This window comes from Vicia villosa, linkage group LG4 (assembly GCF_029867415.1).
Source record: "Vicia villosa cultivar HV-30 ecotype Madison, WI linkage group LG4, Vvil1.0, whole genome shotgun sequence".
Classification (NCBI taxonomy): domain Eukaryota; kingdom Viridiplantae; phylum Streptophyta; class Magnoliopsida; order Fabales; family Fabaceae; genus Vicia; species Vicia villosa.
The window spans coordinates 167358561-167430649 of record NC_081183.1 but is presented as its reverse complement, the minus strand read 5'-3'; the positions used below and the strand labels follow the sequence as shown (position 1 = coordinate 167430649).

The 72089-nt window shown below is 35.3% G+C and overlaps 2 protein-coding genes across 7 annotated transcripts; both read right to left on the bottom strand.

Moving 5' to 3' along the window:
* Positions 1-20769: 20769 nt before the first annotated feature.
* Positions 20770-23577, bottom strand: LOC131595804 (uncharacterized). Of its 2 annotated transcripts, XR_009282087.1 has the most exons (8): positions 23043-23577; positions 22671-22905; positions 22378-22584; positions 22200-22292; positions 21994-22098; positions 21529-21906; positions 21338-21414; positions 20770-20980 (listed from the first exon to the last, which is right to left on the bottom strand). XR_009282087.1 is itself a non-coding variant. In XM_058868283.1 (7 exons), exons 1-4 carry the CDS (start codon positions 22923-22925, stop codon positions 22021-22023), a joined length of 633 nt encoding a protein of 210 aa, XP_058724266.1. In that variant the 5' UTR covers positions 22926-23577; the 3' UTR covers positions 20770-20980; positions 21338-21414; positions 21529-21906; positions 21994-22020. The 2 variants fall into 2 exon arrangements, 1 of the variants encoding a protein (XP_058724266.1); XM_058868283.1 differs by having other exon boundaries at positions 22671-23577.
* A 153-nt stretch (positions 23578-23730) lies between these two features.
* Positions 23731-44103, bottom strand: LOC131595803 (uncharacterized). Of its 5 annotated transcripts, none has more exons than XM_058868281.1 (14): positions 43895-44103; positions 43747-43799; positions 40215-40243; positions 37074-39887; positions 35740-35979; positions 34920-35639; positions 33924-34733; positions 33082-33807; positions 32194-33000; positions 31742-31787; positions 25391-25460; positions 24702-24871; positions 24516-24599; positions 23731-24410 (listed from the first exon to the last, which is right to left on the bottom strand). In XM_058868281.1, the coding sequence occupies exons 4-10, from the start codon at positions 39837-39839 to the stop codon at positions 31755-31757; spliced, it is 6102 nt and encodes a 2033-aa protein (XP_058724264.1). In that variant the 5' UTR covers positions 39840-39887; positions 40215-40243; positions 43747-43799; positions 43895-44103; the 3' UTR covers positions 23731-24410; positions 24516-24599; positions 24702-24871; positions 25391-25460; positions 31742-31754. The 5 variants fall into 5 exon arrangements, with proteins under 5 accessions (XP_058724264.1, XP_058724263.1, XP_058724265.1 ...); XM_058868280.1 differs by having other exon boundaries at positions 37074-39881; XM_058868278.1 differs by lacking the exon at positions 40215-40243 and having other exon boundaries at positions 23732-24410.
* Between the last annotated feature and the right edge of the window lie 27986 nt (positions 44104-72089).

Genomic DNA, 72089 nt, shown 5'->3' with positions numbered 1-72089 from the left:
GCACGAATACATGAAGTCAAATCCCTAAAACACATGAACAAACCGTGAGAATAGGCACACGATTCCAAATGCCCCACGCTTTGCAGATGATTGGGAAAGCTTCCTGGTCCTCCAAGGAACGTTTCCAGGTCTTCAAAAACCTCTGAATCCTCCTTAAACCTTGAAACCGATTTGGATTTTTTCTTGTATTGATGGAGGTTTCCCCACGTTCTGGGCAGCCAATCCTTGTCCCCAAAAAAACCCCTAACCTTTGGTCACGTTCTGGTTATATATTGAAATCATTAGGTTAACTATTTTTTCTTCAAATCCTCAAAATTATGAAGATTGGAATATGATTGAAAGAGGTTTGAATATTCTATCAAAACCTTCCAATTTTGTATCCAATTATATCAATCAGTTCCAATCATTTTCCTTGGCCTTTAAAATCCATATTTGATTAAAAAATCAAATCATACGCCTCACTCTCTTTAATTGACATTTTATTTGATTTATTTTTTCATTTAATTTAAAAAAAAATAAAAATTCAAAATAAATAAAATAAATAATGGAACCATTGGATGGGTGGGCTTAGGTCATGGACCATGTTAAGAATAGGTTTAGGATCAAAGATTATGGCCCATTAAGCAAAAGAACTTAAAATTCATCATTTTGCATTGAGTGTATTTTTCTCAAAATCGACCAACTTGTGCAAGCCATAACTCCTTTAATTTTTATCATATGGAAATGTTCTTGGACTTTTTAGAAAGCTCAAAGAATCCTTTAAAATATCCTTTTGGTTTCATCTTCATTGAAGTTTCCATGTTCATGTACACTTCTTTGCAAAAGGATGACTTTTTGTTGACTTTTAGAAGGACCTATAATGTCTTTGTCCATATCTCTCATGCGGAAGCATTTATTGATCTTGAGCCCAACATCAAAGTTGTAGAGGATGAAATTCCCTAGAGAATAGGCTTTGGTTGGACAATTTTTGACAAACCATGTGAGAGTTATGACCAGTCAAAGTTCAGTTGATGTTTTAGTTAAAAAACCCTAATTTGAACCTTTGACTTTGTTTATTTCTGAGTTTTTATTAATGAATCATGATCAAACTTTGATCAAATGATGGATATAACCTTAAATACTTGATGTTGACCAAAATTCTTGAAGTTTGACTGTATTTTGACTATAGTTGACTTTTAGGTCAACATAATTAATTATTGATCATCTGAACCATTGACTGAACAATCTTGTGATCCAAAGCTTGAAAATTGGCATAGAGATGCTTTAAGACATATTATATACCTTGAGGTCCATTTGAGGCCTTAGAGATTCAAACCCTTTGATAAAATGCAAACCCTAGTTTTGGAGATCCTGGATTAGGAGGAGCTTTGTCTGACATAACCCTGAGTGCTCTTGGGCAATTGAGGAACCTTTAATTGAATATAAGAGGGCAAATTTTGGGGTATGACACTTAGCACTGTTGGATCCTTAACCAACAACTTAATGTTGATTGTACTTGTAACGGGAATGGCAAATCGGGGGGGCTTTCTCTTTTCTGGAGAAAAGATATTGATGTACATATCCTAGATTCTAATAAAAACATGATTGATTTTTATGTTGGGGACTATAATGATTATGCTAGCAATTATAATTCTGGTTGGAGAGGGACGGGGATATACGGTTACCCTAAGCACCACATGAAACACCTTACTTGCAACTTGATTAATAATCTTGCACAAAGACATAGCATACAAAAATGGTTAATCATTGGAGATTACAATATGATAGCCAATAGTAATGAAAAAACAAGGGATAACCCCATAGACACTAACCTGGCTAACCTCTTAAATAATGTTTTTGTAGACTCTGGCTTACAGGATTTAGGATATGGAGGCAGCATGGACACATGGATCAACAACCATCAAGACAAAACGTATATTGAGGCCAGACTTCACAGATTCATGGCCACTAAAGAATGGATCAAGAACTTCCCGAAATTCACGAACGCTCACCTGCCCCGCATAAGTTCCGACCATAGACCCATGCTGCTGACTTGCTACACGGATGAACAGAATCATGAGGACACGCACCAAAAGCCAAAACCCAAAAGGCTCGAGAACATCTGGTTCGAAGATACTGAAACAAAGGACATTATCACCAACAACTAGAACAATACAAATACTTTGGCTATAGACAACAAACTAAAACATACAATGGAGGATGTCTGGGAATGGGGTAGGAAAAATATGGGAATCCTACTCGCAAGATCAAATCTACAATCAAAAGTCTTAATTACTACCAATAGAACAACCAGCACAACAATAACTACCACATCATTAAAAAGCTCCAAGAAAAAATCGACAACCTGCTCAAACAAGAAGAAACATGGTGGGCGCAAAGGGCGAAAATTCACTGGCTTATGGAAGGGGACAAAAATACGGCTTTCTTCCACCAAAGAGCCAACCAAACAAGAAGTCAAAACAAAATTACCAAAGTTCAAATGCCAGATGGAGAATTCTCTAACAGGAAAGAGGACATAACTAACATTATCACCTCCTTCTTCAAAACCCAATTCCAAACCTTAAATACACAGTAACAGATGTTTGCTTCAGTAGTTATCAGACCAAGTTGACAGAGGACATGAAATTGGATCTAAACAAATCGTACACGCAAGAGGAAGTCCAAATAGCTATCAAGAAACTAAAAGGGAATGCCTCCCCTTGGCCAGATGGGATCCCTGTAAAATTCTACCACAATTACTGGCATATAATTGGACCTGAAACCACTACTGCTGTCCTGGACATTCAAAACAACCAGTCTAATCCTAGAAGACTTAACCACACCTTCATCAGCCTGATACCCAAGAATAATAACACGGCCTCCCCTAAAGACTTCAGACCCATCGCTTTATGCAATGTCATCATGAAGGTCATCACAAAAACTATTGCGAATATAACGAAGCCTATCCTCCCAACCATCATAAGTACAAACCAAAGCGTGTTTGTGCACCAAAGACTCATTACCTACAATACGATGATAGCGTATGAAATTTTCAATCACATAAAACATGCTAATAAGAGAAAGAAAGGTTACATTGGTATAAAACTCGACATGGAAAAGGCTTACGATTGTCTGGAATGGAACTTCACAGAGAAGACTCTAACAACTATAGGATTTCCTAATACTATGACCAACATCATTATGAACAGCATCAAGATGGTCACCTTCTCAATCCTCATCAATGGGAATCCGACCGAATGTTTCAGTCCGTCCAGAGGCATAAGAGAGGGAGACCCCTTATCCCCTTATATTTTCATATTATGTGTCGACATTCTTTCTAACCTTATTATAAATGCCCATAATAATCATAAAATTGAAGGAATAAAATAGCTAAACAAGCACCCCAAATAACGCACCTGTTTTTTTGCAGACGATAGCCTCATTTTCTGCAAGGCAAAAGAGAAAGATGTCATGACGCTGCTCAACATAATTCAAACTCACCAGGAGAGTTCGGGCCAGAAAATTAACAATACCAAGTCAGAAATGATGTTCAGTAAAGGCACAAGCCAAGCAATCCATAACAAAATAACCTTCATCCTAGGATTCACAGTAGTGGAACAAATCAAGACGTATTTGGGTCTTCCGACCCAAATGGGAAACTAAAAAACAAATACTTTTAACTTCGTCCTGGACAGAATAAGGGGAAAACTTAACAACTGGAGGAACAACAAAATATCCTACGTGGGGAGGGCCACGCTCATAAAGGCAGTTCTTCAATCTATGCCGACCTATATTATGAGCTCTTTTCTAATTCTGAAAGGCCTATGTGAGAAGATGGATATCATAATAGCCAATTACTGGTGGGGCCAAAACAAAATTCACTGGACAAATTGGAAAAATCTCTGCAAACCAAAGCTCAAAGGCGGGCTAGGTTTTCAAACCTTTCAAGAGTTCAACGAAGCTTTGTTTGCAAAACAAGTCTGGAGACTTCACACAGAACCTAATTCGCTAGTGGCTCGTGTTCTAGAGACTAAATACTACACATGGGAGGATGTTCTATAGGCGAAAATTGGTAGGAGACCTATCTATTTGTGGAGAAGTGTGCACAAAGCATTGGTATTGTCATACCCCAAAATTTGACCACACAATTTCTCTTATACAAATTCAAATCAATATGCAAAGCTCCAAGACACACTCTCCTATACAAGGCTCTAAAACTAGGGTTTGGCTCATTCAAAGGAATATCAGTGAATCAATGGCTCCAAGACATCTCATATGGCTTAACATATCTCACTGTAATACGGTGAACTGACTTTTTATCGATCGAAATATCGCGGTTAAGCAAGAGTCGCCACCGACTTTTATTTTATCCAAACAGATTCGGAAAGGCTAAAAGAAACAGAAAAAAAACCTTTTAATGAAATCTGAGTTCGGGGGGTAATTTATGCAAAGGGAAGGTGTAAGGCACCCTTTGCATCCATGGTTTTCCATGGGCTCTTAATTGCTTTGCTTGCTCATTTGTTTAGAAAGTGTAGATGAAAGAGATAGGGACTTTAGCTTGTGAATAAGCGTTGCCCTTTTGAAAAAATTATGAGAAAGAATATAATAAAAAAGGTTTGAGCATTGCAAGGCAATTAGGGGCAATTACCTTAAACTCAGATGATAGGTCTCTTTTTGCCTTTCAGAATGAAAGGGTCTATCCTTGCCATAAGAGGGCAGGAAGCCTTTCGTTTGGAGGTTGAAGGGTCATCGAAGCATCCTTTGCCATAAGACTGTCCCATGCCATAGAAGGGCAGGTAGTCTAAGGCAAGGATCAGAATAAGCCATTTCGTAGGCAGCCAGAAGATACCTCAGCCTTTTCCGTAGGCAACTTCCGAGGGTCAAGGTCGTTTGTGTATCGAAGGCAGCATCATTTAGGGTCGTGACCTTTTTATCGAGGCAACAAGGCTGAGGTATCCTCGTATTCGAGGGACGTGGCTTATTCTGCAAAAACACAAAGGCAACAGGCAACAAGGCAACAAGGCAACAAGGCAACAGAGAGGTTACCCAAAAGGGTGCGTGTGTGCAACAATCACGTGATTATATTCAGATATTTATCTTTTAATTAGTTATTCTAATTCAGTTCAAGGCTTGCACTCCCTAAGATTACTAACCACGCAGTATATAATAATATAAAACAATAAAGGGAAGGGGGAAAATGAAACCAGCGGAGGAGAGGGGATTTGTAACCAGCGGACATAAAATAATAGGTCTGAACAAGTAATAATTAAATAGGGTCGAGGTTTTAGGGTTACCGACTATTCGAGCTTTGGCAATTGGCGAACCCTGGAAAGAAAGAAACATGGCAGACAATAAAAAAAAAGGGTGAGTGCATTGTCAAGTTCGAAGGCAAACTTCATTAACCATAAAGAAAGTAGAATAATAAATTAAAAGTAGAAATAGAGATAAGGTACTTAGCTTGGCCTTTGCCTGACAGGGTTGAGGGCAAGGTTTGCCAGAAGCATCGACTCTGACCATTAGGAATGAGCAAAGAAACAAATAAGGCGTGAGTGTATTATCAGATTCGAGGGCGAAGGGATTACCCCTAAAATAAAAGAATAAATTTAAAACAATAATATAAGCTACGGTACTTAGCTTTGATTTGATCTGATATGGTTGATAGGGCGCCTTTAAAGTTAACCCTGAAAAGAGACAAGGCAGAAAAAAATGAAAGCGACACAAACCTTAATTTAAAAGATAAATCAAATATCATTTTAATTAAATTAAACAGAGTACTTAACTTCGTATTTTGGATCAGGCGCGTATTCGGAAGGCATTGGAAAGACAATCCTGAAAAGGCACAGAAAAAATAAATATATTCAGTGTAGGGCTGATTCTCGTAAACCCTAATTAGGGCACAAGTTAGCCATGGTTAATAGAATAAAACCAATTTAATTAATTATTGGTATTCTACCTAATTAATTAAATTGATAAAAAAGGGTTTTGATTAAATCCTAAACCTAATATCAATGAATAAAAAGCTAATTATAATTTAGTTAAATGAATAATCTAAACAATTTAAATAAGAAAACAATTTAATCACAATTAAAAATATTTTCATGATTTATTATGCCTTTTTAGAAAACAAAAAGAGAAATTAATTTTATGTAAAAAAAGAAATTCGATAGTTAAAATAAACAGATAAATAAAAAGAACTAAAAATAATATAGAAACTTAGCTGAATATTCTGGTGTGGCTTGCCTCTTCAGGTCCATGGTATGCTGTCAACCTGGAGTATGTTGGATATGGCATCTGCCCGATCTGAGGGCTGGCGCGTGAAGGTCCATCGTAGACTCACATTGATTGTATTCATGGGATCTGCGAACGAAACAAGTTTTTAAAAATAATGTCGTGAGTAAGTATCGAACTCACGTTTTGCAACTTGGAGTAATACGCCCCTTGCCATTAACGCCATGGTTATCACATGAATTCACAATACTTTAATAATAATATAATCAAAATAAAACCGAGAAAATTCAAACTGAAGCAGTCCCGCGCCCAGCTCCTTCATCTTCAACCTTTGGATCTTCTGGAAATAATTCAGACCTTTACCTACGGTTTCTTGTGTTGCTAAAACCCTGCAATCATCAAACTCGCAATATTTTCCAAATAAATTCCAATTGAACACTTAAACCGCATAGAAACTACCTCCTGAGCATGATGAGGATATTAATTTTGGCTAATTTTGTGCCTATTCACGGTTCCCTAATTTGGAGTTCTTGGAACCCTAACATGGCATACGATTTTACCTGCACTTAAAATACAATTAAACTAACCAGAAAGCATATAAACATGATTAGGAACACAAATATACGGTCAAAACGTATTGAATGAGCGTGTAAGTATGAATTCGATCCCAAAATTTTTGGGACAAACCGTGAGCGAATGGGGTGAGATTCTGGGCGCTTCGACTTGAGGGAACGAATGGAATTCCTTCACTGATGTCCCAGGAGTATGTCTGAATCTTCAGAATGCCTTGATTCAACCTTTAAATCCGAAATCGACCTTGACTTTCTTTGACATTTTTCAAGAGAAGTTAGAGCTTTTTTGACTGCAGCCATCCTCTTCCCTGCGTATGGAATCCTTATGCTTATGTATAGGAATCAATTAGGTTTAATTTCTGGGCTTGGATCCACTTGATTTGCAAATTTTGGAAATTTGATTCATGGAAATCTTTCTATGTTGATCAAATTTTATTCCAATCATATCCACTTTTATTTGCACGAATTTTTAATGATTGGGAGGCATATTTGATTGATATCTTGACTAAAAAACCAAGCAAGAATCATATCTTTCATTTATTTATTATTTTATAATTAAATCATGATTTAAATATATAAAAATCATAAAATAATTAATAAAAAATAAGATAAAAAGTTGGGGGAGGTGAGATTCGAACCCGGGACATTGTACCAGCAAACATTACACTCTTACCAAATGTACCATTTCACTCATTTGAAATAAGTGATATTGGTAAATATAAGAGGGCAAATTTTGGGGTATGACAGCTGCCCCTGTTCAATTATCTTAAACCTGAAGATGTAGAGTGGTTTGTATGCCAGTCGGTATCTGAAGGTGGAAGGTGATTGAACACTAGAATACCAAGAAATTTGCCCTAGTTGAAGTAGGGACTTTTATGGGAGATGGGCTTGTGGATGCCATCTGGTAATTGAAATTTGAGAAATGTCGTTTGCGCGTTGATCGTGTCATTACCGTTCGTGGTAGATGAATTAGATCCTTTGGAATTGATCGTGTCAGTATCGTTCGTGATACTTGAATTAGGTCTTGGAAAGATGATCGTGTCTTCATCGTTCGTGATGATAGAATTAGATCTGAGGAGATAATCGTGTCTTCATCGTTCGTGATGATAGAATTAGATTCTCTTGTCGTGTCAGCACCGTTCGTAGTGACTGAATTAGACTGGGAAGGTCAGTGACCGTGTCTACACCGTTCGTGATGATAGAATTAGATCTCTGAGAGTTGATCGTGTCAGTACCGTTCGTAGTATCTGAATTAGATCTTCTGTCGTGTCAGTACCGTTCGTAGTAGCTGAATTAGACTTGGTTGGTCATTGATCGTGTCTACACCGTTCGTGATGATAGAATTAGATCTCTGAGCGTTGATCGTGTCAGTACCGTTCGTAGTAACTGAATTAGATCTTGAAAATGATCGTGTCATTACCGTTCGTGGTAAATGAATTAGATCTTAGAAAGTTGGGAATTTTGTTCATTTGTCTGTACCTGTATTCTGAAAAAGGTAAGGTTAGTTTTTATGCAATGTTATGATGTATGTATGATGAGTTTCTCAAAATAAATGAGAAACTTGTGTGTTATGTATGAATTCGTTATGAGGCGATGTATGCGATGTATGAATATGTTTATGCCATATGATATGTGAATATGATTTATGTTGCTTTGATCGAGAAAATAAATCTCTACGCCTTTGTGATTTTGATGTCTAATCTTGTTTTGAATATGCTCAGCTGGGGATTTATGATTTCTGCTTGGAGATGATCAGTGACTTGATGTTCCCTGATCGGGGACAAAAGTATTAGTAACCCATGTTGGAGAAGAGCAAAGTGTTGTAGAACCAGTGGTGTTGAAGATGTAAACTTTGTTGGGGAACCATGTCTTTGTCGGGACGAGAGCATTTGAATATATCTTCTTAATGATTACTCTGTGGGGATATGATCTTGTGAACCCGGCTCTGTAGGGAGACATGGGTGAAAGTTGCCCCCAATATTATAGTAATTACCATTACTGGATTTGAGATTGACACACCGCTGAGTATTGATCAAAATGTCAAACTGGACTTGCATAGATTTGCCCCTGCTAGTAGGAGCTTTGAAAAGATTCGCCTCGCGAGGACTTTATGAGATGTGCACTATGGGCGACATGCCCCCAGTAATCATATGCTCAATATGATGTCCCATGTTGGTTGAGAAGTAGCTTCAGATCTTCTTGGATGCGTGCCCCTGATTATTTTGGCATCCTTGAGAGATTCTCGGAATCTTGGCTTGATTGCCCCAGATTGATTGGGAAATAGTTTGAAACCCACTTGGGACGTATGCCTTTGACTGTTTGACTTTTGAGAGATTCTTCGAATCTTGACTGGATTGCCCCAGATTGATTGGGCAAAACGTGTCGTGCCCCTTGTATACGTAGGAGACATTGCTTATCAGAGTAATCTTCTCTGTCGGGATAACTTTCAGTCATTAGTTGTACCCTGTGCAAGTTCTTTCTGATGCTAACCTTTGAAATTATGTAGCAGAATATGTTTAATAATGTATTCATGAGATGCAATGCATACGTTTGTCTTGAGTTTTTGAAAAACATTAAAGCAGGAGATATAAAAGCGTGATGTTTATAAAAACGTTCTATTTTTTGTAGAAGCGAAATATCGACTCAGCATTTTAGTAAACCTTAAGGAGTCGGGATACCTTTTTGGTGACAGTATGCTTTTGAACTAACCATGCTTCAGTTAGGACTTTCAAGGGTTGTAACGTGGCTTGGTTCGTGGTTTAAGAAACAAAGGATAAAGGCTCAAAGTTTATTTGTACCCACCCCTCTTCGTGATGATCTTCAGTCCTAGGCCCAGTTAATTCAACTTGTGCATTCAGGTTCCAAGAGACTTTTGGATTTGCACTTTTGATAATAACGATGGTTCACAAGCAAAGAGAACTTTTGAGATGGCAGTCACTTCTTCCTTTTGGTAGTCACAACTTTGAGTTGTTCAAGAATTTATTGACTTTTTTTTTTCATCCTTTTGATATCCCTAAATTTTGCCTGAACTGTCTCTTTTGAGCTTACAGTCAGCGGGATGCCTTGATTTTTGCCTAAGTCATCTTTTTTATTTTTGGCTTAGCAGGCTTTTCTTTGTATATATGTTTTTCGTTCTTTCCTTTTTGAAAGATAATGACTGCCTTGTTTGATTGATTGATGAACCATCATTGTCTTTTCATTGACATCTCCAACACTCCTTTGATGTGTGCGGATGAATGCTTGTGATTGAAACCTTTGCTGAAAGGTGTACTGACTGATTCTCTTAAAATAGAATGCTCAGCCAAATTAACTGAGAACTACCCTGCCCCAGGTTATGATCAAGGGTTTTAATTATTACAAGAAAGAAACTTCTACTTCTTAGGCTCAAAGGGGTTGACGAGGGATTAACATCCTTATATCTCCATTGTTTAGGAATTGAACAAATGCCTGTACATCGTCAGCATAGTCCGTTCAAAAGCATATTGTATGAGGTTGCGGTATCGTTTTCGTCATCCTCCCTCAAGAGGCCTACAGCTTAGCAGGAGTTGAGTATCATAAAACATATGCAAAGTAAAGACACAATTAAAAATGAGTGATAGCGAAATAATTTATTCGAGACAAATATATGCAATGCACTGATGATGATTATTAAAACAGATAATGTCTATCATGAGTCAAATGTTTAAACAAACAGGAAAGAACTTGCAAATGAAAGTAGATCTAATGATCCAAAAGTTCGTCCGTCGAGATGTCGATCAATCATGTCATGACTAGGCGTAGGAGCGGTGATTACCACAGGAGTTTCAGGAGAGTTGGATTTGATTCCTCCGTCATTGATCAGATCTTGAATCTTTATTCCTTAATGTCCAGCAATTGTTTGTGTAATGTCCAAGACTGTTGAAACGGTACGCGCACCTCGTATTGAGTTTATAGTCAGGAGTGGAGGTGTTAGCATTCTTAGGAGGGTCCCTTAGAGTAATCAATTCGATCTTCAATGGATGTTGTAATGCTTGAGCCAATGACATATTGATCTCGGTGAATTGACGCTTAGGTACGTCTGGCTTTCTTCGTTGTTGTGGGACTTGGTGTAGAGATTCAGAGTATCCGGGGTTCGAGCTTCTGGAATGTGTATCTGATTGAGAAGACCAGAACGGGTCATGCTTTAGACCATATCTGTAGAGGAGTATCAGAACGAGTCATACATTAGACCATATCTGAGGAGGAATATCAGAACGAGCCATACATTAGACTATATCTGTTGAGGAATAGCAGAACGAGTCGTACGTTAGACCATATCTGTTGGAATGTTAGAACGAGTCATACATTGGACTATATCTGTTGAAGGATATCAGAACGAGTTATTCATTAAACCATATCTGAAGGGGAATGTCAGAACGAGTCATACATTAGACCATATCTGATGAATAATGCCAGAACGAGTCATACATTTAGACCATATCTGACTGGAAACACCGGAACGAGTCGTACATTAGACCATATCTGATAGATAATGCTTGCTTGTTAGAGTCGATGAGTTTTTTTTTTGACGAAGTTTTGGAATGTAGAAGGGCTTGTCAGAATGAATCTCCAGCTCGATTATATCTGAGAGGAATGATTGTCGAGGCGGAACATTGGAAAGTGATTTGGTCGCATCTTTGTCTGAAGAAATCTGAACTTTGTCTTTGAACGTCTTTCTTTGAGAATCAAGCTCACCATATCGAGTGGGTCATCGCCTCTGAATCGAGATACTTCTGAATTTGAAAGTATATGGCTAGAGGAAAATAAATTCTCTTGCCCCTTGATCGGTAATGTGTCTCTGAATTGGAAGGTATGCGGCCAGAGGAAAATAAATCCTCTTGCCCCTTGATTTGAAATTCGGTCCTTGATAAGAGTACCTAAAATTGTGCGCCCTAAATCTCTAAGATCCTTGAAAGGGTTAGTTAAATCGTGTTATGCTTATGATGTCATGAATGTTATGCGGATGCAATTCATTAGGCATAGTGTGAGATAGTAAGGGCAAACACGTCCTTTTAACAAAACCTGCAAAGAACGAAGGTTAGTAGCAAACACAAACAAGTCACACAAGTCACACAATTTTTTGGCTTAAGGCTTGCATGGAGTCTGATCAGGTGTCCTTCCCAAGGGTATTTCTATGGATAAGGAGATTTCAGCAACGGGTTCTACCAAGTGACTCAGAATTGTCAGCCCCTTCTAAAGCACCCTCGAACATGGTACATGCATACCACGCAATGATACTTTAGGAAGAAACCTATCTGAGCTGTAGTATCGGGTAGCGACCATAACTTGGCATGCACCAAGAATAGCCCCCCCACTACGTTCCTAAAAGTTAAGATGGGTTAAGGGTTACTAAAGGTCCTTGAGCTCCGACGCACCCAAAGATACATGCGTAAACCTCTCTCATGCAAAAGAGGTACACAATAACCAGTGGAGGCCTAACTCAAGTGCGAACTTCATTTTGACCAACCCCAAGCATGCACAAGGGGGGTCTCCATGACTATGCCGCTCCTAATCTTAAGTGTTCTTGAATCCGGGAATAGGATTCGTCCTTCAGTTTTCCCAAAACGCCCCTGAAAAATAAAACAAACAAAGCAAACAATAGAAAACATTTTAAAATGAATCCTAAACCTTTAAGGTAACCCCTCTTAATCGAAATTTATCCCCAGCAGAGTCGCCAGTTCTGTAATACGGTGAACTGACTTTTTATCGATCGAAATATCGCGGTTAAGCAAGAGTCGCCACCGACTTTTATTTTATCCAAACAGATTCGGAAAGGCTAAAAGAAACAGAAAAAAAACCTTTTAATGAAATCTGAGTTCGGGGGGTAATTTATGCAAAGGGAAGGTGTAAGGCACCCTTTGCATCCATGGTTTTCCATGGGCTCTTAATTGCTTTGCTTGCTCATTTGTTTAGAAAGTGTAGATGAAAGAGATAGGGACTTTAGCTTGTGAATAAGCGTTGCCCTTTTGAAAAAATTATGAGAAAGAATATAATAAAAAAGGTTTGAGCATTGCAAGGCAATTAGGGGCAATTACCTTAAACTCAGATGATAGGTCTCTTTTTGCCTTTCAGAATGAAAGGGTCTATCCTTGCCATAAGAGGGCAGGAAGCCTTTCGTTTGGAGGTTGAAGGGTCATCGAAGCATCCTTTGCCATAAGACTGTCCCATGCCATAGAAGGGCAGGTAGTCTAAGGCAAGGATCAGAATAAGCCATTTCGTAGGCAGCCAGAAGATACCTCAGCCTTTTCCGTAGGCAACTTCCGAGGGTCAAGGTCGTTTGTGTATCGAAGGCAGCATCATTTAGGGTCGTGACCTTTTTATCGAGGCAACAAGGCTGAGGTATCCTCGTATTCGAGGGACGTGGCTTATTCTGCAAAAACACAAAGGCAACAGGCAACAAGGCAACAAGGCAACAAGGCAACAGAGAGGTTACCCAAAAGGGTGCGTGTGTGCAACAATCACGTGATTATATTCAGATATTTATCTTTTAATTAGTTATTCTAATTCAGTTCAAGGCTTGCACTCCCTAAGATTACTAACCACGCAGTATATAATAATATAAAACAATAAAGGGAAGGGGGAAAATGAAACCAGCGGAGGAGAGGGGATTTGTAACCAGCGGACATAAAATAATAGGTCTGAACAAGTAATAATTAAATAGGGTCGAGGTTTTAGGGTTACCGACTATTCGAGCTTTGGCAATTGGCGAACCCTGGAAAGAAAGAAACATGGCAGACAATAAAAAAAAAGGGTGAGTGCATTGTCAAGTTCGAAGGCAAACTTCATTAACCATAAAGAAAGTAGAATAATAAATTAAAAGTAGAAATAGAGATAAGGTACTTAGCTTGGCCTTTGCCTGACAGGGTTGAGGGCAAGGTTTGCCAGAAGCATCGACTCTGACCATTAGGAATGAGCAAAGAAACAAATAAGGCGTGAGTGTATTATCAGATTCGAGGGCGAAGGGATTACCCCTAAAATAAAAGAATAAATTTAAAACAATAATATAAGCTACGGTACTTAGCTTTGATTTGATCTGATATGGTTGATAGGGCGCCTTTAAAGTTAACCCTGAAAAGAGACAAGGCAGAAAAAAATGAAAGCGACACAAACCTTAATTTAAAAGATAAATCAAATATCATTTTAATTAAATTAAACAGAGTACTTAACTTCGTATTTTGGATCAGGCGCGTATTCGGAAGGCATTGGAAAGACAATCCTGAAAAGGCACAGAAAAAATAAATATATTCAGTGTAGGGCTGATTCTCGTAAACCCTAATTAGGGCACAAGTTAGCCATGGTTAATAGAATAAAACCAATTTAATTAATTATTGGTATTCTACCTAATTAATTAAATTGATAAAAAAGGGTTTTGATTAAATCCTAAACCTAATATCAATGAATAAAAAGCTAATTATAATTTAGTTAAATGAATAATCTAAACAATTTAAATAAGAAAACAATTTAATCACAATTAAAAATATTTTCATGATTTATTATGCCTTTTTAGAAAACAAAAAGAGAAATTAATTTTATGTAAAAAAAGAAATTCGATAGTTAAAATAAACAGATAAATAAAAAGAACTAAAAATAATATAGAAACTTAGCTGAATATTCTGGTGTGGCTTGCCTCTTCAGGTCCATGGTATGCTGTCAACCTGGAGTATGTTGGATATGGCATCTGCCCGATCTGAGGGCTGGCGCGTGAAGGTCCATCGTAGACTCACATTGATTGTATTCATGGGATCTGCGAACGAAACAAGTTTTTAAAAATAATGTCGTGAGTAAGTATCGAACTCACGTTTTGCAACTTGGAGTAATACGCCCCTTGCCATTAACGCCATGGTTATCACATGAATTCACAATACTTTAATAATAATATAATCAAAATAAAACCGAGAAAATTCAAACTGAAGCAGTCCCGCGCCCAGCTCCTTCATCTTCAACCTTTGGATCTTCTGGAAATAATTCAGACCTTTACCTACGGTTTCTTGTGTTGCTAAAACCCTGCAATCATCAAACTCGCAATATTTTCCAAATAAATTCCAATTGAACACTTAAACCGCATAGAAACTACCTCCTGAGCATGATGAGGATATTAATTTTGGCTAATTTTGTGCCTATTCACGGTTCCCTAATTTGGAGTTCTTGGAACCCTAACATGGCATACGATTTTACCTGCACTTAAAATACAATTAAACTAACCAGAAAGCATATAAACATGATTAGGAACACAAATATACGGTCAAAACGTATTGAATGAGCGTGTAAGTATGAATTCGATCCCAAAATTTTTGGGACAAACCGTGAGCGAATGGGGTGAGATTCTGGGCGCTTCGACTTGAGGGAACGAATGGAATTCCTTCACTGATGTCCCAGGAGTATGTCTGAATCTTCAGAATGCCTTGATTCAACCTTTAAATCCGAAATCGACCTTGACTTTCTTTGACATTTTTCAAGAGAAGTTAGAGCTTTTTTGACTGCAGCCATCCTCTTCCCTGCGTATGGAATCCTTATGCTTATGTATAGGAATCAATTAGGTTTAATTTCTGGGCTTGGATCCACTTGATTTGCAAATTTTGGAAATTTGATTCATGGAAATCTTTCTATGTTGATCAAATTTTATTCCAATCATATCCACTTTTATTTGCACGAATTTTTAATGATTGGGAGGCATATTTGATTGATATCTTGACTAAAAAAACCAAGCAAGAATCATATCTTTCATTTATTTATTATTTTATAATTAAATCATGATTTAAATATATAAAAATCATAAAATAATTAATAAAAAATAAGATAAAAAGTTGGGGGAGGTGAGATTCGAACCCGGGACATTGTACCAGCAAACATTACACTCTTACCAAATGTACCATTTCACTCATTTGAAATAAGTGATATTGGTAAATATAAGAGGGCAAATTTTGGGGTATGACACTCACATTACCTCTATGACAAGAATCAAGCCTCATCTCAAAGGATTGGTCACTCAAACGTTCGGAAAGTCAACAGTCGACTGGTTGACCTAAAAAGTCAACTGCGGTCAAAGTAAAGTCAAAACTCCTGATTTTTTGTCAAGATCCTCATATTGAAGCATCATTCACCATTTGATAAGGAATTGATCATGGCTCATCAAGGAAAGATCCGAAATCAACAAATCAAAAAGTTTCTAAATTAGGGTTTTGTATAGGAAAAGTCAACTGAACTTTGACCAGCCATAACTCTCACATGGAACATCAGAAATTTTCCATCCAAAGCTCAATCTGAAGGAAATTTGATTCTCTACAATTTTGTCTCTCACATGCCAAGTCTAAAAATGCTTCATTTGAGAGATATGGACTAAAACATTATAGGTCCTTTTCAAAAGTCAACCAAAAGTCACTTTTTTCAAAAGGGCATATAAGGAGCATGGGAAATTATTTTGATATGAGACCAAAGACACTGGTCAGAGGACTCTCTAAGGTTTCTAAAAAGTCCTAGAACTCCTCCATACTTAAAAAATTGAGGGAGATATGCCATGTCAAAGTTAGACAAATTTGAGAGGGAAAATGTGAAACAAAAGGCTCCAAAATGAATTTTTTTTGCTAATGGACTCAATCTTTTTTGGCCCAAGCTTGATCTTAAAGTTATCCAAGATTCAAAAATGAAATTGCCACGAAATTACATGATTTATTTGATTTATTATGAATTTTTATTCATTTAAAAGATGGTTAAAATCAAATAAATCAAAAGGAAAATCAAGATATGAATTAAATACGCATGGGAATCAATTTCAATCAGCATTCAAGTCATATATTCAATCCAATTTCGTGAGAAATAAGATTGGTTGGAAAAAGATTGAAATTGAATCAAGTTTAGAAAAGTTTAAAAAAACAAATTTCTGAAGATTGCAATCTTTGATTTAAGCAAGATTCATTCAGTTTTTGGTGACCTAATACATCCCTATAAATGCCCAAATGTATTCAGAAGCAAGGATTCGTATTTTTTGCAAGCATTGGGAGCCTTGAAACCCTAACCCGAGCTCACAAATTCAAAGAAAAATCAAAATTGTTCTTGGAGATTTGGATCAATTTAAGGAGGTTTCAAGAGACCAACGCGTTCCCAGAGTGTTACTGATCATCTTCCAATCATTGGCAGGCCTCGAAGCTTCCGGTATCACCTTCAATTCATTGCAATTTGTTTAAATCTTTTTAATATCGATTACCATTCCTTATGCATCATGAATGAATTTAAGTCTCATACTTGTGTTTAGAATGATGTTACGCATAATTCTGGACATTTAATTGTGTTTCGTGGCCGTTTGCCCTGAGTTGCCATATTAGGGTTCGCGATAGTTAAATTAGGGCTTTTCGATTTGGCAGGAATTGGGACTTGATGCAGGTACTATCATGTTCGTATGGCCAAGACGAGCCAGAATATGGTCTCGCTTTTAATTTTCGATGCGTATGTGAGGTTCTAACATTTGACAGGTGTAGAAGGTATAAGTTTCTATAGCTCACTGGTAATGAGCGCTGTAAAAGGTGGGTAGGAGAAATTGCATGAAGAAGACGAAGACCCAGGCGCGAATTCCAGTTTGAATTTTTGAATCACGTGCGTTTAAAATATTAGATTTATTGATTGGCGTTATTTCAACTAAGAAGCGCAGCGCAGGTGGCCAACTGAAGAAGCCACTAACCAAAAGGGAGCGGGTTCATTCCCCGCGAGTCCATATTTTCCTCTTTTTGTTGTTTTTTCTCTTTCAGGTAGTGGAAGCGTTCAGATCCAGTGTTGCTAATGTCCATGCAGCTTCGTGTACCCTCATAGTGCTTCACCATTAGATCTCCTCAACGCGTGATCTGACGTTGCTTAGCACGCCTGTCCACCATGATCCATACAGACCTTGCCACACCGGATCCAGCATGCACCCAGCTGAGTTTCTCTTTCTTTCTTACTTTTTTATTTTATTTTATTTTTGTAGTGAATTCAATTTTATCTATTTCTTTATTTTTTCCTTTTTTTTTCTTCTTTCTTTTAAAATCCCTTGTTAATAAAAATAGTTTTATTTATTTTATTTACTTAAGTAAAGTTAAATTTTACTTTATTTTTATTTATATTTAATAATTAATTTAAATTAGATTAAGTTAGTTGTTAATTAAGATGTTTAATTTTAGGATTAGGAAATTTAATCGAGATGCTATTTTCGCCGATTTAATTAATTAGGTAGAATACCAATAATTAATTAAATTGATCTCATCTATTCTATTAGCCATGATTAACTTGTGCCGAATCAGAGTTTGTGAGGATTGGCCATACACTGAAAAAATATTATTTTTGTGTATTCTTTTCAGGGTTACTTTCAAATGTCTTCCGACTACGCGCCACGTCAAGTTTGAAGCTAAGTTCTAACTTCTCTTATTTAACTATTTATTTACCTCTTATTTTATTTAATCAGGGTTTAGTGCCCTTGTCAATAGAATGTCTCCTACACTTATTATTATTATTATTATTTTTTCTCTATTCTTTCCCATTCTTTAAATGGTCAGGGTTAATGCTTAAGGCTCAAGGCAAACCTTTGTCCATCGACCTTCAAAACACGAAGCTAAGGTCTACCTCCAAGGCTTCCTCCGACCGCCAACCACATCAGAGATAAGTATTCCTCCTGTTCTAAACACTTATTTATTAAGTTTTATTTTTATGTGTTAAATTAGGGTTAACCCTAATTGACCTTCGAACTGATAATGCACTCATTATATTTTGCCTTCTTGTTTTTCCGCCTTTTCAGGGTTTGTCAAATTGCCAAATCTACGAACATTGGTAACCCTAAACCCTGTCCTCAATTATTACTTATGTTAAACCTTTTGTTAATTATATCCCGCTGGTTTCAATTCCCCTTTTCTCCGCTGGTTACAATTTCCCTTCCCCATTATTATTGTTTATATTATTGTGTGGTCAGTAATTGTAGGGAGTGCAAGATTGTAATTAACTTAGAATCATTAATTTACAAGATAAAATAACCGAATACGATCACGTGATTGTTGCACCCACGCACACTTTTGGGGTAACCTCTCTGTTGCCTGTTGCCTGTTGCCTTGTGTTTTTTTTTGCAGAATAGCCAGTCCCTCGAATACGAGGATACCTTAGCCAGTTGCCTCGATTAAGATCATGGTCCCTAATGATGCTGCCTTCGATATACATGATCTCGACCCTCGGAAGTTGCATACGAAAAGGCTAAGGTATCCTCTGGCTGCCTACGAAAGGCTATTCTGATCCTTCCCTTAGACTACCTGCCTCTCTATGGCATGGGTCAGTCTTATGGCGGACGACAATGCGATGACCCTTCAACCTCCAAACGAAAGGCTTCCTGCCCTCTTATGGCAAGGATAGATCCTTTCATCCCGAAAGGCTAAAATAAACCTATCATCTAAGTTTAAGGTAATTGCCCCTAATTGCTTTGCCTTGCTCTAAACTTTTATATTCTTTCTCATAATCCTTCAAAAGGGCTAGGCTCATTTACGAGCTAAAGTCCCTATCTTTTTCATCTACTTTTTCTAAAAAAAACAAAGAGCAAAGCAATTAAGAGCCCATGGAAAACCATGGATGCAAAGGGTGCCTTACACCTTCCCTTTGCATAATTACCCCCCGAACCCTGTTTTCTCTAAAAGGTTTTTTCCTGTTTCTTTTAGCCTTTCTAACTTGTTTGGATAAAATAAAAGTCGGTGGCGACTCTTTCTATCCACAAAATTTCGATTATAAAAGTCAGTTCACCGTATTACAGGTATTATCAATAAAGGTAGCTGCTGGCATATAGGGAATGGCAAAGGGACTAGGATCTGGGAGGACAATTGGATTCCTACACACCATCAATATAGGCTATTCACAAAACACCCTAGGGAGCAAAGAGTTAGGTTTGTGGAAGACCTTATAAATAAAGATACAGGGCAGTGGAACCAGGAGATACTTAAAACCACCTTTATACAACAAGACATAGAAGCTATAAACCAGATTCCTCTCCATAACATAGATGGACAAGACTGGCTGGATTGGAAAGCAAATAAATATGGAGACTATAATGTAAAGTCTGGATACCACAACATAGTTGATTGGAACAAGCACGAACAGAGCCAAACCTCTAATGCTAGTCAACAGGAAAGAGTGTGGAAAAATATATGGAAAGCGAAGTGTACTCCGAGACAGAAATACCTTATATGGCGCATCCTTAAAGATAACCTTCCAGTGAAAGCTCACCTAAACTCTAAGGGGATTACTAAAGATATCCTTTGTCCCATATGTAACAAAAAAAATCAAAACTATTGACCACTATTTTATGGGATGCAGATGGACGCAAAAGGTGTGGTTCGGATCCAATCTCACGATCAAATTCCTGGCAAACACCAATAATTATTTCAACAACTGGATAAAGGAAAGCGTTAACAAGGTGAACGAAGCATCCACTACAAGAAAAATGAGTTTTTGCAGCGACAAAAGTTGTTGAGAAAAATACGAAATTGCTGCAAAATGTATTTTTTGCAACGAAAAAAATGTCGTTGCATATCGTTGGTATAAGTGCTGTTGCAAAAAGTTTTGCAGCGACATTTGATGTCGCTGTCATAACAAATGTTTTTACAACAATAATTATTGCTGCCTTATTTGATCAAGTACAATGCCCATAGTCGTTGCCAAAAGCTGTTTTTTGTCAACAACTAAAGATATTGTCGAAAATCATTTTTTTCGACGATATGAGTTGTTGCCATATATTCTATACCTCAACCATAAAAGTAGTTGGCATAAATTAGATTTTGCAACAATTTATGTCATTAATAAAAATATAATTATATTTTTAAATTTCCTTTTAAAATTAGCATCATTATTTTCATTTAAATTGTCATTATTATTTAAAAATATATAATTTAACAATATAAATCACAAGATTGATAATATTTTTTTCAAGAAATGTCAACAATAATTAATATAATATTAAAATAAAAAATACCACAAATTATCCCAATTGACATAAAAATTTAAATTTCTAAAAACATCAAAAACTAAATATTAATAAACAACCTTGTTCCCATAAAAATAAAAATAAAAATAAAAATTACATAGTTGATAAATGAAATTATGACTCTCGCCAACATGATTATTAACTCTTCTTTATATCTTTGCTTCGAAGCTTTCTTGGTGAAGTAGTTGAAGTACTCTTACTTGACCTACAATTTTAAAACAATAAAAAATTAATGTACAAGTTTCTTTTACAATACATTCTTTTGCAATAGAAAAAAAACTAATATAGTAAAAAGTCACATCAAAGTAAAAAATGAACAAATATGCACACATTGTCAAAACTCTTTGTTACACAAAAATACTAGTTCACTTACTCCTAGAGTAACAATGTTGCTCCCAACTTTTTACATAAAACACAATTAACTTCCCATAAAACTATATATCAATAGCAATCTTAAAGAACACTTGTATAATACATTATCATTAAATATAACTCTTATAACAAATAAACTATACTTAAACATTCATACCACATATGCAAGACACTAGAAAATCCTACTTACAATTTTTTTGTAGTCATGTTATTAACTTTGTGATCAGATTCAAAAGTTGTATTCGGTGTACTAGAAGATTGTCCTCCCTGTAAAAATATTCAAAATAACACTAATGACATATTCAATATAATAAATTAAAAAATTATATAAACTACTAATTAATTATATTTTGTAATAAAAAGAACAATTTATATACTTACTTGAAAATTCATCATTTTATAAAACATATTTGCCATTTTTTCTTCAAATTGCGTCTTTATTTTTTCTTCGAGTTGTCTTTGACTCTCTTCAAACTTTGCAGTCATTTCTTCCCTCAATTTTTGCTCTTCTTGGAGTTGAGTTTCTACATCTTTTAATTTCATTTCCATATCATGCCTCTTTGCACACTCCTTTTCTAATTCTTCATGTAAGCCAATAACAGATTTACCCTTTTGTGGTTTTATTCCAGCTCCTAAGCCACGCCAATATCCAAATATTTCTCATACAACTGATTTAAAAGCAATGTTTATAAGCTTGTCTTTATCTTCGTCCACATATCCGGCTTCTTCAAAATCATTATAAGCTTCTCCAACCTTTGTCTATTACAAAATGTTAATTATAATTAGAAATAACAAAATTTATCACAAAATTATATATGTTTTGCAAATTAGGTAAATATATCATACATGTACTTCCTTAGAGGCATCATTTATCTATTCTCCATTGCTATTTGTGTGGGTCATTCGCCATAAATCTTGATAGTTTGGCTCTTTTTGAGTTTCTAGATCTCTCTATACATAAATTTATATCATCACAAAATATAATTATCTATTAGTCATCAACTCAACAAAAAATATACCAAAAAAATTGATTTTATAAATCTATTGTTTACCGCATCATAACTAACAGCTTGAAATGACTTCCTTCCACATCTATGATTCATAACTTGTTTTGTTTTATTTAATTTGTTCCTTTCACTAATTGCCTGAAAATATTAAAAAACAAATATAACACTTTTTATATTTAAAACTAAGTCATCCATGTTTTTATTAGATTTAATAGAAACATACCTTATAGGTAGCACTTGAAAAATAATCTACCAAATACTTCCAATCTTCCTCACTTATATCATCTGGCTTATGTTCTAAAGCTGTCTCATTTGTGTTGTATTGGCTAAAGTGTCGATGGAATCTACATCTATGATTTCGATAGAGTCTTTTAGCAGTATCGAGAATGACATCCCTGTTGTGTGTTGTATTATCAATGTCAAAAATATCCTGCAATTAATAATTGGAAAAAAAACTATTGTAAGTACTTCATAAAAGAAATAAAATAAAATAAAAATGTACAATTTATAATTTACCAAAACTTTTGAAACTATCTTGTCATGTACATCTTGTGGTACTTTTTTCCACCTTTTGACATTAAAAGGAGCATTCTTTAGGACAACTATTGAAATCTCAGTCACAAAATTTGCAGCTCCTGGTCCAACAGCTACCATTTTATCACTTGGAATAACAACTTGCAATTTTCCAATAGAGCTCTTCTTTTTCTTTTTTACAATACCTAAGCCAATAGTTCTTCCTCTTCCAATTTTTCTTGTATTTGTATGTTCCATTGTATTTTGATCCAAAAGTTAAGTTTATGAGAAATATAATGTGAACTTTTAAGATAGAAATATGAGAACAAATAGTATATGAATAGGAAAATTAATGTAAAGGGGTTTAATAAATACCTTCTTGTTGCTTACTTGTATTTGAAGAATTTGGAATTTGTAAATCCGGACCTTGATTTGGGGGAGCCATGACTAAATAGAGAATGACAAAACATGAACAAATCAATTACAAAATTGATTAAGATGAAAATGAATGAAATCTTAAAATATGCATTTACCTTGAAAAAGAATAAACTAACCTGATTATGAAAGAAATTGAAGCTAGTTAGAAAAGAAATTAAAAAGTAGTGAAGAAGTTCTCATAAGAGAAGATAATGGGTAACAGTTATCTAAGAGATAATGCTCTTCTAAAAATTGTCAAAAAAATTTAGCGCTAAAAATTACCTCCAATTTAATTGCTGTATAATTTAATTGATTGAGAAAAAAATTGTTAATTAATTTTATCTAGATCACTATTCTTTTTACGTATTTCATTCCTTTCTCTTGCACCCTTTCATAACTTATTATTTTTAACCATTAGATTGAAAAGAATCAATGGTTTAGATTTGGAGTAAGTTATAATAACTTACTCCTGGAGTAAATATAACCCTCCTCATATATATATATATATATATATATATATATATATATATATATATATATATATATATATATATATATATATATATATATATATATATATATATATATAAAATAAAGAATGATTATAGAAAATAGGAAATACGAAGAATCACAACACCAATAGGAAATTTAGGTTAAATGTTGGTGAAAAGTCTCATGTGCCATAATAATTTTTTGCATTTTATTCATTTTAATAGCACACCACATTATGCTTTAGGTGCCACACAAATTTTGGGGAAATATTAAATTTAAAAGTTAGAAATTTAATTTGGATGATTACATCTTAGAAGATTTGGCTTGCAAGACATAGGATTATAGTCAAAGGTGATATGGTTGATTTGAATCAGTTGGTAGAGGATATTAAGTTATATTCCTGGTACTGTTTTATGAGGTTGAAAAGCTCATCATTTTGTTACATTTTCTATAAGTGGAGTTTAAATCCATTAGAATGTTAGAAAAGTATTTAAAAGAAAAGCAGCAGGAAGAATAGGCGGTGGACGATTCGAACAAGATAAGGCTAAATCGGCACGCTCATTCTGTTCGACTCAGTTTGTTGGTGTTCTCAATTCTGCGCATGCTGCAGCTAACTGTCTCAATCTGAATTTTACTTGACAGGTTGTTGTTGGTTTGCAAAATTGGTTGGCTTCTCTTTTCTATTATGCAAAGGTCTAAAACTCTAAAATATGTTTAATACAAATAAAGGCAATGTGTTTTCAACAAAACATGTTTGTGAACTAAAGATTATTTTGCCAAAACCATAGCACCATTCTAAGATGATTTTGGCCTCTAGAAGTCCAGCTCAGGATGCTGCAACAGATAAAATTTAAACCGTTAGCAGCCCGATTACTACATCGTCAGAGACACGAAGAGTTGAGAATGCAGAGAAAATCAGTGAAAAAAACAAAGGTTGACCTGACTCCTAAATTTCTTCACCATGTCTTGTTTATTAAGCTCCTCACTTGTAGGAAGGCCCATGGATTTCTACCTCTGATCAAACTGTTGAACAATAAAAGATAATATTAAGCCATTGGCAACGAAATTCAATGAACAGAATCTCACGAAGTAAAATCGATGACATAACAAAACTCAAGCAATTACCATCATTTTCTCGACAGTTGATCGAGTCTCAGGATCCTGCAGGTCACCAAGTTTGCTGTTTTCAGGTTCAACTTTTTGGGTATTAATTTCAATATCGCCCTTTACAAGACATTTCCCTGAGTCCAATTGGTCATGCTTGGTTAAAAGAATGGAAATCGTATTCTGATCCTCTGTAAAATAAAATAAGATTTCAAACACAGTTTCGATCATCAGACATATGGCTACCAGAATTCTCACAAAAATTTAAAAATATCGAATCCATTATGATGCTAATGAATTATGGTCCTTCAAAAACGGATTTTCTACAGACACAATTTAGTAGTTCTATATACTGATGTTCCAATAACATTCATCAGGCTTGACAGATTAGTACAAATCCCCGACAGTAAAATTTTAAAATCATGAATCAGTAAAGATTTGATAAAAACTTTTGAACAAATCAACAATGTCAGACTAAAAGATAGAAAGAATATAAATTTTCTAAAAATAAAACAATGAATGATGTCAACTGTAACTGCAATAACTTAAAACAAACTTGCATCAATAAAGAATATGTGGTGCAATTAAAAACATTTTACAATAAAGAAGTCACAAATCAAATATTAGATCACATAATTTCGAAAATCGATCCTAAAAATCCAAATAACATAACAAGCTAGCCAAAAATGGCTACATACAAAATATACAACCTCTGATACGGTATTGCCGATCACTCCTTAGATTCTGCATCGATACCATCTTCACATGCGATCTCATCATCTATCGACGTAAAATAATGAGTAAGCAGTCATACTCATATATAAGATAAGCAATCATACTCCTAAGATAAAATTATTGAAATACTATAATTCAGATGCACATATAACAATGCATGCCAAAACTATTATTCAACACAAATAAACTGTTTCATCAATGAAGATCTAGCTATAACTCCTTGAGACATGTAGAGTGTTCATCAGAATGACTTAATATTCCACCGAAATACCCGATGTTAGCAATAGGATATTCATCATCATCATCATCGTCAACTACATTTAATGTATCTCGCCAATATTATTATTATTATTATAATTATAATTATTATTATTATTATTATTATTATTTAAAGAAATATATTTTATATTTTCTTCTATTTGATGAGAATTACATATGCTGTATTTATAGACTGCATAAGGCAGAATTTGAAAGAGAAATCTGACCTAAGAATCAAGGGAATTAATTTCCCATGAATGCTGATTCTAATTACAGAAAAGAACAGGAAATAATAACTAATTAATTACATTAATCCTAATCCTTAATAAGCTGTACAAACAGAATCATTTGATTCTGTATTAATTATTCCACACTCCCCCTCAATCTGGGTGGTAGATGTCTATCATACCCAGATTGGATCTGATATTCTCGTATGTGTTCCTTGGAAGGGCTTTTGTTAGAATGTTTGCAGTTTGCTGGCATGATGGAATATGGTTAACACTTATAACTTCATGATCAATTTTCTCCTTGATGAAGTGTCGGTCTATCTCCACATGCTTTGTTCTATCATGTTGTACCGGGCTCTTAGCAATGCTAATAGCAGCCTTGTTATCACATAATATCTTCATGGGGTGATTGGTAGGAATTTTGATCTCATCTAGCATTCGCTTAAGCCAAATTCCTTCACAAATACCTTGTGACATAGCTCTGAATTCTGCTTCTGCACTACTCCTGGCCACAACAGATTGTTTCTTGCTTCTCCAAGTTACCATATTACCCATACAAATGTGCAGTAGCCTGTAGTCGATTTCCTGTCAGATAAACATCCTGCCCAATCAGAATCGGTGTAGACTTCAATACCTCTGTTTGAGTTCTTTTGAAAATAAAGTCCTCGGCCTGGCGTACCTTTCAGGTATTGGAGAATTCTGTTCACATTTCTCATGTCATTTTCAGTTGGATTTGACATATAACGACTAGCCATGCTTACAACAAAACCAATGTCTGGTCTGGTGTGTGTTAGATAGATTAGTTTTCCTACTAGACTTTGATATCTATCTTTATTAGCTGGTACATTCTCGTCTTCACTCCTTTTTACTTGTTCTATGGGAGTATTGGCAGCTTTGCATCCAAGCATACCTGTTTCTTGAAGTAAATCCAAAGTGTACTTCCTTTGAGAAACTGAAATACCATTCTTTGTTCGTGCAATTTCCATCCCTAAAAAATACTTGAGTTGTCCCAAGTCTTTGACTTCAAATTCTTTTGCTAGAATTTTCTTTAACTGGTTGACTTGTGCATCATCATCTCCTGTAATTACGATATCATCAACATAGACAATAAACAAAGCCATCTTCCCATCCAAAGAGTGCTTGACAAACATAGTATGGTCTGTTTGACATTGAACAAAACCATCTTGCTTGACAACTTTTGTTAGTCTATCAAACCATGCCCTTGGTGATTGTTTGAGGCCATATAGAGATTTGCGAAGTCGACACACCATGTTTGAGGTTCCAGGTGATTCAAGTCCCGGAGGAATTTGCATATATACCTCTTCTTCTAACTCTCCATTTAGAAATGCATTCTTTATGTCTAGTTGGTGTAGGGGCCAATCTAGATTTGCTGCCAAAGATAGTAGAACCCGGACAGAATTGAGCTTCGCAACAGGTGCAAAAGTCTCCTCATAATCCACCCCATATGATTGTGTGAATCCCTTAGCAACCAACCGAGCTTTGTACCTGTTTATACTCCCATCAGCATTGTGTTTAATTGAAAATATCCACTTGCATCCTACTGCTTTCTTCCTTTCTGGTATAGTAGTGATCTCCCATGTGCCATTTCTTACAAGTGCTTGAACTTCTTCAGTTACAGCTGCTGCCCATTTAGGTTTCTGCAATGCTTCTTGAATGTTATTTGGAATTTCTATGTTGTCAACAGCTGCTACAAAGGACCTGTAACTTTGTGATAGTTTTCCATAGGAGATATATTTTTCAATAGGGTGTTTAGTGCAAGTTCTAACCCCTTTTCTCATAGCAATAGGAATATCAATATCTGTTGTATCAACATGTTCAGAGTTAGGAAGAATATTACCTGTGGGAACTTCATTTTCTAGAGTCTGGTTTGACTCATGGCCTTGCATTGGAGATATGCTTGACTCTACCTCCTTCCTCTTTCTTTTATAACAAAAACCCTTCCAATTACCTGTTTTTGGATCACAATCCTGTTGAGATGTGGTTGAGATTATAATTGGTCCTGTTTCCGTCATAGCTTCATTTGTCATTTCACTCGGCTGAATGTTAGAGGTATGTTCTTGTAATTTTCCAGCTGGTTTAGGCATAGGTTCGACTGATTCAGTGTTGTCGGTTTGGTCTGGTAAGATTTTGTCATGTTCGGTTAGTTCAAGAGGCAAAAGTTGGTATTCTGAATTTACGATATGCTCCCCCTGAATACCATTTTTGGTGTAATAGGGTTGATTTTCAAAGAAGGTTACATCCATAGTGTGGTAAAAATTTTTGGTATGGGGAGAGTAACACCTATATCCCTTTTGGTGAGGGGAGTAACCAAGAAAAATGCATTTGATGGATTTTGGGTCTAATTTGCTTCGGTGAGGGTTGGGGTTATGGACAAAAGTTGAGCATCCAAATATTTTTAATGGAATAGAGGAAAATATTTTGCTGGTTGGAAATAGGTTTTGAAGTGTGGAGAGTGGGGTCTTAAAGTTAAGGATACGGGAGGGCATTCGATTTATAAGATGAGTTGCGGAAAGGACAGCTTCTCCCCAAAAGTGTTGTGGGACATTTGTGGCTAACATGATTGATCTAGTCACTTCCAAAAGGTGTCTATTCTTTCTTTCCGCTACTCCATTTTGTTGGGGAGTGTCCACACACGAGCTTTGGTGAACAATTCCAACCTTTTGAAGATAGGAATTTAGAGCAAGGTTGCAATACTCACGACCATTGTCAGTTCTAAGTATCTGAATATTGCTTTGGAATTGTGTTTGGACCATCTTATGATAAATTTCAAATATTCTCCCTACTTCTGATTTTTCCTTCATTAGAAACACCCAAGTAACACGTGTGTGATCATCAATAAAGGTGAAAAACCATCTCGAGCCTGTAATGTTGCAGACTCGTGATGGTCCCCATACATCACTATGAATTAATGAACAAGGTTTTGAGGGTTTATAGGATTGGGGTGGGTAACGGTTTCGGGTATGTTTAGACAATTGGCAAATTTCACACTGAAAATATTCCTTGTTTTTATTGAATAAAGAGGGAAACATTTTTTCCAAGTATATGAAATTTGGGTGGCCTAATCTATAGTGCCACATCATTACAGGATTATCATCACTTGAAACTACAGCTGCAACATGATAATTATTCTTGAGTTTTGCTTCTGATTTTTCCACTTGAAGGAGGTAGAGTCCAGCACACTCTTCAGCATTGCCAATCGTCTTCCTCGACTCCAAATTCTGAAATTCACATAAGTTAGGGAGGAATTTAGTAACACATTTCAAATCTCTTGTAATCTTGCTAATAGACAGCAAGTTACAATCTAGTTTAGGCACATACAAAACAGAGTCAAGTGTAATATTTGGTGAAATGACAATTGACCCTTTACCCATGACCTTAGAATGTGTACCATCAGCTATTCGAACATTATAGTTATAGGGACATGGAGAATAACTACTAAACAAAGTAAAATCACCAGTCATGTGATCTGAAGCCCCTGAGTCAACAATCCATGATTTTGTTTTTTCCTTACTAGTGCTTAGAGCATGTAAGTAATTACCTCTTTGAGCCACTACAGCAGTACCACCTTTTTCTGCAGTTAACATGGTTTGCTGAAGGAGTTTTTGAAGAGCCTGCATTTGTTCTTTGCTAAAAGGAGATGAGTTAGAGTATACCTCAGCTTCTTGATTGTTAAATGCTGTGTTACCTCTGCCCTCCTTTCCTTTGAACAATTTGGTCTCCGAAGGCTTTCCATGTATGATCCAACAAGTTTCTTTTGTGTGGCCTGCTTTCTTGCAGTGATCACACCAGGGGCGGGTTTTCTTTTGTGGTGGCCGAGGCTGATTCCCTCTTGCTGCCATTGCAGAGCTCTCGCTGTACGAAATTGAGTTGGGTGTTCCCAACATGATTTTCTTCCTGCTTTCTTCCCTTCTCACTTCTGAAAAGGCTTCTCGAATTTTGAGAAGTGGTTTGGTTCCAAGGACCCTCCCACGAACTTCATCTAGGTCCTTGTTTAGCCCTAATAGGAATTTGTAAATCCTATCTTTTTCCACCAGCTCCTTATACTTCTTTTGATCTTCTGTACAACACCATGTAACCTCTTCATATACGTCGAGTTGCTGCCAGTGTTTGTTAAGTATATTAAAATACTCAGTAACAGAAGATTCTCCCTGTCGAAGGTCATGAAGAATGCTTTTAATCTCAAATATGACAGATGTATTGTCAACATTTGAGTATGTTTCTTTCACTGCATCCCATATCTCTTTTGCAGTGTCATAGAACATGAAATTTTCACCAATTTCATTTGTCATGGTATTGGGCAGCCATGACATTACTTGGCTGTTCTCAAGTTTTCATTTCTGAAAATTTTTGTCTCCTTTTTCGGGACATTTAGAATCTCCTGTAGTGTAGCCTTCCCCTCCTTTTCCTTCGAGGAAGATCTTGACTGACCTTACCCATTGGGTATAGTTTTGACCATTTAATTTATGGCCTGTGATGAGGTGAGTGAGCCCTTCGTGTGAACTGGTCGGAAATGATCCAGTCTCCACTTTGAGTGATTCATCAGATTTGGGATCCTCCATCGTTTGGCGGCACTAGGTTAGGGATGGTTCAGATCGTGCTCTGATACCATAAAAAATATATTTTATATTTTCTTCTATTTGATGAGAATTACGTATGCTGTATTTATAGACTGCATAAGGTAGAATTTGAAAGAGAAATCTGACTTAAGAATCAAGGGAATTAATTTCCCATGAATGCTGATTCTAATTACAGAAAAGAACAGGAAATAATAACTAATTAATTACATTAATCCTAATCCTTAATAAGCTGTACAAACAGAGTCATTTGATTCTATATTAATTATTCCACATTATTATTATTATTATTATTATTATTATTATTATTATTATTATTATTATTATTATTATTATTATTATTATTATTATTATTATTATTATTATTATTATTATTTTGCTTTATGTGCTTAGCAGGAGCTCGTTTACCACTCGAGCCCAATTGCTTGGTTGTCAATAGTATTATTTTCATTATCAATAAAATCATCAAAAAGTGCCATCTCACTCCGTCTATCTCATGTTATTTTTGAAAGTGATTGTCAAGTTGTTGTTCAGTCTATTCATGATACAAATGTAGGTAGATCCGAATTTAGTTTTATTGTTAAGAATATTCAGAATTTGTTGATTTTGTTTCCGAACTTGGAGGTAAAGTTCATTAAATGCCAAGCGAATTCGGTTGCCCATACGTTAGCGAAGGCGGCCAATTCTTGGTTTAGGCGTAGTATCTTTAATTTTGTACCTCCTTGTATTGCATCTTGTTTGATGAATGAAATCCATTAAGTTTGTTGTTGTCAAAAAAAAAAAATTCAGTAACTAGAAAGTCTTATTTATTACTCATTAAAATGATCCAACCAATCACTTAATTATCATCCAATTGTGTATCCGACGATGTTTAGAATTTCACAAAAATCAATGGAGATCACAACCATTCATTATCAACTTCAATAATCAACCGTTAACATTATCGATTGATGGTGACACCCTTTAGGAGGTGGTCATAACAACAAACACAACATACTATAATATCCCACAAATATGAACTTCGAGTCTCCCTTGGTCGTATTACAGGTCTCGTATTACGGGTGTATCATGTATTTCATGTGTGCTCTCTAATTACGTCAAATTTTAGAGTGGATTATGCCCACAGTTTAGAATATATATGAATGATAGTGACTGTGTGATTTTATGAATTGCAGATATTGAACATAATTTCATAGCGATACAACTATAATGTTCAAAAGAGAAGAATTTCATGTTGTACGTGTACCTTGCGAATACGATTATAAGATGGTCCCATTAGAATGTGGGGCTTCCTGTTAAGAAAACGTTAAGCACAGACAAAAAATCATATAAATATAAGAGGTAAAATAATTGAATAAATACAATTGATAAAATATTTAATAATTAAAATATAATAATGCATACATTTCTTGCAAATAAAAAACAGTTTATCATTTTAAAAAACCAAATACTACAAAATTGGGTCCAAACAAAACAATCAATACAATTAGTAATATACATAAAAAAAATTAAAACAATAAAATATGTGATATGGTATGACTATGTACAAAACTAACAAATAGATTTTATTTACCAAACTCTGCAATGTTTACGGTGTTTTTTATTCTAAACGAAAACTAGAGTTAAAATATATTTCTGTTTTCTTGTTTTTATATAGAGAACAAGAAAACAACTTCAAAAGAGATAATTAGTATGTACCTTTTCTAAGAACAATTGTTCAATAGTTGTGTTAAGATCACCTTTCCATCGTATATTTTTGTCTGCAACTTCAATTCCTGTCAGGTATGGTGCTTCTGTGACATCTAATGAGAAATTCTTCATTTGAGGACAACTTTTAACAACGAAACGCACCAAAGATGGGAATATGAATGTTTGTTTCCCATTGGAGAAGCTTCTTAAACTTAACAAAGAAATGAATTTTAAGGTTTCCAAGTTTTCAAATATGACGTCTTCCTCTACTTTTTCATCATCAATCTTTACAACATCCAACATCTTGTCACAATTCTTTATTTTTAATTCTTTGAGTTGAACTAAGCTTTTAGCTGTTGAAGATGTTATCAAGTAAATCATCTCTTTGCAATTCTCCACCTCCAAAGTGGTTAGATTTGTAAAAGATGTGGACGATGATACCAAGCTTATCAAACTTGGACAGCTATTTACGTATAAAACTTCAAGATCCAATGGAAGACCTTCGTGCAAAATATACTTGACCTTTTCCAATTCATAAAGCCACAACTCTTTTATTTTCTTAGAAAGTTTGTCATCGAGATTTCCAGGAGTTCCTTTTGAAGGGAATAATGTTTCAAAACAACTATTACGCAACTGAAGAGTTGTTAGTTTAGGTAATATTGCAAGGAAATCATTCAAGAAAATAGTTGGAGTTTCATCGAAGCCTTGCAAACGAAGAAATTGTATTTTAGGAAAGAAATTTTCTTGACAGTGATCATTCAACATTCTAAAGGCATCACTGGCATTTATTGCCAATTCCTCCAGGTTGGTGCTTAACTGAAAAATCAAACATCCAAAGATTTAATAAGTACTATTATAGTTTATGACAGAGATAGGGTAAAGGATAATGGGATTTACCTTTTCCATTGAAAAAAGGGCTTGGTGAGAATATTCATCAGGTTGTCGCAAATCTAAATTGTTGAAGGAAAACATTCTTAATGTTTCACAACGATATACATTCAAAGTCTTCAATGAAGGACACTCTAAAGTATGTTTTCCTTGATAGAAACTCTTTAGATTTGTCAAACTACGTAGTACCAATGCATTTAGTTGTGGAAAATTAAAACTGATTTCCATTGATCCTTCTTTCATTGAAACAATATCCTCGACTCCACAAGAATCTATCTCAAGCATTTCAAGATTTCCAAGATCTTGGCATAGTGGCAATGAAAAGATGTATAACAAGCTTTGGCATAAAGAAACATTCACTGAGCATATGTTTCCAAAGTTCATAATCTCATGAGGATCCTCGTTCCATATGTGCTTTAAGTTTGGTAAGCAAGACAAAGTCAAGGTTTTCAATTGACAGCTTTGCTTTATCAATGTTGATTCATTAGACTTCATACCTTTAACATCAAATATGGTTTCTAATGAATCACAGTTGTATACTACTAGTTCTTCCAATCCACGTAGCACTTGAAGAACATTTGATGGAAAAAGTATATGTGATAAAAAATCACATCTCTGCACCAATAGATGTTTCAGATTGCAAAATACATTCTGATGATCAACTTGGACATACCATAAATCCTTTAGCACAGGGTGGTCCGATAAGGCTAAATATTTGAATTTAGAAAATGCAACCTGATCAATAAAATTCAAGTATCAACTATATATCAATAGACAAATCAAAATTAATATGTTTTTGAAAATAATGAATGCTTATTGCTATCCATAGGAAAAAGGTTAGTCAAACATACCTTGTCTTCAAACATTTTTTTTATTGTATCATTTAGGTTTCCCTTCCAATGCCATTCCTCTTCATTTTCAGCAATTTTAACTTTTCGAAGATTTGGTGTACTTGTGTTTCCCTCTGAAAATATCTTCATGTAAGGACATTCTCTCACAATTACTTTCTCCAACAATGGAAACTTCAAGAAGAACTTACTAGAACAAAATTTGTTGAGGCTTGGCAAACATTCCAACATCAAAACTTGTAGACTAATAAATGCAACGTCAACACTTTCTACTCCGGTAATTATTTCTTCAAGTGATTTACAGTTTCTTACCTTAAGTATTGTGAGTTTGACCAAACTTTGCGCTGTTGGAGTTGTAATTAAACTTTTTAGACCATTGCAACTTATTATCTCTAGATACTTCAGATGATTAAGGGTGACAGTGGAAGGGAACAAATTTGTCAGACTAGAACAACTTAAAATCCATAAGAGTTCTAGGAACTCAAGAACTGGGTCAATTTGAGATCCTTCCTCACATATTTGTTGAAGTTTATGTAATTTAGACAACATCAAACTTTTGATCTGTGTACGAGTCTTCTCACTTGTTTGTCTTTCATTTTGAAATATCTTCTTGAAGCAACTACATTCAACAACTAAGTCCTTAAGAGTATGGACATTATTAAGAAACCAATATGGAAATGTAGCCTCTTCATTTTCATACATTCCTAAACTAAGACTGGTCATTTTGGTAAAAAGGGCACTTGAGCTTTGGGCTTGCAATATCATGTCAGCATCCTTTTGTCTTATCCTCAACTCCTCCAAGTTTGGAATCACCTAAAGCATATTTAAACTTTAATATAAAAGATTTGAACATTTTATTCATACAGATATAATAATTGTTTTATATTTTAAAATAATAACACAAAGTCCTTATTGTAAAAAAATATATATATTAAAAGAATCCTACATACATGTTGTTTTCATGCAAACATTATATAAATATATTTACATTATACATACCTCTTCGGCGACGAAAAGTGGTCGTTGAGTTATGACTGAGAGTTTGTCATATTGAAAACTACTTTTAGAGCTGCTTGTAGAAAGGGTTCTAAACAAATTCAATTTCAAACAATTGACAACTGAGATGTCCTTCAAAGATGGACATAATAGAGTATGCTTTCCAACATAGAAACACTTGAGTTTTTTTGTGTTCCAAAGAACTAGAGTATTCAATTGGTTAAACTCAAATATGGGAGCTTCACACAGCCTTGTTTCTTTCTCCTCTGCAACAATTTCCTTCATGCAACTACATTGTTTTATCACAAGTTCTTTGAGATGTGAACAACAAGTGGCTACAGAAAATGGTAATAGATACTCCAAAATTTCACAATCAATAAGTTGCACATTTGTTAGATTTTGAAAACTAAGAATTCTTTGAGGATCCTTACTCCATATCTTTTTCAGCTTCGGCAATCCATCTATATTAACTTCTTTCAAATTAGATGTACCCTCTACACAGTTGAAAGTCAACTCAAATATCTCTTCCACAAAAGCACAATTTGTAACCTTCAGAATCTCTAGCTTATTATAAGTTGTTTGAATTGAAGAAGGAAAAACTACCACAATTTTCTCACAATTGTTCACTTCCAACGACTTCAATGACTCAAACTGGTGGTGCCATATTGTCTTCAAGTTGTCCATGTCCTTCAATATTATTTTCTCTAATTTGGAAAAAGGAACCTATATGTATTCATAAATAACTAGTATCATTTTAAATAAGTAATTATTCAATGTAAGTTTAAAATTAATTGGATTAATCCTAATGGTAGAATTACCATACCTCATCCAACAGATTCTTTCTCTCTTCTTTAGCTATTACCTCTTCCATCAAAGGACAATTACTTATTTCAAGGTGTTTGAGGTTTTTAAAACTTCTAACAACAGTAGAAGAGAATAAATACTTCAATCCGCCACAATCCTCCACAATCAAACTAGTCAAGTTGTACATGGAATAATCATCCCAAATTTTACTCAAATTGAGTGAGCTCAGTTTAAGGGTATCCAAATTAGGAAATGCAACCTAAATAATAATAAATGAGATTAAAGGTAAGACACTTACGATGTAACTTAATTTTACACCATCATCTAATAGAATTATAACATTCAGCTATATCATATCAATATTTTAAAATTAAAAGTGTGACTTGGCGGATACACGTGTATGATTGGTTGATAATATAATATTTTACAAGGTCAGTGCATACTTTTTTTCTCATAATATATTATATATGCGCGAATCACGAAGTTAAAAAATTATATCATCATATATATCCAAAAAACAATACACTTATAAAAATTTAAAAAGATTTATTTGCACTTAATACATTAAAAATTAAAATAATTATTTTTTAAAATAAATAAGATAATTGTTTTTTGCAAATATTTGTATTCAATATATTAAAAATAAAATAATTTATTTATTTAAAGAATTTTTTTTATTTACTATTATTAAAGAGCGTTCATAGAGCACTCGTAAGCATGACCCATATTTTCTTTTATAGATATTAAAAACATGTAGCAACTATTTATTAGAAAATAACATACAATAAATTATATATATATATATATATATATATATATATATATATATATATATATATATATATATTCTTTAGGATATTTATACATTAATTAAAATATTATTTTAATTAAACAACCAATCGTTTAAAAACAAGTGACAAAACAATATTTCAAAATGACAACAATAAGACAATTTACAAACACATAACATTAGAGTCCATGAATTAAATATATAAAATATAGAAAGTGAATATTGATAAACAAAATAAATTCACTTTATACATGAATATAATATCTCTTACTTAAAATAATTAATTCATCTACATATAAAATTAATAACATAATTATGTTAATCCTATAAAAAACTTCAACCAATAAATTTATATTTTTAATAAATTTTATATAAGTTTTTAAAGCATAATCTTATATTATAATATGACTATATTTTACAATATATTTTTTTTAAAAAAATTCAATACAAACACAATAATATATTTAATACATTATAAAAAAGATTAATAATTGAATAGTATCCATATATTACTATTAAAAGCAATTTGTCATCTAGAGAAAGTTGAAAACAAAATAACATACCTGGGCATTGAAAAAAGACTTTTGAATACTTGTGGAGTGTGTCAAATAATTAGAGAAGAAATTATCAAGTGTCTCCAAATGTTCTAAAGTCAAAGAATGCAATTGAAGAAACTCAATTTTTTCATTATTTGCACTTGAATTGTTGTCTGCGGACACTATCTCCTTCATAGAATTGCACTGACAAACTTCGATCTTAGAAAGATGAGAAAGTTCTTTAATCAAAGTAAAGGAGAGAAGATATTTTAGCTGGAAGCAATTCTTGACTTTGATAACATTGAGACTTCCAAAAGAAGTAGCTGAAAGTGGACCATGACATATATGCTCTAAGTTTTTAAGATTATCAAGTACCAGAGTTTCCAAGATGGGAAAGGACACATGGATTTGATTTCTCTCTTTAGAGTCAACTATGTGGTTCATGTGTGCATTATTTTGGACGTGGAGATGTTTTAGATATGGAAATCCTTCCCCATTTAGTTGATAAAGAACATTTTGAATACCATCCACGTCATCCAAGTACAAATTCTCAACACTTTTAATCAATGCTTTAATTCCGTGCTCCAAATGTATGTTGGTACCAAGTTTAAGCATTAATGTTCTTAAGGATTCATTCTCAATGTCAGACCATTCCCATACATCTCCAATAGCTATTTTGTATCTTTTCAGCTTCTCAAACATCAGTTGCAAGTCCCTTGGCAACATCCAAGTCTCGCGAATTTGTAATTCTAGAGCTGTCAAGTTGGGTAGCATTCGAAGCTCGGCAATGCTAGCATTTTCATTTTGAACTGTAGAATTCACATCTGCCCAATTAATAGAGGTATCGCCCATGTACAACTCCTCCAATTTAGTCAAGCTTGATATCAGGTTGGGTGGAACTACTTCTATTCCCGAATGGCTCAAATCAAGCATTTTCAATTGAGTTAATCTCCCTATTTCTCTTGGCAACATGATCATTGAAGATTTCCAGAGTCTGAGAATTTCTAAATTTTGCAAAGCTTCTATTGCATCCATATTTTCCAAAATGCAGTCATCTAGGCACAACGATCTAAGATCCGTTAGGAACCGAAACGAAGTAGGTAATGAAGGCAAGTTCAAAGATGTTAAATCTAGCATTTTAAGGCTTTTCATATCCTCAAAAAATGTATGAGGGATTTCTAAAGATCGATTCTCACTGCACAAATAGAAAAATTTAATGCATGGACAATCGATCCTTTGTGGAAGCTCGTCCATATGATGACACCTATGTAGAATGATTTGGGTGCACCTGTTTAAAAGATCATTGGTTGGCCATTCCTCATCAGCAAATTTCCTTAAAAATACATGTTTATCTCTACGTGCTATGGAGGTAGCAAAATCACGAACAACGTCATGCATTATGATCAATCCGCTTGTTTTACTTTCAAGCAAAAGACACCTCGCCTCCAAAGATTTGATTATTGTGTAATGTTTGTTTCTTGCATCATCAATGGTTTTAACATCATTTAATATGTCCAAACCCATTGCAACTTTCAGATAATACTCAACATTTTGATTTGGAATTGAAGCATATAGCAAGAATAGATCCCTAACTTCATCACTTTCCAATGAGTCGTAACTCAACTCCAGAGCATAATAACTTGTCGCATGCACCCCTTCGTGATTATTACATTGTAATTTCCTTAATGCATCTTTCCAATATTGGACATCCCTCTTATTTTTCATTGCACGCGCTACCGTAGTGATACTAAGAGGCAAACCTGCACATTTTTGGGCAACCTGAATTGCAAAATCTTTCAAATCCCTATTGTTAACCACATCACCAGCCATAAGTTGAAACAAGCTCCATGTCTCTTTTTCACTCATAAGTTCAAGTTTGAAAGCGAAATCCTCTGGAACGTCCATTTGCACCAACACGTCTTGATTTCTACTTGTCATCAACAATTTGCAACCATTATGCTCATCAATTAATGGAATTCCCACTTCCTTCAAATCAATTACGGTCCATATATCATCTAGAATGATAAGGATACTTTTCTCTTTCTTGATTCTCTGTCTCAGTCGATCAGCTCTGCCTTGAATAGTCTCCTCAAGGAATCGCAGACCCAACATATCTGCAATCTCCCCTTGAATTGTTTTCAATTCTGGATTTTTGGATACATGTGTTTTAACCACTTCATCAAACAATTTTTGTTGCTTGGCTATTTGAAAAACATCCTTCACCAGAGTGGTCTTACCCACCCCACCCAACCCATACACCCCAATGTTGCATGAATTAGGGTCTTTTAAAGCCTTCATAATCTTCTGCTTGAGTGACTCCCTAGTCTCATATTTTTCATCACCTCTTGTTGAGGAGGAAGAGGCGACTCCATCTAAAGCAGGAAGGAAACCAACTGGATCAGAAATCTTTTTTCCTTGAACTTGAACAACATCTTTTGCAATTTTTGTGGCTTTCCTACTTAGTTGATGACGCGAAATCAAATTAGGAAACGGCCATGCTGCTGAGCACCTAACATTGGCATGGCGAGGATCGTTTTGAAGGTGATTCGCTTTTTCAGTGATCTCCTTCACATTCTCAATCCAGCTCTCCACACCTTGAAAAATTGTTTTACCTTTTCTCTCCTCTTCTTCAACCAAACGCATCATTCTTTCTCTTTCATCTTCAAGATCTTTGACATGATCAGCTAACGTTTTGAAATTGGCTTTGTAGCATATCAAGTAACTAGCTTGACGTCCGATAGGAGCAACAGTATACTCTGCTACCTTTCCAACAACAGAAATTAAAATGTCCATTGATTCTCGTTTTTCCTCCTCTTCCTTGTGACTTGAGTTGATCTGAAACTGAAAGTAAAATATGCTTATATGGAAAAAAAAGTAGAAACTTTTGTATGATATTAACATACAAAAGTAGAAACTTATATGGAAAAAAATTGCAAATAATCTTTTAATGGAAAAATAGAAACTTATTTAAGCAATTAAAACTATTGAAGACTAAAGCTAGAATTTTATAATTTACCTATTTTAGAAGACAATTACTAGTATATTTTATCAAATAATTTTAAAAATAATAATATATATTAATTATAAAGTTGAATTACTTTTTGTGCGCGTAAGATAAAATAAATGGAAAAAATAGGAAAAGAATGAAGAGCATGATGGATCTCTAACCTCTTTAGAAACAGCGGAAACAAAATGTTCTACAAGAAAAACAAAAGGATATGAAAATGATTGATTTACTAGACAAACAAATTAAAACGGCTATTAATTAAAACTATTATAAACTAGAAGTAGAAGTTAACATAATCTTTTGCAAAACAATAATAATTGAAAATTTCTTTATCCACCTCTCTATGGGGCTGACCCAGCGAAAAACCCAATTTGCCCCTGCTTCGGAGATGTATCTCCGAAATAATTTTTTTTTTCTAATTTTTCCAGACTTCTAAGATGCATCCGAAAAAATCCTAAAAATTAAAATTTTGATTAATTCAGAGATGCATCTCCGAAAAAACCTCCCAAAATTAAAAATTTTGGAATATTAATTAATTCACATATCATAAATTTGATATAATTTATGAATTATGAATGATAATTATTATATATTTTGCTATAATTTAGGAGTTATAAATAATTATAATTATATATTTCTATTCTGATTCGTATTTTAAAATTTAAAATAATTTTAATTAAAGTAATTAAAACAATTTCAAGAAACAAAAAATTTAAAATAATTCCAATTATTAAAATGTAGTTATGAATAATTTCAATTCATGTTTCTACGGTTTATAATAATATTGAAAGAGATCCAGTAAGAATAATAATAATAATAATAATAATAATAATAATAATAATAATAATAAATCATTTTTCATAATGAATTATGATAAAAAAAATCATTTTTCATAATTAATCATGATAAAATTATAATTTTTCATTTAGTTTAAAAAAATGTAAAAAGGATTTTGTCTTAATTTTATTTAATGAATAAATTTTATATTTAATTTTATATAATTCAAAATTTACTTATGAAATTAGAATGTTTTTAATTTATATAAGTTAGTAAAATAATTTTTAACTTTAAATTGTTTAGGAAATTTTGATTTACCTTGATTTTATTGATTCACCTTGATTTTATACCCTTTTAATTGTATTGATTCATCTTGATTTTAATTATTGTATTAATAGGGTAAAATAATTTTTAACTTTAAATTGTTTAGGAAATTTTGATTCAACTTGATTTTATTGATTCACCTTGATTTTATACCTTATTAATTGTATTGATTCACCTTGATTTTAATTTTTTAATAATTATTGAATTTTTTCGGAAGTGTATATCCCAAACGACAAAAAAATTATAATATTTTGGATATACATCTTCGAAGACACCCCTCTCCCCCAAAAAAAGGTGTTTTCGGAAGTGCATCTCGGAAAACACTTTTTTCGTGTTTTCGGAAGTGCACTTTCGAAATCAACGTTTTTTCAGAAAAAAAATGATTTCGGAGATATATCTCCGAAATATAGGGGCATTCTGGAAATTTCGCCGCGAGTGACCAAGAAGGTTAGGGGGTGGATAAAGAAATTTCCTAATAATTACCGGCACTGTTTAAAAATCAGATCGGTCATCAAATCTGTGAGAGTACTGGGTTACTGGTTCACTGGTTTACAACTGGGTCACTAGTCGAACCACATGACTTAATCGGATTAAATCGAATAACTCAGTTAAATAAACTGATTTTCATTATATATATATATATATATATATTAATTCGGTCGAACCAGATGACTTGGTCCCTAAAAAATATCTCAACACCCACAAAATTTTAAAATTTTAAAATTTCATAATTTCACATATTTATTCTTTACATTCATATTCTAAATAGAATCATCACTCACAACAAAATAATACAAAGTATAAATTTAAATAAATTTTAAATCAGATCTAATTGCAGGCAAGAGAAAAGTTGTTTCCAATAAGGTTTGAGTAAAGTCTAATTATATTTTAATTATATATATTTTTAAAAAAGTCATGAAAACGGGTCATTTTGTGTGGAAAAAAAAGCATGCATTTGAACCACCAATTTTCTAAAACCTTCAGTTCACCGGTTTTTTCCGGTTTTGTCGGATTCTCATCATTTCAATAGCATACCTGATCCAACAATTAGACCAGACTGGTGACCCCTCCGATTCCCGGTCTGACCGACCAGTTCAGTCCGATTTTTAAAACACCGATTACTAAAACATTTTAGAAAACAATTACAGAAATATTTTATCGAATAGTTTTAAGTTTTAACGAAGTAATCAAAACCGAGCTAGACATCGAACCAATATACCTACGAATTCAATGTGGTTTTAAGGTTAAACTCCAATTGAAACATTTATAAATAAATAATATTATTTTTTTTATATATATAAATAGAATAATTATATTTTTAAAATTATATAATTTTTTTACTAATAATATCAAAATAATTAATATTTAATAGTTTATTTAATTAATTTATATCATTAAATTTTAAACATAATTATTTAAAAATTATCAATAAATAAAATAATTTAAAAATATTTAAAATGTCTCGAACCTCCATTTTCTTGTTAAAAAATTACATGTTACTCTATATTAAAATAATTAATTTAATTTTTACACTATAAACAAAATTTTAAAACTAGAAGTAATAAGACAATGTGCTATATGGGTCAAAGACTTTCATTTTAAGATAATTATAATATAATAAATTAATAACTTATTTTGTATTTTGTATTGTAATTATAATACAAAATACATTTTCATTGATTAAATAAAGGGAAATACTAACCAATATCCTTAGGACACTTTTAAGAAATTAAAGTGATAAGTTTTTTTAAAAAAATGCATGTATTCAATGCATTGAAAATTGAAATATTAACTTTTATAAAGAATATTTTCTTTATTTAGTACTCCCTCCGTTTTTTATTATAAGTCGTTTTGGAAAAAAAATTGTATTTTAATATTATTCGCTTTACAATTCCAATTAATGCTATTTTTCCTATTATATCCTTAAATATTTAGTATCCTCTCTCCTTTCAATTATATACATTTATCTTCCACATGTCATTAATGAAGGATAATTTTGTAAAAACCTTCATAATTTCTCATTTTCATACAACAATTATTATTTTTCTTAATCCGTGTGAAAAGTCTAAAACGACTTATAATAAAAAACGGAAGGAGTATATTTAAAGAGTGTCGTGAGGACACTTGTTAGCGAGACCTATAAATAAATAACAAGGAAGTTTTAAATAAACTGAAAATAGTTTTTTATTTATTTGATTTTTCTATGTATTAGAGTGATTGAAGAAAGAGGTTAAATCAAATAATATTTTGATTCAAAATGAAACATTTATCATGTTTTTATCAAACTAAAAGAATTTCTTACTCCACCTTATAAATTGTTAAAATCTCCAATTTTCTAGTTTTCTATTGGTTTTCCGTTTAAATCTCAATTCTTGCATACCAAATTTTATGTCCAAACAAACCAATTAAGGTTCCGGCTCCCAGTCAGCTCGGTCCGGTTTAATTTTGATTACCATAAATTTTAACATAATTAAGTTATATATATTAAAAATAATTAAAAAATCAATAATAAAGTTGTATCTATTTTATACGCGTCTCTTAAAATAAATGAATTAAATAGAAAATATGAAACTAAGAGTATGAATCTGTTACCTCTTAGAAGAGCAATAGAAAATAGGTTGAAACAGTTTGCAGAAACGAATGATCTGCAAACAAAGAGAAAGAAAAAGATATTAAAAGGATTGATTTACTCTTTTTATTATTATCACTGAAATGAAAGAGACAACAAATTAAGGCATACCTCTAACTAAGCAAGCACTTGTTAAATAGAAACAATAACCTTTGAAATGAAGTTAGCGAGTACAAATTAAGCTGAAGCCATTCATTATCTTGGTAAGTTGAAAACTCAGATCTGAAAGACAAGTATTATTTTGTTTCACTTTGATGACTTTAATAATCATCATCATCCCATTATTTTATTAATTTATTTATGCTATAATTAAACTAAAGGCACTAAAGGTATGAAACAGGAAAGGTAGGCTATCCTGTCCCGTTTTAGTGGGTGAAGCACTTGTTAAAAAGCAATAAAATGATTGAGGTAGATCTGAAATAAAGTTCTTCCATTCAAATTAGAGCACTAAAGTTGTTCCTCAAACTGCAACCTCTCACCAATCAGTAATGCACAGGTCTATCACATCCCCAGCAGAGTCGCCAGCTGTCGCACGCTCGCGAAAAATGAACAGAGTCGCCACCAATATATTTATCCCATAAGGGAAAGGAATATCAGAAAACCTAACAAAGGGTAAAACAAGGTCTTTCGCCCAGAGAATCTAGGTACGGGAGTCGGTTACGCGAGGGGAAGGTACAAGCACCCCTCACGCCCATCATACTCGATGGTATCCACCTATGTTTGTTTCCATCTAAAGGGTGTGTACTATGTCTATGTCTATATGCAAATGAATGCAAAATGTAAGGAAAAATAAAGAATTGTACTCGCACGGGCCCTACCCCGCTGCTTACGTATCCTTTTCAGGAATCAGAGTTACCGTAGCTCGGCTCACGATTTTCTGTTTGTTTTTGTGTTTTTTAGTTGGGCGGAGTTAACGTTCGCGCTTTTGCATAAGGGACGACCTACGATGCGATCGAGCGGAAATAACAATGCCCTTAGGTGCCAACGAGGCAAAAGAAAAAGAAATGGTTGGTTTGTGTCTTTTAGGGTAGGTAAGTGATGAACAATTCCCAATACCGGGTCACTCACCACTTTCTCTACTTTGTTTTAATTTGAACCATTGTTAGGTGTTTTAAGTGTTTTTGGTTGTGTATTTTTTAAGGGGAATTTGTTTGCGAGTTGAATCACATAAAGGTGTATAATGGTAGAGAAGCAGATTAGGGAATGGATCCCACTCATCTCTCTCCCATTATGTAGTGATCGAGAAACAGATTAGGGAATGAATCCCACTCATTTCTCTCCCACTAAGTGATTGAGAAACAGATTAGGGAATAAATCCCACTCATTTCTCCCTCCCTATTAGTAACGTGTGATTCGCATCTTTTATTTATTAAGTATTTTAAAAGTTGAAAGGAAAAAAGAATGAAAGAAGGGAACTAATTCTAAATTCTAATCTAAGTTGTCAATACAAGGGTAATTCTAAGTCCTAAGGTGAACATGGTAATGAAATATATTCTAAAAGGAACATACAAATGGTATTAACAAAATAGGCCAAAAATATGGCCAAAAACAAGTAACAAAATCACACAACAATTATACAAAAAATAGCATGGAAATGGTACAAAACATCAAAAAAAACGGTTCAAGTATTAGTGCAAAATTAACCTAAAAACTGTTATTTTTATGGGCCTTTTTTAATGTGGGAAATTACCTAAAAATCTTATCAAAATGATGATTTTATTACCTACAACAAATGAGAAGAAACTAAGTAAAAGCTAATTCTAATCATCTAAAAAACTTGAATCAGGGGGGTTTACTGTGAAAATAGCAGTAGCATAATTTCTTAGACGCATGGCCCAAACAGTGAAGAGCCCAAAGGCATTTTTGTTCAACTGTGGCTGCAAAAAAATGAGTAATGGGGTCAGAGGGAGGTGCACACAGCAAATCGTGTGAAGGCCCAAGGAATTTTTTTTTGGTTCAGATTTATTCCGATTTTTATTATGATTCAAAGTTAATCCTAATTACTATCCATTAACCACATTAAACTCACATTAATTCAGACTTTAGGCTAATTAAGACTCAAATTAAACTAACAAGTATTAACAAATTAACAAATATAATTGAAAATAGAAAGAGGAATTTAGGGTTCAGTATAGTGACATTCACGTTCTCAGACTCTCCTTCTCTTTTAAACAGACGGCGGCGATTTTCTATCCTTCCACCGATTCGTTCTAACGCACCGCCGTGAATCGACCACCACATTTTCCTCTCTCACCTCTCACGTCCAATTCAAACCCTACTCAAATCTAACCCTAAGTGTGAAACGGATCGGTGTACAACGCTCAAACAACGCGAGGTACCGACGTAAATCCGAGGTTCGATATGAGCTACAAGCTACCATGGCATAAGAGAAAGAAAAACGAGGCGCAGAGAGGAACGTACTTACCTGCAACGATCTTGATAATGAAGAACGACTTGCAATTGTTGGATGCACGAAATGAACGCGATAAGCGGAAAATTTCTTCAGGTGAGTCTCGATTCCTCTTTAGCCTTTCTTTCCGCTTCATCTTCTTCTACTTCTTTCTTGGATTTGCGACTCCTTCTAAAAACTTTGTGAGAGTTGTTGTTCTGAGTGAAATTAGAGTGTTGTTGTTGATGTAGTGAGATATAGAGAGGAGGTCTAGCCCGACTGAATGGAGCTTCAGATGTTGAAGTTCCTTCAATGGTGGAGATGAAGGGCTCTAGGTGAGTGTGTGGAGATTGAGCAAGGAGAGAGATTGAAGTTGCAGAGAGGGAGATGAATATGGAGCGAGAAGAAGATGAGAGGTGATGAATGATAGGCGGTGGTGGAGTGAGAGTGTAGAAGTGTGTAGATGGAGAATGAGTGTGTGAAGAAGATGGCGTGTGAAGTGTTTAAGAATTGTGGAAGATGAAAATGGTGGGTGTTATGAAGATGAATCCAGAACAGAGTTAGAAGAGAGTGTCAGTTATATAGGTGAGTTGAAGCTGATAATTCAGTTAGAGGGAGGAGATTCTGAGCCCTTAGATTTGGATTTTCTGTTGTGAGTTGAATGGTGAGATTGAGTAGTTAGTTATATGGTGAAATGAATTTTGTTTTGACAGTTAGGAGAAGCTATGTAACTGTTAGTTGGTTCATGAATGAGCTGGAAACGGTTGGTTACAATTAGTTGTGAAGTTGTTTGGTGGTTAGAAGTTAGGTTGACTATGTTTCTGTTACTGAATGGTTAGTGAAAAATGGCTAAAGGTTAGTAGCTAACTGAACCAATTAGAAAATGTTAGAACAATAGCTAAATGGAATGCTAGGTTGATATTGGTTACAATTTCAGCTTCTTGATAATCTGTTGCACAATTTTTGTTCTGAGTTTTCTTGGATTTTCAAGTGTAGGGTATGATTTGTGACTGGCTGTATAACTGCAGTAGACTGTTAGGATCATGAATGCAAGTGTATGTTGTGCATTGTGAATTCCAACCTGTAAATTTTATCTGAAAATTGTGAGTCTGTCTGAACATCCTTGAATCGTATACCTGTTACATGAATCACACCCTAGATTCCCTTTTTTTATATGTTATGTGCTATTCCCTGTATTGATGATACATGGTCCGCTTGTTTGACACGGTTTGATTCTCATTACGCAGGTCCTGTGACGGTTTTGTGGCAGCCTGGGTGCAAGCTGACTTGTGGTAAATTGGATGTTGAATCAAGGTATAAAAATGGAGCAAAAGGTACTTGTAACTGTTATTCTGTTTTGGTTAACTGTTTTATCAAAAAGAAATGGAAGTGTGATGTAGTGTTTTAGATGTTGGAATTCATGGTTGCTAGTTTAAGTATGTATTGTATGGTAGTTTTGAGATATGAAGGTATGGTGGGCTGACTCATGTATGTGTATGTGATTGTGCAGGGTCTATTTTGTTGTATGTTTTGATAAGTGTATGGCTGGATTTTGAATGCTGCATGTTTAATTTAGTTTTGGCTTTTTGTATGCAGGTTACGAAGATTGACGTAGGGCCGGTACAATAGCCTTTTGAACCGAACCAGATTATGGCATGACTGGAATAACAAGCTTAGGGCAAGGCTCATGATGACGGTTGAGCATATTGACTAACAGTGACAACCATAGAATTTATAGGCCTTGCAACATGTCCCTTTTGTACTTTCTTTCACGTAGTGCTTCTTAATTTATGTGGATTTTATTATATTGGAAACTTGTATTGATTTATGGAGCAAACAATGAAATGGTGCATCTAAAAGCTTCTTGATTTCTTTCCTCAAAATGTTTGATCTTTGTATGGAATTTGAATGAATGATGCTTGACTGAAGCTCATAATAGATTTTGAATCTTGTATGTAAATGTTGACTCCATGATCTATTTGGATACTTTTGAACATACTCTCTCCTTTTTTTCCAAATTCAAATGACCAATTATTCCTTTATTTTTCCCAATGCTTGACATCAAATGAATTTACACTTTAATCATCATAGCATCGTAACGAAATCAACTAGTGAAGTATATGAGGACATAACCTTAATTAGGAAATCTTTGTTCAAATGACCTAGGAAATAAACCTTAGGCCAAGTAATAAGTCATCTGATCAAATGCCTTTCAGAAGAACTGTACAGATCACAATGTTGATTAAATGTCAAACACCTTTTGAGGAAATAAATACTCTTTTGCCAAGACATATATGAAACTCCAGCTTGCTTCATGACCCTTAATCCCACTCTTTTAGATGTTTTATTTAATGAATGAATGCAAAGCCATGCAAATGCCCTAATTGAGGTATGCAAGTGAAATGAGAAGTATAAGCCAAATGAAAATAAAGGGTAGGACAAATTTGGGGTATGACAGCTGCCCCTATTTAATCATCTTAAACCTGAAGGTGAGATTGGCGCTAGCTTTTCGAACATTCAAGGTAGAAGAAGATTAAATATCCAAGACCTGAAAATTGTCCTGAAATGATGGTGTAAATGTTATCCTTATTTTTTATTTTTGTATCTGCTGGGGAAAGAGAAGTTGTTTTGTTTTTCTGGTGGAGAAATATACAATGAATAATTGGATTTGAATGGTGATAGCTTGTAACGTAGCCCAGGTGCCAATACAAGGTTCTCGAAAGGAATGACTGATATATATGACAGTGATTTAGAAAAGAAATGGATTTGACAGAAAGATAAGGTAACATAGACGAATGTTTTTAAGAGAGATACAGACGAGTATCGGAAGAAGATACAGACGATCATCTAAGAATAACACAGACGAGTGTTGAACTAATACAGACGAGTATCGAAAGGAGATACAGACGAGCATCAAGGAATAATACAGACGAGTGTTGAACTAATACAGACGAGTATCGAAAGGAGATACAGACGAGCATCAAGGAATAACACAGACGAGTATTGAATCAATACAGACGAGTATCGAAAGGAGATACAGACGAGCATCAAGGAATAACACAGACGAGTGTTGAATCAATACAGACGAGTGTCGAAAGGAGATACAGACGAGCATCAAGGAATAACACAGACGAGTGTTGAACTAATGCAGATGAGTATGGAAAGGAGATACAGACGAGCATCAAGGAATAACACAGACGAGTGTTTGGAACAATACAGACGAGTATCGAAAGAAGGTACAGACGAGTACCCAAGGAATGACACAGACGAATGTTTAAACAAATACAAACGAGTATCGAAGGGAGATACAGACGAGCATCAAGGAATAACACAGACGAGTGTTGAATCAATACAGACAAGTATTGAAAGAAGATACAGACGAGTACCAAAGGAACGACACAGACGGGTGTTTAAACAAATATAGACGAGTATCGAAGGGAGATACAGACGAGCATCAAGGAATAACATAGACGAGTGTTGAATCAATATAGAAGAGTATCGAAAGGAGATACAGACGAGCATCAAGGAATAACACAGACGAGTGTTGAATCAATACAGACGAGTATCAAAAGGAGATACAGACGAGCATCAAGGAATAACACAGACGAGTGTTTGGAACAATACAGACGAGTATCGAAAGAAGGTACAGACGAGTACCAAAGGAATGACACAGACGAGTGTTTGGATCAATACAGACAAATATCGAAAGAAGATACAGAAGAATATCAAAAGAATGACACAGACGAGTGTTTGGATCAATACAGACAAATATCGAAAGAAGATACAGACGAGTATCAAAAGAATGACACGGACGAGTGTTTGAGAAGCTTGGGCTTACTGGGGATTGGGAATTGATTTTGAAATGGTTTGCCAGGACGGAAGGCAAAGTATTCACAACACGAGGGTTGGACTTGAAAATTTTGTCCGCATGAGGGAAAGTAATCACGGAGACTATTGAAGACTAGACTCGACAATAAGATGACAGTAACCACTGGGGATTACGGGGATATCGGTGCTTACGAAGCATAAGAATTACATTAATCCCTCAGGCCAAAAGGCTGGGTGTAACTCTTCAAGAGCGGCAATCGTTCGAATTACCACACACCAAGTATGGTTATTCAAACGGTTGAAAATGAGATGGGTTGAATGCCCACCCTCATTCACGCTCTAATCTGCACGCAGCATACGGGAAATAACCTCGGAGACAACGATTCTGACAAAGAAAGACATTGGGTCCGATCCGTACTGGAGAGAGAAGATAAGACTTCTTCTAGGGATTGAGGATACCAGGTATCGGCACCGTGGCTTGAGGAGATTTGTAATGTAGTAGCAGGTATCAATCGCAGTTTGTAAGGACAACCTTTTATGTGAGGAGGTATTGTCGTCTTGATTGAGTGCTGATTTGTATTATCTGGCTTATGCTTTGTATGCATATTTGAATTTTTCTATGGCGTAATGATCCGCTTTGACGGATATGCTACGCTTTTGAGGATGCACTGTTATATGCAGTGAACACTATATGCAGAGTGCCAAATAAAGGCATCAGTGAGGTAGACACCAGGGAGAATCCCCTTAGCGTTAAGGACCATGTAAAGATGTCAATAAATATTGGACTTTGACTTGCAAGATGCACATTCTTGTTGTTGGCTTGTAGAGCGTAGAATAAATTCTGACTTCTCACCATGTGCCACTGCTTGGAAGATTTTCAACTTGAGGAGATTCCCTCGATTCACCATGTTGGGAATGAGAAATCCAGATAAGGGGACCAGGTTGGAGAAATGGAACAGCTCTCAGGAGAAATAAACTCATGTGCTTGGGGAGAGACTTTTCTAGGAGAAATGAACTCCTACGATTAGGGAGAAATGATATAACTCATAAGATTGTGCCCCAAGTTTCATGAACCATGAAGGAATTTGCCCTTTAAAGGATCTGGGAAAGCGGCAAGCAACAAAACTTTTGGAAGTATTTATCCGGGAAATTATCGTCTCCACAGGGACTAGTGCATTGAACTGTCGTTCAACAGTTTCCATAGTTATGAGTTTGGATTGAATTTGTTAAAGATAAAAAATGGAAAAGTAAATATTAACACAAAAAGAATTCATTCTTTAGAGAGAAGAAACTATCAAGTATTGCATATAATTTAATCTTCACAGACTTAAACTTATTGACCGAATATACTCAACTTGTAACCTATCAATATTACCACATGTCAACAACATAACTCACAACATTATCTAAGTGACGATCTCTCAGACACCTAAACAACACATGAGAAATCCGAGCTTCCCGTAAATATCGATCTCTCAGACAAACACGACCACTCAGACGCATTAAGCACTGACACTAAGTGATTATCAACCTAATCCATCTATGCAATTAAGTTAATAGAAAATCATCTTAGATAAGCATTAGAGCCCTACATCTCTATAGCAACTCAAACACATAGCAACAAAGCAACAATCTAAGACAATAATCCATAAAAATATGAAAGAAAGCTTTATATAACATAATAGTCAACAAATATACATGAGATCAAAGTATATACATAACAAAACTCACAAAAGAAACTACAAAGAGAAGAAATGGAGAAAAACCCAAAAATCTCCCGGTTTGTCGGCTCCGATTGATGAAGGATTCAACCCTGGATCATCCATTTGACAGCTCCAATGTGTTTTCTAGCATCATTCCACTCAAAAAATGCTATTGGATGGATTGGAGCTCTAAAATATCCAACCATACCTCCAAAAATGTGATTTTTCTACCTTAAAACACGTTTCTGCCGACACTGCTTCGCCCGGCGACTAAAATGGTTCGCCCGGCGACTCCAGACAGCAAGTTGGCACATTTTTGGGTTGGTTGGGCTCGCCCGGCGAGCCCTTTTTTTGCCCGACGAGACACACCAGTACAGCAAAAAGTTCTGCACTGTTTCGGCCATAACTCGAGAACCGTAACTCCGATTTGCGCCCGGTTTGAAGCGTTGGAAAGCTTATTCCATGCTCTATCCAATAATGAATGAATATCAACTAAATTGATGATTTATTTTTATTTAATTTTGAGATTTATTTGACGATTCGTTGGTTCCGTCGCTCAAAACTACGCGTTTTGAAGCCGTGTCTTTGTCACTTTATTGCTCGTGCTCCAAAAGCGACTCGATATCTACAAAATAAATAGAAAACTATCAAATGGTATATAAATGAATAAAAACTCAATTAAATCTTATTTATACATATTTATACAAAAAGCGTGGAATTATTCATAGAATATAATACAAAAGAATCGATAAGTGCCACAAAACAATAGTAAAAATAACGAATTTCTGGCACTCAACATACGTCTTACTGGAATCCTCAAGATTTCATTGTTTTGAAGTCAAACAAACATGGAAACAACTTCACCATGCTCAACGGAGTCTTCAAACTCTTCCTCCCAGGGTAATCAAAGGAAGCATTAACTATTCATGCCCAACGGAATTCTTTAGAGAACCTTCCCCTTGATGGTCAACATTTGAAATGATTAGCTTTTTACTCTTCGGAGTTCTCAAGTCTCTTGTACTTTGACATGATCAAGTTACTCACTGATTCTCATCATGGTAACTTCCTTGACGTTAAGCACATATTTGTATGCAAAAGAATGTTAATTCTAAGAATGATAATTCTAATGCAAAGCCTATGTTAGTCTTGAAGTTTTAAAACTTTTTATGAAATGAGGTTGCGACCTCTTGTGACTGAATCACTAATTGACACAACCTCGATTTTTGCATATGGAAGATAAAGAAAACGTATGATACCAACATGGATATGAGTCTTGCTTCATTGGGAGTCAGTTAAACGCTATCTCATCGGAGTGCGCTTTCAAAATAAACCCTACTTCAATTAGGACTTTTAAGGGTTGTAACTTGTCCAGGTTCACGGTTTTCAGAAAACAAAGGATTTTTAGGCTCAAAATTATTTGGTGCCCACCCCCTTCGTGATGTTCTCCATTCCTAGGTTCAATTAACTCAACATGAGTGTTCATCCCTCACAAAAAATTTGGAATGGTCGAGGAATCAATGAGGTTTTTTGGACATGGCGGTCGCTCACCTTTTATTCTTCTGATTCATTATCACACGACTTTGTTCTTGCTTGGCAATTTCATCATCTTTTTCTCTCATGCTTCTTTTGCCATTTTTTTTCTTCTTATTATATTTTGTTGCCATTTTTTTGCTATATTTTTTTTGAACAAGTCGTGTGATCTCGCATTATCTTTGATTCGTTGAAGGTGATTGCGACTGCCTCACTTATTTGATTTGATGAAGGATTACAATTGTGGTATCGTCATCTCTTGATCTCTTGATGGAATAAGGATAATCACTGCGGTTTTGACATTCCTCGACCTTTTGAAGGATAATCATTATTGTATCCTTAGATGCATACCCTTTTGGTGAGTTTTGAACACTCGATCAAGTTAAATGAACGCTAACCTTCCCCAAGGTTAAAATAAGGGTTTTTATGGTTAGAAAAGAAACTCCTACTTCAAAGCTCAAAGGGGTTGACGAGATTCTATCTCCCTTATATCTCCGGTGTTTGGGGATTTGAAATAATGCCTGTACATCCTTAGTAGGGTTTTATTCAAAAACACACGATTAAAGATTTTGCATTTTTATCTTTCATCATTCTCCCTCAGCTTTTTGCCTAAGCAAACGATTAGTAAAGTTGGTATCGTAATGCCAAAAACATTTTATGAGTGATAACGAATGGATTACTTCAAGACAAACATAAACAATGTATTCTTATTTTCATTCAGAAATTAACAAGTTTTATAAATGCTTAAACAAACAATGAAATGTTACAAATGAGAATGCAATGAAAAACTGAATGGCCGCCATTGTTGAGGAGACTTGACTCCGTCTGGACTTATTGCTCTTGAATACTTTCTACAGTTTTGATACCCTTTCGAGACTTCAATTTGTGCATGAACCTCTTGGAGTGAATGTGATATGAATCAGCCATGTCTTGCACCTTGTCTCTAAATGACATGCAATCCTCAGTTGAATGGCTTTGCGCTCCAGCATGGTAGTCACTTAGCATTATCATGTGTTCCTTCCGAACACTTCAAATTTCTTCAAAAGAAAACCTCAACGAAGTCATCCAAGAGTTGTAAATGTTTGCCTTACTTTAGGGATTCGAGCAATGCTCGTGATGCAATGCTTAAGATAAGAGTACGTCTTGCTTATCCCTCAATCGGGAGCCCCAAGCATAGATGTCACAGTAGTAATCGCCATCATAAATGGAAAGAACCTTGTATGGTCATCAAATTGAGGAGATCTATTCATGGTGAAGAAGACCCAATACACGAGTCTTAACCCACTGAAATTCCAACAAACAGGGAAGCAAATGGGCACAAGGCAATCACATCAATTTGTTTCTCATATTCTTTTTGTTTCTGTTAACAAGAGACGGCCACTGAGAAGGAAATTTCGAGAAAAGGCAATTGAGATATGAAGTAGAACCTTGAGAATGAGACGCGTTGTGTAGAACACTCTTAATTACCACATGGAGAAAGATTCTGACGAAGTCATCCAGGAGTTTGTAATGCTTTAAGGGATTCGAGTAATGCAAATGATGCAAGGCTCAAGATAAGAGTACGTCTTGCTTATCCCTTGATCGGGAGCCCCAAGCAACTTCCACACATGTACAAGAGATGATTACCACTTTAGCTTCAACATCCAAACCATTCAGAGTGAGAGTAAATGTCCCTTGCAGTTTTTTTTTAACATCAGGCACAAACCAACAATATCGAAATCAGCGGAGTCACGACCTTTTTTAGGGCTTCCAAACTTTCCTCCAAGAGGTGAAACCTTTGTCAATTTCAATACTCGAAAGCTTGAAGACTTCAATAATGTGAATGCTCCTTACCAAGAATAGGAATCTCAACAATGCATTTGGCCTTTGAGGAACTTGTCTCAATTCTTCTTGTCAAAGAGAAAAGGCTTGAGTAACCTCCATACACTGATTCATGTCAGCCTCCATTTATACTCTCATCTCAGTCAGAACCCCATGGAGTTGTTATATGGTTAACCTTCGAGCCCATAGCGGTGAGAAGTCAACTTTGTTGATGAAGTCAGGATTTGAACAGAAACGGCCCCATAAGCTTCTGAGAGAACCATGAAATGCATGATAGTATGAATGCAAGTATCATTTATGGAGAATCCTAAAGTCTTTTCACACACTTTTTCTTTTGAAATCAAAGCTTTATTTTGTATGGAGTATCTTTTCTTTTTTCTTTTTCTATTTCCTTTTTCTTTTTTCTCCTTTTTTGGAAATAGACTTTAGGATCCCCCACAAATGAAGTGGATAAAGCAATGATGTTATGGATGCAACAACATGGGATAAAGATCCATATAATATTAGTAACCAATGTACAATCCTCTAAATAACTGATATAGGTCAGATGTCATGAGATCAAAGGTCCGACATAGGTATCACTGAACCATAGGAACATTAGTCACCAACAGAACTGAATAGTCACCAACGGTACCTGTCATGTATATCCCTCCCCACTCACAGGTGAATCTAGGTCAGGGTAGGTCAAAAGGTCTACGGCGTTAACAACCCTCCGGAAACACCATCATTGTTGAAAATACATGCCAACAATGGCATTCCATTCGAGTCTCAACTGGTCGTGGGTCTCATGATCGCAATCAACAGAACCTGACATTCTGTTGGCGTCATGACTATCCACTCTATCCTAGGTATCTTATGTGTCAACTCTGGCCTGGGTATTGGGCCTTTTACCTCGTAGAACATCCCACCCAACCTGCAAAACAAAACAGAAAAATATATGGCCCCCACGGGGACCCATAATATAGTTCAGATGCATGCGGAAAGTAAACATGATATGCACGTGGAAAATAGACATGATATGCAAGCATATATATACAAATGATGCAAACATATAATCAAACGAGAAAACACCCAAAAAAGAAACAAACAAAGGCTAGGATCGACTCACTAGGAATGGACCAGCACAGGTCTATCACATCCCCAGCAGAGTCGCCAGCTGTCGCACGCTCGCAAAAAATGAACAGAGTCGCCACCAATATATTTATCCCATAAGGGAAAGGAATATCAGAAAACCTAACAAAGGGTAAGAACAAGGTCTTTCGACCAGATAATCTAGGTACAGGAGTCGGTTACGCAAGGGGAAGGTACTAGCACCCCTCACGCCCATCGTACTCGATGGTATCCACCTATGTTTGTTTCCATCTAAAAGGTGTGTACTATGTCTATGTCTATATGCAAATGAATGCAAAATGTAAGGAAAATAAAGAATTGTACTCGCACGGGCCCTACCCCGCTGCATACGTATCCTTTTCAGGAATCAGAGTTACCGTAGCTCGGCTCACGATTTTCTGTTTGTTTTTGGGTTTTTTAGTTGGGCGGAGTTAACGTTCGCACTTTTGCATAAGGGACGACCTACGATGCGATCGAGCGGAAATAACAATGCCCTTAGGTGCCAACGAGGCAAAAGAAAAAGAAATGATTGGTTTGTGTCTTTTAGGGTTGGTAAGTGATCAACAGTTCCTAATACCGGGCCACTCACCACTTTCTCTACTTTGTTTTAATTTGAACCATTGTTAGGTGTTTTAAGTGTTTTTGGTTGTGTATTTTTAAGGGGAATTTGTTTGCGAGTTGAATCACGTAAAGGTGTATAATGATAGAGAAACAGATTAGGGAATGGATCCCACTCATCTCTCTCCCATTATGTAGTGATCGAGAAACAGATTAGGAAATGAATCCCACTCATTTCTCTCCCACTAAGTGATTGAGAAACAGATTAGGGAATAAATCCTACTCATTTCTCTCTCACTATTAGTAACCTGTGATTCGCATCTTTTATTTATTAAGTATTTTAAAAGTTGAAACGAAAAAAGAATGAAAGAAGGGAACTAATTCTAAATTCTAATCTAAGTTGTCAATACAAGGGAAATTCTAAGTCCTAAGGAGAACATGGTAATGAAATATATTCTAAAAGGGACATACCAATGGTATTAACAAAATAGGCAAAAAATATGGCCAAAAACAAGTAACAAAATCACACAACAATTATACAAAAAATAGCATGGAAATGGTACAAAACATCAAAAAAAACGGTTCAAGTATTAGTGCAAAATTAACCTAAAAACTGTTATTTTTATGGGCCTTTTTTAATGTGGGAAATTACCTAAAAATCTTATCAAAATGATGATTTTATTACCTGTTAGAACAAGATTTGTTCTGATCAATATTCTTAGTTTTGATGATAACAAGGATATGAATTTTGTGTGAGAAAATGTGGTACTCTAATACATTGCAATTTCCCTTTCAGGAAATATATAAAGAGTATGCACAAATCAGCGCTCAGAAGCTTTGTCTCAGAAGGTTCAGCATGCAACATCAGAACATGGTCTGGCAAGACATCAGAAGATGGTCAAGGCAGAATCAGAACACGGGTCTATGGAAGCATCAGAAGAACTTGAGATCAGAAGCAGAAGCATTGAAGTTCTCATGGTATCACGCTCAGAAGCACTTCAAGGTCAGAAGACAAGAAGATGCTATGCACCAAGCTGTTTGACTCTGATGATATTCAAATATTATATTCAAACATCAGATCAGAAGAAAGTACAAGTGGCAGGCTACGCTGACTGACAAAAGGAACGTTGGAAGCTATTAAAGGCAACGTCAGTAGACACGGCGTGAACAAGGCTCGAGGTAGTTGACAAAAGCGTGAAACATTAAATGCAATGCTGTACGGAACACGCAAAGCATTAAATGCATCCAACGGTCATCTTCTCAAACGCCTATAAGTATGATGTTCTGATGAGAAGCAAGGTTAACCAATTCTGAACGAAATAATTCTGAAAGACTTGCTAAAACGCTGTTCAATTCAAAGCTCAGAAACTTCATCTTCATCAAAGCTCACTACATTGTTGTTGTAATATATTAGTGAGATTAAGCTTAAACGTTAAGAGAAATATCACAGTTGTGATTATAGCTTTTCAGAAGCATTTGTAATACTCTTAGAATTGATTACATTAAGTTGTAAGGAACTAGAGTGATCGTGTTGATCAGAATACTCTAGGAGTCTTAGAGGTTATCTAAGCAGTTGTAACTAGAGTGATCGTGTTGATCAGGAAACTCTAGAAAGTCTTAGAGGGTATCTAAGCAGTTGTTCCTGGAGTGATCAAGTTGTGATCAGAATACTCTGGAAGACTTAGTTGCGGACTAAGTGGAAAACCATTGTAATCCGTGCGATTAGTGGATTAAATCCTCAGGTGAGGTAAATCACTCCGTGGGGGTGGACTGGAGTAGCTTAGTTAACAACGAACCAGGATAAAAATAACTGTGCAATTTATTTTTATCGTCCAAGTTTTTAAACTACACTTATTCAAACCCCCCCCCCCTTTCTAAGTGTTTTTCTATCCTTCAATTGGTATCAGAGCGCCGGTTCTAAGGTGCAAGCACTTAACCGTGTTTAGAAAAGATTCAGGAAGAGAAAAACGCTTCAGTAAAAGGTGGCTGGTCAAATTCCAACAGATCCACCTGCATCTACATCTGGCTCTGCTGAGCAATACAACGGTAACAATGGTTATACTAGACCACCAGTATTTGATGGTGAAAACTTTGAATACTGGAAAGATAAACTGGAAAGTTACTTTCTTGGTCTAGATGGTGAACTATGGGATCTTCTGATGGATGGTTACAAACATCCTGTTAAAGCCACTGGCGAAAAGCTTACAAGGCAAGAAATGGATGATGATCAAAAGAAGCTTTTCAAGAATCATCATAAATGTAGGACTGTTTTGCTGAATGCTATCTCTCATGCTGAGTATGAGAAGATATCTAACAGGGAAACTGCCTATGATATATATGAGTCCTTGAAAATGACTCATGAAGGAAATGCTCAAGTCAAGGAGACTAAAGCTCTTGCTCTAATCCAGAAATATGAAGCCTTCAAGATGGAGGATGATGAAGACATTGAAAAAATGTTTTCAAGATTTCAAACTCTGACTGCTGGATTGAGAGTTCTTGACAAAGGCTACACCAAGGCTGATCATGTAAAGAAGATCATCAGAAGCTGTGGTGGTCGTTTTCTTTACCTCCCCGTTTCACTTGGGAGGACGGCACGCTAAACCCTTCACGCGAAATTTGGAAGGAGAATGCGCCCGTGGTGGGATGAATTTTATTTCAGTTCTTCCTACGATATCACACGAACTTTCTTATTGGTCCTACGAGTAGGAAAGGGGAAAAAAGATCTCAACTAAACCCTAGGAGTTTGCTAAGTGTGGGGATTTCACCTAGACTAGAAATTCTGGAGTCCGGGAGGTCGGTTATACATAGGGAAGTGTTTAAACACCCTACATATCTGTAGTACTCTACAGGAACCTTCTCTGTGTCATTGTGATTGTGTTTGCTGCTAATGATTGGGAAAGTTTCTCCTTTGTGTTAGGAGAAGGAATTGATTTGATTTGAAAAGACAAACAGACAGACTGACTATTTTTGGTATTTTATTAGCTCGCTGAGATTCCTTGTGAACCTCATGCCTACATATCCCTAGTGGAAGTCAGAGCTTAATGTAGTTCAGGGAACTAACTAGGGAAATTAATTGTTTTTTTGGTGCCTTGCTTGAAGCTCAAGGTTGAAGCTTGGAATTAAATCTCTGTTTACAATAAAGAGACATGAAATCATCTCTACAGAGAGGTATTTGTACTATTCTACCAGAAACATTTTGAAAGAGTGACAGAATAACTGAATTTATTTCATTCAAGAGGGGGACCTTACTTGTGTGTGTGCAAGTATGCCAGTCAGATGCCTCTTAAATGAAAGAAAGATGCTCGTCCAAATTAGGGAAAGTGTACAAGTCTGGGGATGTGCCAGAGCATGTCTTTCAGAGTCCTAAATGGGAGACTTTGATTGAAATTGAAATTGAAATGTTTGTTTGTTTGAATGTGGTAGAGTAGTAAAAATATCTCTCTATAGAGATAAGCTATGTCTATCTACTGTATAAAAGATTTGAATTTAGCTGGCTTGTATGAGGCCCAAGCTTGAGGCTTTTTGATTGATTAATTAATATTATTGACTCTGGGAGATGACTCCGTTGAGGATTAATTACAGGGTATTTTAGTGTTCTGTACAAAGCCCAGAATTGAGGCTGACTCTATTTGGAGAGTGTTTATTTGATGGATTTTATTTGGTGTTCTGTACAAAGCCCAGAATTGAGGCTGACTCTACTGAGGGAGACTCTATTTATGTGCCTTGTACAAAGCCCAAGGTTGTGGCTGACTCTAGCTATGAAAAACATTATTTTCTGCCTTGTACAAAGCCCAAGGTTGTGGCGGACTCTTAAATAAATGAATTGAGTATGGATGACTATATGGGGAAAGATCCTAAGTGTTAGGAATCTTTGACACATGAAAGTATGGTTTATCTGCCTTGTACAAAGCCCAAGGTTGTGGCTACTGAATGATGAAGAACTCACTGGGGAGACTCTATTATCTGCCTTGTACAATGCCCAAGGTTGAGGCTGACTCTTGACAGGGGAGTTTTATTGTTTGGTGCCTTGTATGAAGCCCAAGGTTGAGGCTAACTGTTTTTGTTGGTTTTAACTCTACTGGAGATTAAAAAGACTGTTTTTCTTTGGAAGCTAACCCTTTCCAGGGATTTTGACTCAGCTGGTGAATTTGTCTATTAAAAGACTGACTTTTATCATGTTTTTGGAGGCTGACCCTTTTCAGGGGTTTTGACTCTTTTGGGGAAATTATCTCCTAAGAGAAATGAATCTTTATTTTTTTGACTTTTTATTAATTGACTTTGGAGGCTAACCCTTTCCAGGGGTTTTTTATTAAAATGAAGGAATGTGTGGAAGCTAACCCTTTCCAGGGATTTTATTTTAGACAGATGTTGGAGGCTAACCCTTTCCAGGGATTTGACATTTTAGACAGATGTTGGAGGCTAACCCTTTCCAGGGGATTTTTATTAAAATGAATGGCAGAAAGATTATCTAGTGGAGACTTCTTGTTTAAAGCCCAAGATGAAGGCTGACTCAATGCTGAGGATGATCAAACATGGATCCTAGACTCTGCTAAGGAAGATTGATGAAGATAAGGGTGACAGAGACTATCCATGTCTCTCATTCCAAAAGGTGTACTCAATGCAAAATTGAGACAAACTTAGCTTGTTTAAAGTCTGGTTTAAATTGGAAGAAACTCACCAGGGTAGGCTAAAAGGTGACTAAAGACCTGTTCCTATGTTTATAAGAAACCTGATGGGTCCTTGTATACAAGCTCAAGAGGAAGCTGGAAATGCTTTTAAGAAGCCTGTGGGTCCTTGTACAAAGCCCAAGAGGAGGCTAATCGAGGGTCCTTGTTATAGCACAAGAGAAAGCTATGTAGTTTTGAACTTATTTTGGCTCTAAGCAAATGGGTAAGAGGTTTCACCGGGAATAATTCCTCTTTGGGTGGATGTGTCCTATTATCTGGATTCTAAGGTTTTTGCCAAGATGTTTCACCGGGAATAATTCATCTTGGGGGTTTGAACTACAGATCTCTAATTAGGAAAGAGCCTTCACCGGGAAGACATTCTCAATCCTAGGCCATATTCCTATAATATATATATAGTTTAACTGTCCTAAGGTTTATACTCAAACGTAGTTCTAAACAAATATATGTACAGTTTATATTTGACAGTAATTTAAATAAAGACTGTAAATTGAAAGCTTGTAAAGCCTAACCTGGATGGAGTGGAGGCCTTTGAAGAAGTATGTACAGAGCCTTACCAGTAATTGATGGATAACAGTTGAATATATAGGATAAACAGTTAATGGTTTTTTTGAAAACAGCAGAAGTGAAGATGGACAAAGGTCACATAGGTATCTGAAGAGTTTCACCGGGAATAATGCCCTTCAAATACCAGAAGAATGTTTTGAAAACAGAAAGAAGATTTTGAAAATACAATTTTGAAAACAAGCTAAGAAGAGAAGGTTTTTGGGACTTACACTCTATTAGAGGCCCAGTACTTTGCAGTACTGGTGTAAAAGCAATTTGAAAATGATTTGGAATGATACAAGGTTTTGTTGTTTGAAAACCTTAATCGTCCGTTTAATTAGAGATTGAAAACAGTTTTGAATATTGACAAAAGTCAACTTAATCAAAGTAAAAAATAAAGATTTTTACTTAATTAAGACCTAAACAATTAGGGTTTTATCATAAACTTTATTTACAAAATGATTAGGTTAAAACAAAGTGAAAATATGTATTAAAGTATTTAAGAAAACACTTAAAACATATTATTTTAAACCTAATTAAAATTCAAGAAATACATAATATTTTTATGATTTTTTTATTTATTCACAAAATAGGTATATTAAATGATAAGTGTGTGAAAAATGAAGTGAAAATAAATTAATTTGATAGGTTAAATAAATATGTGAAGTTTGTGAGAAAATGAAAGAAATTGTGTGTAAAAAAAATAGTTTTGGCCCTTGGAGGGTTTGAACCCACGCCCTCTAGGTTACACACTCAAAACAAACACCACTGAGCCAACGCGCGTGTGGTGATAGTGACTTGCCTTCAATTGGTTATGTTTCAAAACAAGTTGCAAATCCTTGAAAAATAAAAGAATCAAAAAGTCTGGGGCGAGGGGGATTCGAACCCCAGACTTGAGGCATGATGATACTAAGGGCGTATGGGAGGCCACTAGGGCAAGTTTGTTCAGTCGTTAAGGGAATGCCTATCATTAAAAATAAAACAAACTTTGCTCAGAGATTTGAAAAATGGCGCCACCCTCCATCTTCGTCTTCAACCTCAAGCTCCATCAATTCAAATTTCTGAACTCTCTCAACTCTCAACCATTTGCAATGATGTAAACATGAAACTTGCTCTAAATTCACTCACGATTCTAAATATGTAACTAACATGAATTAATATTAACTACATCTAACTAATTTACCAGAAATCGTGAAGAACCCTAAAATTTCAAAATCAAATTAAATGACTATACTGCAAGATAAATGGATGATGATAGAGGGTTTTCAATCCTCTGATGATGCTGAACAAGATAGAATCGAGCTATTTCACAAAGAGTACTTAAATTAGAGAAGTGAGGTTCAGGAACTTACCTCTGAAAATGGAGGTCGTGAGGATGATTGAGAGCACCTGGGCTTGAATGAATGATCTCAATAGCTTCCCTGAGACTCAATGATGCTAACTGAATGCTTGTTGGAGCTTGAATCCTCCTGAATTGCTCTATGGTCCTCCCTCGATTTCAGCTTCAAGTGAACATGGAGGGTGTTGATTCTTGAGTTACAGATGAGCTGCAGCCATCTGGTTAGCTTCACTATGACCTGAGGAATGTGCCTGGATGATTGGCTTGGCTCAGAACCTCCTGAATTACTCCATGGACCTCCAACTGCAAATGCTCCAAAGTGAGAGCAACAATGGTGTTCCTCCACTTACAGAAGTGATCCAGGTGCTTGGATCACCTCAAATGACCTCCCTTGAGATGTTAGAATGCTTACTTTCCAAAGATGAGCTCTGGTTTGAAGAAAACGATTCTTCTTGCCAAAGAACTTTGAAAAACAATAAGCATGAGAAGAGAAAGAGAAAGCAAGGAATTGAGTTGCTTTGGTGTGGTTTCTGAATGAGAATGAGGCCTCTATTTATAGGGAATTGGTTCAGAGTAATTGATCATAGTAAGCTTGCTTAATGAGGTGAGTTTGGTTTCTTAGCCATGAAGAAAGTTTGAAAATATCCCAAATGCAATGATGCATTTTCGGGCTAGCTTCCCCAACCATTGATCTTGCATGATCTTAGGGAACATTTCTGATTCAGAGGAGAGTTCTAATTGGCTTAGAGCAAGATTCCTTGATGATTCACCATTTGCCATAAATTCAAAAATGCAATCATTACATAATCACATGCCTTTGTTTTTGGGAATCTTCTCTAATCCTTATGCAATGATGAATTTGAATGTATGGCATGTCTTCAGATGTATTAGAGGTCGTGTAGCATCATTTAGTGAAGCAAAATGCACAAAATTGCAAAGTTTCAAATTGTACATGACCTATAATTTCACTTCATGAGGCCAACTTTGAACAAGCATAACTCCTAGCTCAAATTGAATTTGGAGAAGGTTGAACATAATTTGGAAATCCCTAAACATCTACTTCAAATCATTAGTTTATGTCTTCTTCAGAATCATTTGGGAAATTTGTGAAAAATGAGCCCAAAGTTGGATGAAAACTAGGTTAAAACACTTAGAAAAATTTCTAAGTGTTTATGACCTAAACTTCAAAATTTCCAAAACTTCATAAATGGTTGATCTTTTGAAAAAAGTTCCTTTGTAAGATGTTGTTTTATTTTGCAAGATCTACAACTTTCATGTTGGAAGTTTTTTGAGTTGTATAGGTGAAATTTTGAGTTCTCACCATGCCTTCAAAAACCCTAATTCCCGACTTTTCGCTCCTTGATGAATTTCTTTGAATTTCTTTGGTCAAATGACTTTGACATCCATATATTGATGATATTGATCTTTGAAAGTCATTTTTTGACCAAAAACCTTAAAAGTCAATGATGATCCTTCACAGTTGACTTTTTCCTGACAAAGTGAATTTTTGGGCTTTTGTGCAGAAACAAGATCTTTTCCTCAAATGAATGATGTAAATGGATTATATTGAGGTAGTAGAGATTCTTGAATCATGTCTTGAGTTTTGGATTCATGCCCTGATTAAAAGTCAACTATCTTGGTGAATTAGGTCAAAACCCTAATTTGTCGACCATGTGAAAATAATGACTGTAGACTTTGAATTGAAGTGTGACGTCCAGTAGATCTTGTAATATGAGTTATTTGAAGATGATTGATGTCTTTGAATGGTTCCCTGAGGCTTTTTAGGGTTTCCCAAAAGTGATCCCTGATTTTAGTCCTTGATAGGCTCAAAACCCTAGTCTGGTGACCTGAGTAAACCTGTACTCATATGACTGGATGTCTAATCAATCATAGATGAGAAAAGTGAAGTCTTTGAGCCTCATGATTGTATTAGGAACTAATCCTTGTATTGATTGATCCTTTGCCTGAGCTTTCTTGTCTTTGAGCCTCCTCGATTGGATACCAGATGGAGAAGTGACTGCTCTGGGAACTTGTCTTGACCTGATGAAAAATCCTGAAGATATGCCATCTCAGGGGGGTCAAAAATTAGGGTATGACAGAAGCTTACCCAGAAGATGGGGTCCAATGGTAACTGCATTCAAGATTGCCAAGAATCTGAATGAAGTTTCTTTGGAAGAGCTTATCAGTGCCTTGAGAAGTCATGAAATTGAGCTGGACGCTAATGAACCTCAAAAGAAGGGTAAGTCTATTGCACTAAAATCTAATATTAAAAAATGCACTAACGCTTTTCAGGCTAGAGAAGAAGATCCTGAAGAATCAGAATCTGAAGAAGAAGATGAACTGTCCATGATCTCCAGAAGGGTAAACCAACTCTGGAAGAGCAAGCAAAGGAAGTTCAGAGGCTTCAGAAGTTCAAAGAGAATTGAACATGGAGAATCTTCTGATGACAGAAGATTTGACAAGAAGAAGGTCATGTGCTATGAATGCAATGAGCCTGGACACTACAAGAATGAATGTCCAAAACTTCAAAAGGAAAATCCCAAGAAGAAGTTTCATAAGAAGAAAGGTCTTATGGCAACATGGGATGATTCAGAAGATGAATCAGACTCTGAAGATGAGCAAGCCAACTTTGCGCTGATGGCTACAAAAGATGATGGATCAGAATCTACATCAGAATCAGATTCTGAAGAGGTATTTTCTGAACTATCTAGAAAAGAGTTAGTTTCCAGTTTAACAGAACTTCTGGAACTCAAAGCTCATCTTAGTATCAAATACAAAAAGCTGAAGAAGCAATTTGAATTTGAAACTAAGAAGCTGGAATTGGAAAATTCTGAACTGAAGGAAAAAGTTTTAAATCTATCCAAAAATAGTGGATCTCCTTCTGAAACAGAAAAAGCCATTCCTAGCATGAATCATATTCTGAAAGAATATGACATGAGCTTCAGAAAATTTCTATCTAGAAGTATTGGCAGAAGTCAGCTAGCTTCTATGACATATGCTGTGTCTGGAAACAATAGAGTAGGCATTGGTTATGAGGGTGAAATCCCATACAAGCTTGAATCTGTGGATGATATGAAAATATCATACAAGCCTCTGTATAACCAATTTAAATTTGGCCACTCCCATGATATTAGGCTCACTTCACATGCACAGAAGTTTAACACTGTTCACACAAAGAAACATGTGACACAACCTAAGAAATATCATGGAACTCAGAATAAGAAGTATCACACTGTTCCTCCTGTTAAATATTTTGCTAAACCCAAGTTCAATCAGAACTTGAGGAGAACTAACAAGAAAGGACCCAAGAAAATGTGGGTACCTAAGGAGAAGATAATTTCTGTTGCAGATATCCTTGGCGGAAAAGAGAACAAACAGCAAAATGTCATGGTACCTGGACTCTGGGTGCTCGCGACACATGACGGGAAGAAGGTCTACATTCCAAGACCTGGTGCTTAAACCAGGTGGAGAAGTCAAGTTTGGAGGAGATCAGAAGGGCAAAATCATTGGCTCTAGAACTATAAAGTTTGGTAACTCTCCTTCCATAACTAATGTACTTCTTGTAGAAGAATTAACGCATAACTTATTGTCCATAAGTCAATTAAGTGACAATGGTTATGACATAATCTTTAATCAAAAGTCTTGTAAGGCTGTAAGTCAGAAGGATGGCTCAATCCTATTTACAGGCAAGAGAAAGAACAACGTTTATAAGACAGATCTTCAGAATCTTAAGAATCAGAAGGTGACTTGTCTTATGTCTGTTTCTGAAGAGCAATGGGTCTGGCACAGAAGATTAGGACATGCTAGTTTGAGAAAGATTTCTCAGATTAACAAACTAAATCTGGTCAGAGGACTCCCCAATCTGAAATTCAAATCAGATGCTCTTTGTGAAGCATGTCAGAAGGGCAAGTTCTCCAGACCTGCATTCAAGTCTAAGAATGTTGTTTCTTCCTCAAGGCCGTTAGAACTCTTGCACATTGATCTGTTTGGCCCAGTCAAAACAGCATCTGTTAGAGGGAAGAAATATGGATTAGTCATCGTTGATGATTATAGCCGCTGGACTTGGGTAAAGTTCTTGAAACACAAAGATGAGTCTCATTCAGTGTTCTTTGAATTCTGCACTCAGATTCAATCTGAGAAAGAATGTAAAATCATAAAGGTCAGAAGTGATCATGGTGGCGAATTTGAGAACAGATTCTTTGAGGAGTTCTTCAAAGAAAATGGTATTGCCCATGATTTCTCTTGTCCTAGAACTCCACAGCAAAATGGAGTTGTAGAGCGAAAGAATAGGACTCTTCAAGAAATGGCCAGAACCATGATCAATGAAACCAATATGGCTAAACATTTCTGGGCAGAAGCAATAAACACTGCATGTTATATTTAGAATAGAATCTCTATTAGACCTATTCTAAATAAGACTCCTTATGAATTGTGGAAGAGCAGAAAGCCCAACATATCATATTTCCATCCTTTTGGATGTGTATGTTTTATTCTGAACACTAAAGATCATCTTGGTAAGTTTGATTCTAAAGCACAAAAGTGTTTCCTTCTTGGATATCCTGAACGCTCTAAAGGCTACAGAGTATACAATACTGAAACATTGGTTGTAGAAGAATCAATCAATATCAAGTTTGATGATAAGCTTGGTCTTGAAAAACCAAAGCAGTTTGAGAATTTTGCAGATTTTGATATTGATATATCAGAAGCAGCAGAACCAAGAAGCAAAGCTGCAGAAGCTGGCAGTCTCAGAAGCAATGGATCAGAAGATCAAGTTGCTGCATCTTTAGAGAATCTTAGGATTTCTGAAGAACCAACTATCAGAAGATCACCTAGACTTGCTTCAGCTCATTCAGAAGATGTGATCCTTAGAAAGAAGGATGATCCCATCAGAACAAGGGCATTCCTTAAGAACAATGCAGAATGTCAATTAGGTCTTGTTTCTTTGATCGAGCCAACTTCTGTTGATCAAGCTCTAGAAGATCCTGACTGGATAATTGCCATGCAAGAAGAATTAAATCAGTTTACAAGGAATGACGTATGGGACTTGGTTCCTAGACCAAAAGGATTTAACATCATTGGCACTAAGTGGGTGTTCAGAAACAAGCTAAGCGAGAAGGGAGAAGTGGTAAGAAACAAAGCCAGACTGGTTGCTCAGGGTTATAGTCAGCAAGAAGGGATTGATTATACAGAAACCTTTGCACCAGTGGCCAGGTTAGAATCCATTCGTCTATTAATTTCTTTTGCTACTCAACACAATATCACTCTTTATCAGATGGATGTTAAGAGTGCCTTCTTAAATGGTTATATAGATGAAGAAGTTTATGTCCATCAACCTCCTGGTTTTGAAGACTCTAAGTCTCCAAATCATGTTTTTAAATTAAAGAAATCATTATACGGATTGAAGCAAGCTCCGAGAGCTTGGTATGAACGTTTAAGTTCCTTCCTTCTGGAAAATGGTTTCACTAGAGGAAAAGTGGACACTACTCTCTTTTGTAAAACCTTTAAAAAGGATATTTTAATTTGTCAAATATATGTTGATGATATTATCTTTGGAACATCTAATGCTACACTTGGAAAGGAGTTTGCTGAGTCTATGCAGGCTGAATTTGAAATGAGCATGATGGGAGAACTCAAGTATTTCCTTGGGATTCAAATCAACCAAACTTCTGATGGAACTTATGTTCATCAAACGAAGTATGTGAAAGAACTTCTGAAGAAGTTTAATCTTTCTGAAAGCAAAGAAGCCAAAACTCCTATGCATCCAACATGTGTCCTAGGTAAGGATGAGGTGAGTAAGAAGGTAGATCAGAAGTTGTACAGAGGTATGATTGGATCTCTTCTATATCTAACTGCTTCTAGACCTGACATTCTATTCAGTGTTTGCTTGTGTGCTAGATTCCAATCAGATCCGAGAGAATCTCATTTAACTGCGGTTAAGAGAATTCTGAGGTATCTGAAAGGTACTACTAATGTTGGTTTAGTTTACAGAAGATCCAAAGATAACAACTTAGTAGGATTATGTGATGCTGACTATGCTGGAGATAGAATTGAAAGGAAAAGTACTTCTGGAAGTTGTCAATTTCTTGGAAGTCATCTGATCTCATGGTACAGCAAGAAGCAAGCTACTATTGCCCTCTCAACAACAGAAGCAGAATATGTTGCTGCTGCTGGCTGTAGCACACAAATGCTCTGGATGAGAAGTCAGCTGGAAGATTATCAGATATATGAGAGTAACATTCCTATTTTCTTTGATAATACTTCTGCTATATGTTTATCTAAGAATCCTATTTTACATTCAAAAGCTAAACATATTGAGATTAAACATAATTTCATAAGGGACTATGTTCAGAAGGGTGTTATATCTTTAAACTTTGTGGATACAGACCATCAATGGGCTGATATCTTTACAAAACCCCTTGGTGAAGATAGGTTTAAGTTCATTCTGAAGAATATCAGTATGGATTTATGCCCAGAATGAGAAGATGAGAAGATCTTATGTATGAGTATCTTCTGATATGAAATTGGATTATCTTTTTATAAGAAGTTCTGATTGAAATCAATTAGAAATTGTGATTCTGTTATTACTAACGTTTCATTGTCTAAGTTTATTCAGAATCTCTTTAAAAGCAAAACAGCTGTAACTGGCTATCCAGATGGTAAACACGTGTTCACCATTTCTGGACAAGCGTGCGTGCAGTTGATGGGACGTCTACTTAGGTAACTGTGCAAATCTCGTCTTTTGTCATTATTATCTCTCCTCCGTCACGTAACATTAAATGCGATTCATCATTTCTTTTATTGTCCTTCTTTTCTTTTTTATATTCCTCGAACGTTTCATTTTTTTCCCTCTATTTATTCCTTCATTTCATTGCATTTTTTCAATAAGTCTTGGCTCTCTTTCTCTTTCTTTCTCTCTCTTGTCCAACAAAGTTTTTTCTTGGGCATAAACCCTAGTTCATTCATCTTCAACCCAGCGTTCATCATGAATCCTTTCAACTCAATAAGAACGGATGGAAGGGTTAATCAGTTACCGGATGTGAAGCATATCTTGGGATGGCTCTCCAAGTCTCTTTCAAGACAGATCTCTTCTTCAATGCTGTTATCAACATTTATCCAAAGGAAGAAGACCTTCTTGAGTCACTCGAGCCCGTTTGCAACATTAGCTCCCTGTCTTTGAACTGCCCCTCACTTCCTCTTTGGTCTCTTGGATCTCTCCTACAGTGGAGGTTCTAGTCTGGACAGGCATGAAGAGTTTTCAAGCATTCATGGCTGAACAAACTGAAGACCAGAGGGTTCTTGAGTTGTTTGCACAGTCTGTGCGTAGGATAGAGTCTTAGGCTTTAAGTCTTTGTAGTTTTTCTTTCCTTGTTGCATCTGTTTTCTGCATACACCTTTTGTAATCCTTCTTGTTGAAATCAATGAAAAGTTATTTATGTTTCTTTCCTTTTGTCTCTTGCTTTACATCTGAATCTTTTATGCTTTTTGATGTTATGACAAAAAGGGGGAGATAATATATGATAAATGATCTGATTAATATTATCAGTTACCGAGTAAAAAGGCTCCACATTTACTAACAGAACTTGCAAAGTTCTATGTTTTTAAGTTGTGTTGTTGCAGGAATCAAAGATTCAAGATCAACATAAGAAGCAACAAAGTGAATCTAGCTCTTGGATTCGTGAAGCAAGCTGAGTGCTAGGAAGCTTCAGAATCAGAAGCAAGAAAGAAGAATGATCAGAAATAGCTCGTGGATTCTTGAAGCAAGCTGAGTGCTAGGAAGCTTCAGAATCAGAAGGAAGAATGATCAGATATTCTGATAATAGAATATGATCCAAATCATTGTCTATTTGCTCTGATACATTGTCTATTGGATCTGATATATTCTATATGGCTTATATGGTTCTGATACATATTTTGTGTTCTGATACACATTTTATGTTCTAACATTCATGCTGACTTTTGTCGTTTAGTGTTGTTTTGTAACATTTCAGGATGTAGAGATGCTCTGATGATGCTCTGGTACATTCAACAATGTTCTGATACAACCTAGCATGAAGTGATGAAAGAAGAAATTCAAAGCTCTAAAGCTATCCGAGGGAAGCAGAGATCAGAAGCTGCGAATGTTCTAAAGATCCAGAAAACTCAAGTTCTGAAGCTGTCCTAAATGGAAGCAGGAATCAGAAGCTGTGAATGTTCTGAAGATCAAAGAAATTCAAGTTCTGAAGCTGTCCTAAATGGAAGCAGAAATCAGAAGCTGTGAATGTTCTGAAGATCAAAGAAATTCAAGATCTGAAGCTGTCCTAAATGGAAGCAGGAATCAGAAGCTGTGAGTGTTCTAGGGATCTAAAGAAATTCAAGTTCTGAAGCTGTCCAATGGAAGCAGAAGTCAGAAGCTATGAATTATCAAAAGACAGAAGCTTATGTGATCGTCTCTACCGAAATAATCAGGGAAGTCTTTTATTATTAAAGTTCTTCGAGTATTTATTTCAGGGGGAGATTATTCATCTCAGGGGGAGATTGTTAATCTCAGGGGGAGACATATTCGCATGCTTATGCTATAGCTGTGTAATTTGTCTTTAGCCGTCTGCTCTTTCTGATCGTAAATTCATATCATTTATATATGTTTTTGTCATCATCAAAAAGGGGGAGATTGTTAGAACAAGATTTGTTCTGATCAATATTCTTAGTTTTGATGATAACAAGGATATGAATTTTGTGTGAGAAAATGTGGTACTCTAATACATTGCAATTTCCCTTTCAGGAAATATATAAAGAGTATGCACAAATCAGCGCTCAGAAG

What these genes read in the sequence shown, in the direction of transcription:
- LOC131595804 (XM_058868283.1), bottom strand. Translation starts at nt 22,925, where the DNA reads ATGGAACATACAAATACAAGAAAAATTGGAAGAGGAAGAACTATTGGC. An exon ending in TTTCAAGTGCTACCTATAAG is followed by an intron (nt 22,293 to 22,377) that starts GTATGTTTCTAT and finishes TAATATTTTCAG; the next exon opens with GCAATTAGTGAAAGGAACAA. An exon ending in AAGCTGTTAGTTATGATGCG is followed by an intron (nt 22,099 to 22,199) that starts GTAAACAATAGA and finishes ATTTATGTATAG; the next exon opens with AGAGATCTAGAAACTCAAAA.
- LOC131595803 (XM_058868281.1), bottom strand. Translation starts at nt 39,839, where the DNA reads ATGGACATTTTAATTTCTGTTGTTGGAAAGGTAGCAGAGTATACTGTT. An exon ending in CACTTTTCGTCGCCGAAGAG is followed by an intron (nt 34,734 to 34,919) that starts GTATGTATAATG and finishes AATATGCTTTAG; the next exon opens with GTGATTCCAAACTTGGAGGA. An exon ending in CCCTTTTTTCAATGGAAAAG is followed by an intron (nt 33,001 to 33,081) that starts GTAAATCCCATT and finishes TTGATTTTTCAG; the next exon opens with TTAAGCACCAACCTGGAGGA.